This window comes from Hypomesus transpacificus, unplaced genomic scaffold (genome assembly GCF_021917145.1).
Source record: "Hypomesus transpacificus isolate Combined female unplaced genomic scaffold, fHypTra1 scaffold_42, whole genome shotgun sequence".
NCBI classification, from domain to species: domain Eukaryota; kingdom Metazoa; phylum Chordata; class Actinopteri; order Osmeriformes; family Osmeridae; genus Hypomesus; species Hypomesus transpacificus.
The window spans coordinates 801,999-874,087 of record NW_025813938.1 but is presented as its reverse complement, the minus strand read 5'-3'; the positions used below and the strand labels follow the sequence as shown (position 1 = coordinate 874,087).

The 72,089-nt window shown below is 43.0% G+C and overlaps 2 protein-coding genes across 4 annotated transcripts; one reads left to right on the top strand and one right to left on the bottom strand.

Annotated features, from left to right (window-relative positions):
* The first annotated feature begins 25,629 nt into the window (after nucleotides 1–25,629).
* si:dkey-3h3.3 (uncharacterized protein LOC100144568 homolog) lies at nucleotides 25,630–29,512 on the top strand. 3 transcript variants are annotated; one of them, XR_006955759.1, is made up of 4 exons: nucleotides 25,630–25,860; nucleotides 26,175–27,164; nucleotides 27,419–27,742; nucleotides 28,178–29,512. XR_006955759.1 is itself a non-coding variant. In XM_047016609.1 (4 exons), the coding sequence occupies exons 1-4, from the start codon at nucleotides 25,837–25,839 to the stop codon at nucleotides 28,245–28,247; spliced, it is 1,302 nt and encodes a 433-aa protein (XP_046872565.1). In that variant the 5' UTR covers nucleotides 25,630–25,836; the 3' UTR covers nucleotides 28,248–29,512. The 3 variants fall into 3 exon arrangements, 2 of the variants coding, with proteins under 2 accessions (XP_046872565.1, XP_046872566.1); XM_047016609.1 differs by having other exon boundaries at nucleotides 27,419–27,636; XM_047016610.1 differs by having other exon boundaries at nucleotides 26,149–27,164; nucleotides 27,419–27,636.
* Nucleotides 29,513–29,950: 438 nt separating this feature from the next.
* parp8 (poly (ADP-ribose) polymerase family, member 8) lies at nucleotides 29,951–58,112 on the bottom strand. Its single transcript, XM_047016608.1, has 26 exons — nucleotides 57,636–58,112; nucleotides 56,975–57,029; nucleotides 48,919–48,956; nucleotides 46,673–46,762; nucleotides 46,109–46,179; nucleotides 45,809–45,877; nucleotides 44,135–44,229; nucleotides 39,365–39,425; nucleotides 39,082–39,172; nucleotides 38,705–38,771; nucleotides 38,373–38,501; nucleotides 37,468–38,092; nucleotides 37,275–37,328; nucleotides 36,997–37,092; nucleotides 35,568–35,660; nucleotides 35,035–35,160; nucleotides 34,455–34,520; nucleotides 33,770–33,837; nucleotides 32,979–33,027; nucleotides 32,496–32,608; nucleotides 32,279–32,351; nucleotides 32,050–32,119; nucleotides 31,655–31,731; nucleotides 31,486–31,555; nucleotides 31,291–31,375; nucleotides 29,951–31,069 (listed from the first exon to the last, which is right to left on the bottom strand). The coding sequence occupies exons 1-26, from the start codon at nucleotides 57,724–57,726 to the stop codon at nucleotides 30,967–30,969; spliced, it is 2,625 nt and encodes an 874-aa protein (XP_046872564.1). The 5' UTR covers nucleotides 57,727–58,112; the 3' UTR covers nucleotides 29,951–30,966.
* Between the last annotated feature and the right edge of the window lie 13,977 nt (nucleotides 58,113–72,089).

Here is a 72,089-nt window from a genome sequence, read left to right as displayed (position 1 = left end):
CAGAACCCGGTGTCATGACTGTGGAAAGTAATCAAGGTCTTAAATATTTCAACGTCCAACAATGCCACCCGCACCGCTATCCAATCTCGGCTCCTGCAGCCGAAGCGTCGCGCTTGCTGTTATCATCATTTATTTACTCATAAAGTATGTCGTCGGGCTTCAAGTCACCCCATATTAAACTGCCAAAATCTCTGGGGGGGTGGTGGGGAGTGTCGGTGTGAGGAGGGCGGAGGGGTGGGGAGGGCAGTCACTTTTGCCACTGGGCGGAGGTGGGAGGTGTGTTGTGAGGAAGGGTGAAGTGCAGGTGGAGTTTGGAGGGCGGGGTGAGAGCTTTGCACACCAGAATGACGACGGCAGTTTTTTCGCCCTGTCTGATATCGTCCTTTACACCTGAGATCTCACAACTAGAAATCTGTCCACACCGTTATTTAGTAGCTGTGCTGCGTTTCTAATATCGACTGGTGTCAGTATTCGGCTCCTGTTTGACTGTCTGCTACTTCATCTTGGAAACTTCAAGTTTCATTTTGATCCAATCGTTTTTCAGTGCTGTATAAAGTTACTGTAATCGTCTGAAATAAAGTGTGCAATATAGGCCTTTTTCCCAGGCGTTTACTGACAGAACGATTTGCCTGCTGTCTATTCACCCCTCCTTTGCATCCCTCCTACGGTCACCCCGCTAATTTCTTGTCAGTCTGACTTTATAGAAACCGACAGCCTATTTAGCGACCATACTGCTAGCTGTGTGCAACCACCGGGATACTTAGCCTTGTGCGAAACCTTGGAAGGAGACCTGATTTATCCACCCTTGTGCCCAGGGCTAACTGTGGGCTCGTCCTATTCACCTTTCCAGAAGACAACGGGTCAATTACTGGTGAACAGGGGTCCAGACTAACCATACCAGGATTTATTGTTTAATTATCAGTAATCGGTCATTTAAGAGTATCCAGTCACACAGACTTGTGCAGTTGGCCTTGTTCTGTATTTCGTCTTCAGTGGGTTTGAATGGCCGCTGTGGGTCTCCGAAGCGGAAAGTCGACATGTCAATTGAGAATTATTTGTAAGCCCTCTTTATGAATGTGATGGGAAGTTGTTGTTTTTCCAGACAGTGTTATTGAAAGGGCAAAACGCAACTGACGAGAGTTGTGCTGGAGTACCTGCTCCAGTGCAAACAAAATGACTCATTCAAAGGCACCGACCTCAAACACGCTCTTCTTCATTCCAAAGTTTGCTTCTGTTCCATTTTAAAGCAATATTTCTGTAGGCTACACAAAAGTTCAACACAGAATGTGAAATCAGCGCGCATTTCCATAAATTTGCCTAATGCAACATCCTGCCTACAGACAAAAGACAAATTTGCCTCATGTAGTATTTTTTTCTTCAATTTTCCCCCCTTTTATTCCGAGGTCCTGATTTTCATACTAAAGTCTTTTTTAAGACACTACGCATTGGCAGGGAATGTCAAGGGCTTTGCTTATAGTGGATTTTCATTTATGGCTTCATTTTAGAGGGGAGGTTGGAAAACAATGAAATATTCACCATCGGGATACAAATGGCCGAGGCAGGAAAAAGCCGCGCTCAAATGATACAGCGAAGGTTAGGATGTAATTGAATTAGGATGTATGCGGAGTGCACTGCCTAGCCTCTGCAGGGGACTCGTAGCGAAACGCCTCGTCTTCTCTCACACTCTCGCTCTCTCTCTCCCCTCTCTCACTCTCTCTCTCATTCTGTCTTAGTCTCTCCTTGACTCCCTCTCTCTTTCATTCTATTGCAACCACACACACACAGAGAGGGAGAGAGAGACAGAGAGAGAGAGAGTGAGACAGAGGGTTACAGAGAGAGACAGAGAGTGAGGGACAGAGAGAGAGAGAGAGCTATAGCAACTAAAACACTCCCCCTCCCTCTGTTCCACTGCACGTTGGTTTACAACCTTGGAATTTATGTACCAAGGTAAATCATCACGGGGAAATATTCCCGACTTTTATCTGTTTGTTTATAGATCGAGAAAGGGGTTTGTTTCAATCTGGGATGAAAACATTTGCACAGGCCTGTATTCACGTGTTTCTTGTGGCCGGTAAATCCCTTATGAGTGGCTGAAGTAAAAAAGGTCATACACGCTATCCTGCTGACAGTACTATGATAAACCACATCAAACACTGACGTGTTCGGCCAGCACCTACGCTAAATATGAATAAAAAGACGGAAAAAAGTTAACTTGAATATATCAAATCAAATATCTGCGCCTAATTCTAAAATTCAAAAAATATCATAATCATTCTGAATGATTATGATAAAGGCATACATGTAATTTAAATAAATATTTTCGGTCGTATGATGTCTGTATTCATCAAATTATATCTCAATAGCAACATGTCTTAACGGATAAAAACTGATGTGAATTGAGGCATGTGTTTCCCGATAGTTTTCCAACAGTATTTTCGACAGTATTTTCCGACATTAGCCTATAATTGTTAAATGCTGTAGCATGCCCATTTTTAGCACAGTGCGATAGCTTCAGCCAACCAGGCTGCAGTTGCCTGTCTGCTACAGACATCAGACCACACTGGACACAAAAGAACATCACTATAAAAAAAGAGGACAGATCAGATTATGTTCTCTCTGGGGATAGCTGGATAAGCTGGTTAACTTGATTGGAGGGGTGTGTGTAGGGGGGGAGGGGGATTTGGGGCTCCACGGCAGAGGGCAAAAATAAGTGTGCCCCCCAACTAACAGGTGGCCCAGTCGCTCTCAGCTGGCTTCCCCTGAACTGTGAACTCCGACCCTGACCTTGTGAGGGAAAAGCATACAGTATCTTTCTCTCTGTTCTCCTCCCCCTCATTCACCACCTCCCTCCCCCTCCCTTCCTCTAGAGCTCTCTCGCTCTCTCACACGCTTGCGCACGCACATTCAGGATATCTCTCCCTGCAAAGAAATAAAAAAAACATATTTTATAATGCAAGGAGAGAGAAGCTGTAGAACGTTCTAGGGGGTGGGTAAAAGTGTTACTGTACTTGCTCTGGCGGAAACAATTCCCCCATGAATAATGTCTTTTGAGTCCCTGGAGGCGCCCATGTCTATCTCACTTTCTCTTTCTTTTCTTTTTTTTTTACCCCTTTTTCAGGGAAAATAGAGGAGGGGGGGGGGGCGGAAATTAACATAAAGGGAAGCGAGCGACAAGCAAGAGGTTTGAAAGCCCTAACTGGTGGAGGGATAAAGTGTATCATTGAAAGGAATTATGTTGTAAATGACGGGGAGGGCTCGGGCAGCGGCGTGCCCCTGATTCCCATCTGGTCTTTTTAAAGAATACCTTGTGTTAATTACCCCCAGATGGCTTTGTGCGTGCGCCCGGGCCGTCCAGCCAGGTGCCTGCAAGCCCTGCTGTGCCCTGCCTTTCACCAACGCCGCACGCGGTCACCACAAAGTGAACCCAAGGTCACCACCTGATTTCTTTCTCCCTTACAGGGTTTTAAACAAATACAAGCAGAGGGAAGCTCTTGGGTTGGACTGCCACAGTGAAACACTGGTCTGAATATTCTCCCTTTTTCCCCCTTGAAGGGGTGGGCTGGGAGGGAGGGAGTCTCTCTCTGCCGTCTGCCTATAGGAGGTCTGCCTTGTTTTGGTGTCACTGGTCATTACTGATGGAGCTGCTTCTGTTTGCTATGGCGTTTAGGTCCAGTGACATCACAAGGGATGTGACACATACAGGAACAATCCAAACAGCTATGCAAACATAGTTTCCTTGAGATTTCCCTACATTGCTGGAAACCGTGCGATGTTGAACCTACAGGCACCCCAGACTGTCCTCTCCTCCTCCCCCAGGAGTCACAGCCTGACCTCAAACTACGTTTCTGGTGACATCCAGGCTCCGCTTCTGCCAGCATAATCCCTGTTAACCGCCACAATCTGTGTCTTAATACTGAGTTTGCTTTGGCCATTCTTATCCAGAATGTGAAGTGTCTGCCCTCCACTCTTGACCCTCTCAAGAGGAGGAGAAGGAGGAGAGACCTGAGGAAGAATCTCTGTGTTTGCCTCCCTGGCTACCGTCTCGACTCCTGATTGGGACAGGGAATTGATTGGATCTCACTGTCCCTTGACTTTGTTTCAAGACTCATTTAGTCATTCACACGCCATTGAAAAGAGGGTCTGTTGGTGACGGCGATATTGACTTTTAAAGAGGAAGGTCCAACACTGATGATCATCTTGGAATAGCTCCATCCATGAAACCATCTGTAACCCTGAGTTTGTCAGGGGTGATTCGCTTAGCATCAGAGGTCACATGTCGATCTCGAATGATTTGTTTATGCTTCTGGTGTTTACACACACCTGCTTGGCTGGTCATATGGGATTTGGTATTATACTAACTGTCCACACCAACCGTTTGTCTTTCTCTGAGATGAGACGGTGTCTCAAATACATTTGAAAAACAAAACTACAGATCAAAGCAATTTTTTTTTTTTACGTGTACACACATAAAAAAAAGGCATTTACCTATTTTTATATATCAAATCCTCAACAACATGAAATCTTTTAGCGTTTTTATGAATCTAAAATCGCCTTCAAGTCATACACAAAGCTTGGAACCACAGCCTACTCCCAGCGTTCCCCACGCTAAGCATTCTCTCCTCACAACCTAGAGTGGCATTCACTCAAGCAGAGTTTGTGAATACCAGCGTTTTTCTGTAAACAATAGGTGCTTGACCTTTGGCACAACCACACATAAAATACCCCCTGACTCTCATCAACCAGCCTGGGCTTTTCAGCGTTATTCATGAAAACATCCAGAACAAAAGGCACCTTGCCGGAGGGTCTTCTCTGCAGTTGCCGACAGCACAGCCAGGCACACAGGGGAATATGATTGTCAATGTCTGATGCTCTAAGTGACGTATACATCGTAATGGGGATGTATGTTTTTTTTAGAATTTTCCGACACGAAAATGCATTAGTGGGAATAAAATGGTCGTGTCTGGGAGGAAAACTGATGATAACCATCCAAGGACTGTCTTTCCTAAAAGGTCCTTTAGATGTAAAGGTAGTATAGATGCTATATGGATTGTGTTTCTTCACTGTCTTGAGTTCATAAACACATTTGCCGATCATTAAAAACTTTTATTCAAGAGTAGGTTTCTCCTCAATGTCCTGTTTTTAAATCAACACATGGATTGTATCATATGTAGACACACATGTATTTGGCATTCGTGTTGTGTGAATGGGCTATAGAGTGTAGCACATTAGTATTCTACAGGACATTAGCGGATGCTGATAGGCTAACAGTCGCTGCCACCTACAGTGCTCTTCCCTTCCAACCTAACTCGAGGTTCACTGTGTCAAAGCCCCAGCTCTCCCCTTCTCCACTCCCAGATTCCAGACATGTTTTCTACCAGTCTTTTCTGGTCATTATCCAGTTTGCACCAGGGGAACTTGCACCATGTAACCACAAAGCCTGCAGGCCACCAACAAAGACTATAGCCTAACTGGAATGATTTCACCCTCCGGCGGCCCCTTGTGAAGGCTATGCGCTAGGCTAGGCTAACCTGACCGACGGGACCGTGACCCGATCACAGACTGCAACACAGTCCTCTTTCAGAATGCTATTGATTCTTTATTAAGCCAGTGAAGAGTTCACCAGAGGCTCTGCTAGTCCCTCAGGGTTTCAGTCAGCCCTGAGAGAAAGGTGCCATTTATCTGTTGTGACAAAGTGCAGCCGTTGAACATTGACTGGGGGGGGGGGGGGGGCTTCCCTGACACCCTGAACAAACAGTATCTACCCGATGACATTTACTTTAACCTCTCCACTGGGCTAAATGCTACCATGCTAAGCCAGTGTGTTTCCCTACTCCTCAATGAACTTTGGTCTCTCTTCCTGGAGTATTGCTGTGCTAGTGGCATGGGAGCTACCTCAAATGAAGCGCTTCTTACTGTCTGCTGTCATTTGATCCAAACTGCCGGTTCATTTCGTCACTTGTCTTCAAATCTTAGCTGGAAATGGATGATGAGTGTTGAGAGGTAGATATTGTAAAGTACTCTTGGTTTTATTTGAGTATCACAAGTAGACCTGCTGTAGGCTGTTGGGAGTTTTGTCACAGAAGGAGTTTTGTCTCCTTCTGTGTCATCCTCTGTTTAGGGTGGTATTAAAATGACAACTAATCCATGTTCTGTTGAAAATATAGGCCTGGCTTTTGTTTTGAAGAGGTGTGTTTCAGTGGAAAACAAGGGATTTGGAACACAACAAGAGAAAGCTACAACTGTCTGGTCCGGATGATCCTAAATCTCTTTTGCTGCTGGTTGGAAAGCCGTTCAGAAGCTTTCTGCTTTATCTGATGATGTAGCGGTATACACAGGCGCTACCCAACAGAAGCTTTTCTATAGCAGCTTCACTAATCACCAAGCTTCCCTGTTTGTGCATGTCTTCAGTTCTACTGCACCAAAGACGCAAACTCACCACACATAAGTGGTTTCAAAATTTGTTTTTTAAAATGTTTTTTAAACCTTGCTCATCACTGTACCAGTTGGTATTTGTAATGTGTTTTAACTGATGAACAATAAACCTTAAACGGATGATAAAATCCTTTGCATCCCATGAGGTACATAACCAGAGAGGCAGCTACAAGGCTGAAAGGGTGATCCATGTCTGTTGAAGCTTGTTAGCTCAGACCTGACACCCTGCTGTCAGCTGGGGCAGTGATGTCACACAGTGATGTCACACAGTGATGTCACACAGTGGGCCCCCAAGATGCCCCGTGGAGCGGTGAAAGAAGGAACGGAGGCAACATGAGCGGGCTGCTTGTCGAAGGGCTTCCTGCCTGCAGGGACTCGACATGGGAGGCCCCTGTTGGAGCCATGACGATTATTGAATATCGGAGATTGGGAGATTTCCTTTTAGGGACAACAGGCATGGACAGAGGGAGGGGAGGAGTAGGGTGTCGTAAAAATGTCAACAAGCTCAAAGTACGTGTAATTGGCCCCCTGAAACGATCGTCAATTTTCTTTGGGAGCGAGTTGCTCAATGGAAAGTCTGTCTTTTTCCCTATTGCTACCTCACTGCCATCTTGTTTTTTGAGGAGCTAAATGCAATGACCCATGAGGAGAAACAAAAAGTTATTCTTATTGATATTTTATGTCTTGAATGAAATTCTAGTTGTGTTAAAATGGATTTGTCAGTGACTGATCAATGACTGCAGTAATGTTGTCGTTTACGTTTGGCTGGCACGTGTCACTTCCTGTCTTTTCTGATCCATTTTTGTAAATGCAGTGACCCGTGATCACACATTTAAAGTTCCATCATGTGATGCTTCTGTATTCAACCCACATGCTGAACACCAGACCAATTAACATTGTGATTTATTTATTTATTGCAAGAAAGAAATATTCATAAAAAAATATTTATCACCTATTTCTACTATACTGTATCATCAAATCTAATATGCATTTGTGCTTTTTGTCCCAACATAATCACTAATGCTTTTTGGCTGGCTAAAACAAACTTCCCTGTTGTCTTTGTGATGACAGTGTTTCCCTTTTCAAATGGGGGGTTAATTAACAGGGAAAACGTTCCACAGCCGCAGCTGGGGCATAATTGATAGAGTGCTATCTGGCTTGCCTAGCTAACATTATGCATGCACTACACTTAAAAATATACAATTATAGCTTGGTTGTAATGCTGAAAAGGTTGTGTCGGTTACAAATGCTTGATGTAATTAATGTTACTTAAACATGGTGGGGTACAACCTTGCCAAGAAAAATAGCACCAATAAGCAGAATTTTAGGAGGGAAAAGGCAATTTATTTGGAACGGGTTATAGAACATAGATTATATTTGTCCATTAAAAAAACTACAGAAAATGGACATTCCCACACAGAAGGGATTCTGGTTGAAAGATTAACAAGCATATTGCAGTACAGCGTTTCATTGGTTGGACATGTTGCCCTTCTGCCAATCAAATCCTTGACTTTAACTGAACATTATCCACAGCTACATTATCCTTTATTTCTGCTTTTCTCAGGTTGTGAGATATTTATGTATCTGTACATTTGTGGGCTGTAACACTTAAACACGGGTTAAAAAGGACCTGGCCATGTGATGGTTAAACTAATGATTTCTCACTAGCAAGCACTGTTTATCAGGACTGGAACAATGTTCTCTATTTTGTTGAGGTGTTTTTTTAGGGACACAAACATGAGGCGCCCTGAGAGGGGATGCTGAAAACCTCCAATTAAAGACTCCCATTGATGATCAACTCTATCGCATCTCACCCTCTTCTTGCTACTACTAAAGAGCAGTAACGAGTGTATTTCACCATTAACAGAGCCAGCATCTTCCCCCTAAACCAATCACTAACGCAAGCCTTTGTTTCTCTAGTCCATACTAGCAGTGTTTTACTGATTATTTCAGTCCCCTGTCTATGAATGCCCTGTGCGGGATGTAGCATGTCAGCATTAATGCAGCTTTTGTTAACAAACAGACGACATCAAGATTAGTCCGTCCCTTTGGGCTCTGTGGCTCAGGCGGCCATCTTGACCTCTCATCTGAACTGTGGTGTGGCGGCGGGAAAGGATGCAGAAAAGAGGGTTGAGAACGACAGGGTGGAAGTCATGCGATGTTCGCAGGGATGGAAAGAAAACACATAACATTCATTGGTCGTTGTATTGATTCGGGGGAGGGTGTTGAAAAGGTCTTTGGTCATGCCCTTACCAAAGCATGCTAATTTGCTCGATCTAGTCTGTCAGGAGTATCGGCTTGGAGGAGGCAGAGCACCCGCCATTGTGTTCCCTTCAGCAGGGATCTGGTCTGTGAAACAGGATTACTGGAGGTGACGCGACCAGTGAAAGGACGTCCATCACTTTCTGTCGGCTAACACGAAGGGGCGGGCCCAGCGACGTGATTGAGATGTAGAAGACGAGAAGGACTGTGGGAGGGAGGGAGATGGTGAGGACTGGGGGAGGGAGAGGGTGAGGTCTGGGGGAGGGTGAGGGTGAGGTCTGGGTAAGGGAGAGGGGGAGGTCTGGGGGAGGGAGAGAGGGAGGTCTGGGGGAGGGAGAGAGGGAGGTCTGGGGGAGGGAGAGAGGGAGGTCTGGGGGAGGGAGAGAGGGAGGTCTGGGGGAGGGAGAGAGGGAGGTCTGGGGGAGGGAGAGAGGGAGGTCTGGGGTAGGGAGAGGGTGACAGCACACCCTCTTCTCATGCAGATTTCTCAGCCCTGCTCATGTGTTTATTTTAGTCTGCTGGTTGATTTTCGATGGCCACACTGTTCTGAGCTTGTATCTCTCGTTACAACACAGCCTGTGGTTTGGTTGTTGTCAAAGTGCAGTTTAAAGTGGCACTCCAAGATACTGGAAAGGGATAGGACCTGTAGCTCATGTAGGCTATTTGTAATCATTAGCATCGGGCCTTGTGTGACTTCTATCACAAATCCCCGTTTGATGTTAAGGAACAGATTAAGTTGTTATTTTTGGTTGAACTAATTATTTAACATTTACAATTATTACACTAAAAAGTATTATAAATATTACCAAAATAAAACACTAACATTTGTACAAAATTTTCAACAAAATTTAAGAACACTCAGGCTTTATGTCAAAAGTTGTTGTCATTCATCAGTGCACCTAGCTTGTGCTTGTCATAACACCCAACATGCCCCCCTCCACATTGTGTCTAAGCTTTGGGGTTTGATGTCTCCAAAGCCACATGTAACACTATCACGCCACCGGCTGCAGACAAACATGGACACCAGCCTTTGTTAAACACTCCTTTTTGCCTCGCATCGAACAAATACCCAATTATCTATTATGGCGTGCTGCCGATTGTGTAGTGCATACTTTTTTTTGCTGGCAATTTCTAAAGCTCTCACCTCAGTAGGTAGGACATCTGCTGGGGGTTTCCTGTCTGCTCGTGAACACTGTCTAAGGAGAGGCTCTCTAACCTGATCACATAGGTATTTAGCTCTTAGTCCCTTTCCATGCTTTGTTTGTTTTATTTGCAGAGCAGGTGTTTTATAATCATTAGCGACTCTATGACGACCCCTTCCCTAAGTAGTGGGCAAATAGAGCCAGCAGACAGTCAGAGTTGGACAAGTGATTCTTCCCTCAATGGAACCATCTGGTGACAGGGCCGAGCCGTGAAGCCAGTTTGGTTGGTGCTGTTTGCCAATGGTCCAATAATTGTGTTTTGAGGGACGTTGGTTGGGTAAAGGACATATTCCGAGGAAGAGGGGTGGTTTCATAGAATGTTTCTAATGTCTTTGTCCATGGTCCCTAAATGACTGAGCTAACATGGGCTGTTAGTGTTCCTGTCCTTTACAACATGTGCTCCTTTCAGTAAATGTTTGTACTGCAAAGCCAGTAAGCGTTTCTCTGATTATATCTCCGCTAATTGTTTGTTATTGATACTAATCTCTCCTAGTCTTACGAGGTTATTTAACAATTACCTGTGTGAATGAATGCTGGAATCTATTATTTAAAATGAAAAAAAAATATTTTTTTATTTTGGGGGGGTTTCCGTATTATTTTTACTTACTGTTAATATTAGGATTGAGACAACAGAACCTATCTACTGTATGAGTTCTTTGCAATATTTGACAATCCTGTATTTCCCTCTTTGAGCAAGTCTGTAATTTCAGTTGCTATCTTAATTTCATGCATATCCTCCCCATGCCACTTAAGTGTTGTAGTGTTTGTGAGAAAAAGGCCAGCTATGGCGATAATTATTCAAAACAAAATGCTACACCACTACACATAATTATGCCACTGATGCTAATTATTGTGTGAGTCATTAACGACTCATTAAACAATTACGGTCCCAGTCAATGATATGCTAATGAATTTCACATGGAACATACGTGGAAGTAACTCTCAGCAAAGGTGAAGGATGGAGGAGGAACACAACATGAATACAGTGACAGGGAAAGACTAGTTTTGACGTTAATATCATCATCCTCAAAAGACTGTGCAATCATCCTTATTACGGAGTTTGATGAGCATATTGATCATAAGACTTGTCACATGATTATCATTGATATTATTAAGCGTACATTATTAATGTGTCTTTAGCAAGTCTCTGGTACCCGGAACACTGTTTTTGTTCATTGTTTAGACAATTGAAATACCGGTTATCAATAGATGAGGATAGCAGAATCCAGAATCTCGATGGAAATTTAATTTTGCATGAATTTGATTGCAGCGGTTCGGTCTTGGTGAGTAGGCCTTTTTCATTTTGATTTATCACTGCCACAAGCAGCAGATTCAACACCACAGAAGAAGATCCCAGTGCTCATAACTACTGGGACGGCTTCTGGACAACGTTTACAATTCACTTGAAAGTGTGGCTTTGCACAGATGTGTGTGTGTGTGCAAATTATGCCCCCCCTCCCCCAACACACACCCACTCAGCCCCCCCCCCCTTCCCCCCCCCCACCCATCTCTTTTCCCAGAAGCCAAGAACCTTGCAAATTGATGTATCTCTCGTCTGACTATTTTTTTCTTCCCTACTTTTTTTTCTGAGAGGCATTATGGGCGTTTTAAAATATTAATATGAGAGTGCATTTAGCAGAGAGAGAGTAGCTCGCCCAGTGTTCTCCTGTGGCCTCCATTTAGGTCACCAAGGAACCCTGCCTGGTCCGAGACTGATGATTTACCCTACATGGAACATTAACAGATACTCTTGCTTTTCTACATGGAACATTAACAGATACTCTTGCTTTTCTACATGGAACATTAACAGATACTCTTGCTTTTCTACATGGAACAATAACAGATACTCTTGCTTTTCTACATGGAACATTAACAGATACTCATTCTTTTTTAAATGTAACATTGAGAAACCCTCTCATCATTTTCCTTGATTATTTGTTTACTTTGAATTTTTTATGATCTGCTTGTGGCCTTTGCAAGCTGGTCCGCTTCTGTGGTAAACTAGACAGATCCGTGTGTCTGTCTGCTCACACACACTCAGACACACGCAGGTCCATCTACACACTTATCATGTTTGAATACTATTATCTAGAGCGAAACGTTGAGAATAGAACAATAGCCACACACACATTGTACACACACACACCAACACAACAACACAACAACACAACAACACGCCCCCTCAGAGAGCAGCAGCTATGGGGCCTGGCCCCGGACACTGTAGCTTGACTAACCCAAACACTGATTAGAACAGACTGGATGTCATATCCAGTTATAGAGGGAGACAGACAGTGCTTTCCTGGGAGGCCAAACAACAAAAAAAAGAATCCACAAGTATACACTAACAAACATGACATGCACACTCTCTCTCTCTCTCACTCTCTCTCTCTCTCTCTCTCTCTCTCTCTCTCTCTCTCTCTCTCTCTCTCTCTCTCTCTCTCTCTCTCTCTCTCTCTCTCTCTCTCTCTCTCTCTCTCTCTCTCTCTCACACACACACACAGACACACAGTAAACAGAGACAGGAGGATGAAAGACCCACCCTTTCTGAGGTGAGGGATGTGCTTTGTGAACTAGGGCACGGCAGGCTTGTGAATTGTTTTGGCACAAAGACAGATGGACTGATATAGAGTCTCTACACTCACTCAGCCAATCAGAGACCTCGCGAGCCACTGCCCTCTGCCCTCCACAATGCTATCCTTCTGTACTCACATACATTATTAAATATACATATATATTTTTGGGGAATATATCAATGTGTATTTAGATTTTTGGTAGACATGGGAAAACTCTAATACTCAGGGGGGGGGGGGGGGGGGGGGGGGCAACTGTTAGAATTGGGATGCTTGCATTCATTGCAGATTTCAGTAGGCCATGGTGTATGCTAACTTGCTGTCAGCTGAAGTAGTGAATGTTATTGGCAGGACGCCTTGCTATGTTTCAACTTTCCACGTTGATATTTCACACAGTGCCGTACTGTTTCCATATAGTGTGGACGATAAAGTTTTATTCAACCCTGTTGTTTTTTTCTGGAACATACCACAATATGAAGCAAGGGTAACAGTTGCTAAAAGGGTGACTTACTACTTTATGTAAATGTCACATTTAAAAGCATCCGGGTGACACGTCTCATATGGACTTGTTTACGTCCACTCATTCATTCAGTTCATGGTCCGTTTCGGCTTTGTAGGTCAAAGAAATATAGAGGTCAGAACTGTCAGACTCAAGTCAGTGTGACACTTGTTATGATTCCCTCCATAACAAATGAGTGCTATTGTTGTAAGTATGGCCGGGGTAAAATGTTAAATATTGATTAGGGAGCCTGACCCCTCTCAGCCTTTTAGGGAGACAGGCATAAATATCTGCGCTGCTGTCTCCTTTGGAGGATACATAATTCACCATGAAAGTAAGCTAATTATAATATTTTATGAGCTTGTGGAGTTTGTGTTTTGACATGTATGTGTTTTTGCAGCGCAAGTCAGTCCCACTTGGGATGTAGGCTTGAAAATATGAGCTAAAGCGAACAATGAATTAAAAAATCCATCTCACTAATTCAACTTACTATTCCACCTGCAAATTATTGATGTTACGAAATGTAATAGTTGCCCTTTGTAGGTTTTAAAAGGAAAACAAATTCCAATTCATGTACACAACATTTTAAGAACAATTCCTAATTAAAGAGCCATGATTTATTTTAGTTTACTAGCATTAGCATATGGCTTGGTGCCCTAGGGTCATGCCCTAAATTTGTTCAAAACCATAAATAAAAAGATTCTATACACATAAAGATGTAAAAAAAATAAAAAATAAAAATAAACATCAAGCCAATAATGATTTTTGCTTCATATTTACACATGGTGAATTAATATTAAAGACTAGGGACCTCTGAGCAAAAGTTACTTTTGTAAAACATAATAAATGGTTTCACAGTTATACATACAAATATAACATTTCAAATTTCTGGAAAGAAAAGTTACATTTTTGTACCGATCAGCTGTGTCCAGAGTTCAACATGTTAAGGAAAAACTCACCTCACACATGTTTAAACCCAGCGAAGCTTCAGTCACAATAGACACAATTCCCCTCCTCATTCACATTCAGCTACTAACCTTTTAGAAACTATATTTACATGTAAACAGACAGACAATCATGCCAATTTAAAACATAGTAAACAAAAGAGCATCCACTTGCCTGCAAGGTAGCCTCTCTCATTGAAGCAGCCATTGTTATCATATTGTCTCCCACAAATATCGCTCTGGAACACAAAGCCTTGGCCACACAACAGTGTCTTCTGCTGCCAAATCCTTTATTACATTGGCCCTTTCTATCATAAATTGTAATGGAACATCAGGGCAGTAAAATGCTGGGCTCCCTTTGATGTGTGTAATTTGATTAATATCTGGCCCCATCAGGCCACTATGCACTTTGCCTTGTGCATTTGAAATGGTGGAGGCAAAGTAGTGTTGCATTGAGGCATTGAAAAAACACTGCATTTTAAACAAACAGGCTTGAGAGGGCATTATGAAATACATACCAGAGTGTGGAGACACATTAAAATAAGAACCAGTATATTTGGTGTTTCTAAAATGTCCATGTTTCTTGAAGAACAAAACTAAAAAGAATAATCACTGTAAATATTTATATCTTAATGTATGTCTATCTGTTCATTGAGGCATTCATTTAGAGTTATTTTATATTAGTACTGTTAGAGTATTAGAAATAAATATACTAAATATAGGAGAGTTGATCATAGTGATATAAAGATATAGGAAGGTTTTGTAGTGCAGTTGGTGGAAAAAAGTGAAGTAGTCTCCTTATTCTGACGGCAACTTCCAATTTAAACTGTCACTCAAAAATCAAATAATGAGTGTGTTAATTAATATTATTAAGATGCTCTCGCTGTATGGAGATTATTTTAGAGATCCAGCACAGTTTTTCAGGGTAGTTTTACACTGAGTTATTTTCACCCCTCCAAGACTAATGCATGTACTCGATGATAGTCTCGCCTTGGGGAAAAAAGATTGTAAACAAGGAAAAGCGTATGGTAAAAAAAAGAAAAGAAAGGCTGCTGTGCCTGGTGTGGTTTGTCCCAGGGAGCTATTTTAAACATGTCTCCCAGACACCAGCAGCTGGAGCGCTGACACAGGTCTTGTGATGTTAAATAATTGAGTGCACACAGAGTAGAGAGCAGGAGTGGGGAGGGAAGGAGACGGGAAATATATGTACAGGAGAGGGGGGGGGGGACATATACAATACTGACATATGGTGCACTGGTAGCAACTTCAGAAATGAGTCTTTGCCCCCCATCACGCCCCCATCACCTCCCCCACCCACCCCCCTCACAACCCCCATCACCTCCCCCACCCACCCCCCTCACAACCCCCTCACAACCCCCTACCCTGATTATAACAAACTCATGGGTTGGGATTACTGTTGCTCCTCTAAAAGTGCACATCTGGAGGGCTGTGAGTGTGTGTGTGTGTGGGAGGGGGGTTAGCTGCTCCTCTATGTGTGTGTGTTTGTGTGTGTATGGGGTTTGCTACTCCTTTATGTGTGTGCGTGTGTGTGTGTGTGTGGGGGGGGTTAGCTACTCCTCTATGTGTGTGTGTGTGTGGGGGGGGTTAGCTACTCCTCTGTATGTGTGTGTGTGTGGGGGGGGGGGGGGGGGGTTAGCTACTCCTCTGTATGTGTGTGTGTGTGTGTGGGGGGGGGTTAGCTACTCCTCTGTATGTGTGTGTGTGTGTGTCTCCATTAAAGTTTCAGGTGGCGTGGGCCCCTGGCCCTGATACTGCTCCTGTTTGACACGTCTGTTTCCCTCCTCGCACCGAAGCACATGCAGCTGGAAGGCAGCCATGGGCAACAGCATGTCACAGACACAGACCCCTGTCTCCAGGTGCCCCTGAAGCAGATCCCCCTGTCTGTAAGTGCCCATGTACAGACCTCCCTCTCTAGGTGCACCTGTACAGACCTCCCTCTCTAGGTGCCCATGCACAGACTTTCCTCGCTAGGTGCCCCTGTATAGACCTCCCTCTCTAAGTGCCCCTGTACAGACCTTCCTCTCTAAGTGCCCCTGTACAGACCTCCCTCTCTAAGTGCCCCTGTACAGACCTCCATCTCTAAGTGCCCCTGTACAGACCTTCCTCTCTAGGTGCCCCTGTAGCAGATACAGACCTCCCTCTCTAGGTGCCCCTGTACAGACCTCCCTCTCGAGGTGCCCCTGTACAGACCTCCCTCTCTAGGTGCCCCTGTAGCAGATACAGACCTCCCTCTCTAGGTGCCCCTGTACAGACCTCCCTCTCTAGGTGCCCCTGTAGCAGATACAGACCTCCCTCTCTAGGTGCCCCTGTACAGACCTCCCTCTCTAGGTGCCCCTGTACAGACCTCCCTCTCTAGGTGGCCCTGTGGCAGGTACAAGTGTTCAGTTAGAGCCATGGGGGCTGCGTGTCTCCGTACCAGCGGAAACATTCCCTACCAGTGTCAGACCGGATGCGTGGTGGGTCTCCCGGGGTATGTAGAACACCTCCAAGCAGTCCTTATAAATTAGCAGTGGTGACACAGAGTTAACCCTAGCCTAGTCCTGTTGAATCACACACACAGAGACCCGTACTGTACAGAGACTAGTGGAACTGTAGCCACTCATTGCACATCAAGAATGGACATTTATTTATCAGCTGCCTCCCAATTAAAGTCAAGGAAATTGACCCATTTGTAAAAATGCATCAATGCACTGACACAAACATGCATGGATTTCATGCATTACGTTGAATGGACCCGTAGAAATGGATCTGATGTGCTTTAAAATAATCCTATGTCACTGAATATATCCAGATACTTTGAGTGTACCAGTGATTTCTGAAAGAGTGTACCTTTAAGAGTTATTTTTTTCTTCCTTCCTCCATTGAGGCAGCTAATGGCACTGGCCAGGCTGAGAACAGTGCCTGAACCAGGCTAGAATGTAGCTCAGGCCAGCTGGACATGAGCGTACTGGCTGTACACACATTAAGACCATGCCTCCTCAAACACTGGTCAGTAATGAGTATGACCCCCCCCCCCCCCCCCTCCCCTCTCTCTCTCTCTCTCTGTCTCTCTCTCTCCATACACACACAACACACACAGACACGCACGTGCATACATCTCACACACGCCAAAGGAGAAAATATGAATTATATCGCTTCATTAAATAATTTTCTTTCTAAATGTACAATACCAGCCTCTATGAATAGGCCTCGTCATAACCTCACCGTCGTTGTATAATGACAAGGAAGAGAGGAGAAAGTGTAAAACCCCTAAAATTGCTACTTCAGTCACCAAAAGCTCTGAAGTGGTGTTTTCATCCAATTCTGGCCAAAATAAACGTGTATTTTCATTACGCTTCGTGTCGGGAGGTTGCTAATGGATTCGGAATAAAAGAAAACATTTCAACGAGCCAAGGCGCTAGTGGCACATATACCTTTTTACTTCAGCGCATTTAAAAGCTCGACCGCGCGCTTGTGCTTGCCTCGGGGCTCTGCCATCGCTCCCCTATCATTGGTTGAATGAGTCAAAGATGACGACCCCGGTCTGTGTCGGCGCTTTGTCTGCAGTTACAAGTGATTCCCCAAGCTGAACAAAAAGCCTCGCTCACTGATATTCCCTCTATTCAGGACTGGGTGAATGGAAGAGTGTCTTCTCTGTGTGTTTTTGGATCATATGCCAACACGTCCAGTTAATGGTGGAGTGAGGGACGGCCAAGGCTGCCTTTTTCCTCAGGAAGAGCTGCCGTGTTTGTGATGCCTCTCTTTGTGAGAACACGAAAAATTCCCCCATTTACTATTGGTGACAAATCAAGATTATACAGTGAAACAGAAAAGGGTTTTAAAAAATCCAGAATTAAGTCGTAGCCTACACTGAAAAAATATTTTGGGTGGTGGAGGGCAGCGAAGGCAGCTAAAGGCTGGAACTGGATCTCCTATCGTTTCTCTCAGTCGCTTGTTTTACATTTATTTTAAATTTTATTTTAAGTACATCAAGGATGAGTACTTAATTAATTAACAGATTAATCAATAACGGATTCTCTCAATTATAAATCGTTTTTTTCCCTTACTGAATATATCAGTATATCAAAGATGGATAACATATATTCCTTCCTGCCCTGTGACACAGCCAGGCCCCAACCGGCAGGACCACACAGAATGCAGCTGACCAGGAACAGCTTTCGCTCTGCACTGTTGCGTTACATTTAAATCACTTTTTCAGGATAACACAGTCAACTTCAACTGTGTACGTTACATTTCGAAATAAATTTATTTCAAGGCTTAACTTTACAACAATATTTAAAAACACATTTAACTTTTTTCCAATTTGGCTACCCTCAAAATGCACATTAATCAGTGCTGGTTCTGTGTCATGCTAAATCTATTGTTTGTATGTTGTCACGCCTTAAACCCAGCTCTCAGCTAGAAGACTTCCAGACTGCACTACAGCTTTACTGGGGTGTTCTCCTACTAACCCTCCTTGTGTCACAGTCTGACATCCGGCTTGGCTTCATGTCCAAGCAGCGATACACACAACGTCTTAACACCTCATTAATAAAAAAAGATTATTTCTCGCTGGGGAAACAGCAGAGGAGCTATAGTGAGACAGAATCCACATCACAGAAAATACATTTCCCATATAGAATGAACCCGTCTAAATCGAATAAAGAATTGGGACATGACACGGATATTCTAGCTAGCTGTTCCTTCTATGCAGGACTCAGTATACTTGAAATATGATTTCTTCTTTTTATTTGTTTTCAAGTAGAACTAGAGGCTGAGTAATGCAATCATTCTAGTCTCTTGATAAACATTTATACACACATATGCAGCCGAGCAGCGAAGTGTTGGAGAATGTTGTCTCCTTTTTGGGGGGGATGTGAAACACATTGATGGATGAGTGCTAAATGGCAAACGCTGGAAGTTGTAAATGTGAAAATGACATGAAGGCAAATGTGTACTTTTAAGACGAACACGATTCCCTGAGTAATCTGAGGATAGACGGAAATGATTAATGATAAGGAGCGGCCGCAGCTAATGTAAACAACTTAGACGTTTTCTCTCATGGAAAACAATATTTGCCCTTTAGCTACCCAGCCCGTGGTTCGTCAGGGAATAGTATTTACACAGTTCTCAAAACTTCCCATTTCATCTGTCTGAGTTTGAAGAGCTCTTGAACGCACACCGTGTCTGTCCTGATGAAAGATAGTAGAGAGTCAAGGCCTTCCTCAAGGCCTCTGAAAATCTGTTGTCTTCATTTGTCACTCTTGGCATCTTTATACACTGTCGAAGGTTGACATGTAAAAAGTAACCCGAAAAAAAGTGACTTCCTGTGCTCAACCACCATTAATATCATACCTTTTAGAGAGGAAACAGGTGGTGGGTATAGGGCCTCTCCCTCCTCCCTGCTCATTTGAGGGATTTAATTTATGATGGTTACCATAGCAACTATCTCCTTCACCGGGCTTATCCCTGAAGCAACCAGCAGACAGAAGTCCATTAATAACTCCATCCTGCTTGTTGGGGAAGTGTAGATCATCCAATCCTGGGCGCGGTCTTAACTAGCAGTCTAAACATAAGCATTTGTCAGCCATGTCATTTCACCACCTTTAAGTGATGGCTTCAAGTTTCCTTTTACATAAATGTATCACAGGAGAGTGAAAAATGACCTTCACTTTAGCTTGTGGGAAATGGTGTAGCGAGTAAAGCAGGATCTGGTTTGCATCAAAGCCAGCGTTAGCTTGATAGCTAGCAATAGGGAATAGTGCATCCAGGCATTAGTAGGCCACAGTCACTGCTCAGTGAAGGAATTAGTTGGAATGACATTTAAGATTGATAGTGATGTCTTGATACAAAACCTGCAGCAGGGAAGAATGAATAGCTTTGCCACACTGCAGCTGTCACCAAAAAGCTGGAGTCACACTAGTACCCGTCACTTTTGTAGAGAAGCAGTATTTCAGGGAAATGCTGAACTATAGAAACCAAACAGAAATTAATGTATATGTTCTGTTGATTGTTGGCTCTTGAAACTACACCCCCCATGCATTAGCTTTAGGCAGCGTTTGTGGTGGACGCTGTTGTACAGGTCTTCAAAACCTTTTAAAATGCCTCTACATGTAAGAAAGGTTCAGCTTGTGAGTATCCCAGCTAAAAGCCTGGTACCCCTCCCCCAGCACACACTCAGAAACCAACTTTGGAGATGACTGTTGTTCTCTTTTGAATTTGTCACAGTGACAATATAGCCGAAATGTCAATCCATTTATGGTCCCTCAGGCACACGTAAATTGGTTTGAGGTGCACCCCTTTCTCTGGAAGTTTAAGGACTTCGCCCAGACTTTCAAATGGCCCATTCCAGCCTCAGAGGTTACTGTTGAGGAAAAAGTCTAAAGAAACAGCATTGCGATTGCGAAGCCACCTTTAGTATGGAGCTGACACTGAAGGCTGGCAGTGTTTGAAATCCCCATTAGAGTACTCGCATGCCCTCAGATTGCTAAAAGAGGGTCGAGTTGGCCTTCTCAAATACTATCAATCAAATCTGGTTCAAATTCCATGAACATGTAGGTGACTGGCTTAATCTGAGCTGAACATGTAGGTGACTGTCTTAATCTGAGTTGAACATGTAGGTGACTGTCTTAATCTGAGCTGAACACCGCAGTTCTCAGCAGAGGAATCATTTGAGTGGGTGATGCTGTCCTTAAGGCAGGATACTTTTGGGGTCTGTGGGACTGTCTGTCTGCCTGTCTCTGTCTGTCTTTCTCTGTCTGTCTGCCAGTCTCTGTCTGTCTGCTGCCTGTCTTTGTCTGTCTGTCTGTCTGTCTGTCTGTCTGTCTGTCTGCCTTTCTCTGTCTGTCTGCCTGTCTCTGTCTGTCTGCTGCCTGTCTTTGTCTGTCTGTCTGTCTGTCTGCCTTTCTCTGTCTGTCTGTTTGTCTGCCTGAATCTCTTCTGCTTTAGTTGAAGGCTGTACCCTTTGTAGTGTATGAAACTAGCTTGTGGGAACCTGCATGTTACCGCTCAACACATACAGCATCTCTCCATCTACAGCCCTTTTTTCCCAAAAGGTCATGCAAGAGAATCGTCCATTTTAGAGTATTGTGGCTGCGTTCATTGACTTTTAATGTGGAGTCCCGTAAGCTATCGACTGCCAATACAGCGACGTGTCATGCAGCTCCAGATCTGAACCCATGCGTGTGGACGTTAGTGGTGCCGAGTCTGTCTGTCACCGCTCTGTCTGTCTGTCACCGCTCTGTCTGTCTGTCACCGCTCTGTCTGTCTGTCACCGCTCTGTCTGTCTGTCACCGCTCTGTCCGTCTGTCACCGCTCTGTCTGTCTGTCACCGCTCTGTCTGTCTGTCACCGCTCTGCAGGCGTCGGGAGGAGCTGTGGAGCATTTGGCATAAAAACATATTTTTTTTTGTACAGTATAATGCAAGATTGAATATCTGAAATGTAATGTTATATTTTTCATCTTGAGAACTTTTGATTTGATTTGTTTTACTGAGAATGAGGTGGACGTTGGTTTCATGATCATGTCAGTATGAGTGTAAAAGGGGTGTGTTTGGTTTTGTGTAAGTTAAAGACCTTTTGTAAAGATGCATAAAGGCAACTGCTAAAGCCTGAATTAGTTTTTCTGTGCGTTCCTGTCTGGAGTTTGTCCTAGAGTTGATGAATGAACGCTTTCCTATAATGCAGTCCAAATGTTACACGGATGCTTAAATCATGCATGTGATTTGTTTGTGTCGATGAAATAATGAATGATCATTATCCAATTAAATTCCAGATAAGAGTTGAGGAATGATAAACTACCCCGGGAAGTCAAGTAAGCATTTGCATGATGAAGACAGGACCTGTTCATTCATGTCATGCCACTACTGGGGCATTTAACTAGCATTAATTATGCTAATGTGAACTCATTAACTGTCCTGCATCTCCTTGTCTTTCCTACCTCCAAGCTTCTACAATAAGTTTCAGCAACAACCCTAATCAATAAAATTGCCTTGCCCCCTTTAAATATGACCTCTCTTTCATCCCTTAATTCCCTTATTGATGCCTTTACGATTATTATAAATCAGAAGTCAGGGTGAAAAAAGAATGAAAATAAATAATAAGTGTTTTTTTGTCAATAACATTTCAAACAGTTAAGTTATTGTTTTTTGGGGGGATTGTCTCTGTTTCCTTCTGACCATGGTCAGATAATGGATGTCTTAGTTTGCTTGATATGAATGAATCTTAGTTGATTATGTTAAATTAGCATTAAAATATATTAAAATAAGTCTCCTTATTTCAGTAGCTGGAGGAAAACAAAATGCAGGATATGTTATAATCTGTCAGGTTTGACACGATGTATGTTTGTGTTTCATGGTTTAGGTTTATCTTGACCTAAAAACATCCGTATTATTCATGTTTCATACATGATTTGGTGTTTTAAACAGCTAGTAACACAATATAGTTGTTGGTTATTGTGTTGTTAAAGAGAGGGGCTTGGGGGATCATGAAGTAGTGTTATTGATGCAGATTAAAGAGTCTGGGAGCCATTTTGTTCATCTAATTGTTATGAACACAACAGAATACCCTGATCGTTTGTTTACAGTGTGGCTTCAGAATACTGGATAACCCAGAATCAGCAGGTTGAACCCAGTCAGCAGGACACTCCTTGTCCCAGGAACAGTCAATAAAGTCAACAGATGCCTCATTTGCTAGCCAACAGATGCCTCATTTGCAAAGAACACATAGGTACTTTTAGGTGAAGGATGGATGCTGAACATATTGAAACATTTTAAAAGCCAAAAGCTTCACATGGCCACATTTAAGCTTGTAATTCTACTGTTCAAATATGGGTCAATACAAAGACAGCAAGATTCAGACAGACAAACACCACCAATGTCTGCATTGTAAATAAACAAGGCAGTACCAATAAGTGCATTGAGAATACTTGTTAATTAGCTGTGGTAATTGAAAGAGCAAAGTAACACTTGAGCTTAATGGGTATGTTGTAGTTTATAAGCTTTTATATTCACATTGGTCAATTTTGAACATTGTAGCATGTTTTTATTAGCATAAATAATTGGAACTCTGCTTTTCAGATGGTCTAAAACCAATAAAAAACGAACTCATACTGAAATAATGCATTCAGGATGTTTTGAAGTAATGGAAAATATAAATGTTGTGAGAACTGAGTAAATTCTTAAAACATGAATGTTTGCATTCTAACCTTAGTTACATTTCCTAAATGCATTTAATATGCAGAATAGTTAGTTTTTTTATTATTGTGTAGTTTGGTATAGTCATCAATACAGGCTGTACAAACCGAAATAACTAAGACATTGACAAACAACAACATCATTAGTACATCCGACATGTCGACATGAGATTATAACGTCGGTTTATTTGAGTCTGTTGTCTATCCTACTCGTAAACCCTATTGTTAGACACCAATAGCCTACTTTCCTTGCAATGCGGTCTGTTTCAGTTCGACATGGTGACCTGTGAAACCGCTGGATAAGGAACCATACTATCACAAGCCCATGCAAATCACCTGTGAGAAATCCACTCATAACTCATATTCTGTCACAGCAAGAGACTCTTTAAAAAGGCATTCATATATATTTTGAAAGTATCGCCTATATAGCCTACTGTCGCTGTGACGTGGAGCGGACTGTATGTGGAATATAACTAATATCTTTAAATTGACGCAATTTTAAATAAATTGTGAATTTGCTAATTAAATACAATTTATCGGATTTAAAGCGTACAAAGCAAGGACGATCAACTTTCCGAATTCGTGTTTGAACTGCATGTGACGCTGATCTAGTGTGTGTCGTGTCGCGTGGATACTTTCAACCTCCGATGTTCAGCTCGAGCTTTTTGTGATCAGATTATGAATTGTACTTAATCCTTATTCGGTCTGCCGCCGTTTCTTTGGTTCAATACAACTAATGTGCATTCTATTGGCTGCATTTGACAGATGTCTAAATCTCCCTCTATCCAAATCCACATAATACTTTCACTGCTATTAAATCCACACTTGAGGAGTATAAACTCAATTGGATATGTTGTGAACTGAGAGTAAAATCCTACAACCAAGATGCGGTGATATCCATTAAGATGTTCAAGTCAATACAGACAATATTTCTAAATCTGCCGGAATAAAATCATGTTTGTCCTTAAAAAAAACAACAACAAAAAGTTAAACTGCATAAACAGTTGAGTAATACAGTCCCCTACAGTCCACAAAGTACGATCGCAATAGCGTTGCACAGCGAGACACAAAGGTCCTCACGTCTACCACATCAGAAAAACAATATCACTTTGACATAATAATAATGTAAAATAATAACAGCCTATTATCAATATATTTTTAATGGGTTACCCTAATTACACAAATATTAATTATACAGTATTGTAATTATTACAAATATTAGTCTATGATAATCTGTTACGTAATTTTGTTTATACACATATTTATTTTTAATAATTGTTGTTATTGTTATTACTAATTCATATTCATTATAACCTGTAAACAACTTTAAATGCACTGCAAGGTAAACATCTTATCCATATTGATAAATTATATTCTAGATTAGAGATGAAAAACGCACCAAATAGGCTATGAATCCAATGCACATACATTTACAAATAAAATAAATCTGATTTATTGAACGGTTCCTATCTGGCAAGTCGTACGCTTTTAATTATATCTTAAAAGAAGAAGCTTTTTCAAGTGCTTCTGTAAAACGAAACTAAAGACTACTACAGCCTAAATCTGATATCAGTTACAGACATGGAACATATAGCTGTCACAGTTTCTTCTCCGTCTGTCATTTAAAATTGTTGTAGCTCCATTAGCAAATGGCAACCAACAAAAACGCTATAAAAATATAAAAACTGGACAGATGTAGGCTACTATATTGCTGGATTTCAATTTTCAGAAATGTTATCGAGATGTCAACGCTAACCCTCCAAACGGCTTGTGGCATACATACTGCGATCCCTGCTCTGGTCCGGCCATGTCGACTACTTTACAAATTGTTCGAAAAATCGCAGTATCGTCGTCCTCTTATAGTGGGACTTAGTTTGTGAATCCTCATGCAGGTGGCTAGTTCTGAGAATGGTCTACCGTTTAATGGCCCAAGACTCTCTCTTGGTCCAAGGCTACCGTATAATTAATTTTAAATTACTTTGAGCACCATATCATTAGGGCCAGAATGGAAGACTGTCACGATTTCCACAGGCCTGCTCATTTCGGTCTGTCGGTGGTAATATTGACGCTAACAGCATTAATCCATATTAGTGGAGCCTACAGTAACAACGCAACATTTAGATAATTTAAAAAGTCTTTATTGTTTATTTTTTCTTGTGAAGCAGCATAATGTATTTTATTGAAAAACCTAAACTATTGTAGCAATTATAAGTACAAAAAAATAAAAATAATAATATTTCAGTATTCCCATACAACGTTATGTTCAGTTACCGATTGGCTCATCATTTGAAAATTAATTAAAGCCGTTTGTAATAAAGAGAGAAGGAAACCCAGTACCTGGGTGTAGTATCATGTTTGGAATAGAGCGCCATCACGCGGACTGATCCACAATGGCGCTCGAGCGCAACCCTCCTCTTGAACCCCTCCACGGTCTCCTACTGACCTCTAGTGGCTAAACACCAGCAGCGCACATCAACGTTAATGTACGAAAACACCTCCCACACTGACGCAAATCGAAACTAAAAGTTTATCCTACGACTTTGAATTCAAACAATACAATCTGCCCAACGTCTAGCTAAACGAGGTCATGGATAATGGTCTTCTTTCAGCCCGGCCCGCTTCTATTTGTTAGCAGGATTAGCATAACCATGAAACACAAATATGTTGTTATTGTATCTATCTAGGTAGCAACTACTTTGCGTAGCAATATTAAACGCACAGGAAGTTCCAGTACCATGGCTAGCTCGTCTATGAAAGAGGTGTGTATAATACAATTAAAGTGTTGTGTAGCTAGTTGATGTTGGCATGCTCTCGTTTTAAGACTTGTTTGATGGATCTATGTCATTCGCAGATCCCTCTCGTTACAGTTCTGTATAATCTTACTTGGCCACGTATTTTCCGTTGCAGTCGACACCCATTGTTTGTCTTAAAGTGTTTTTAATCAAACATATAGAGCTATCAGCTAGCAGGCTTTTAGCAATGCTGGTAAACTGAAATAGTTTTATTATGACAGGTGTTTGACATATGTTTGTTTTTACATATTTCAGTGTCTTCCCTGTGTCGTTGTTTTCAGATATTTTCAGATGTCACGCTCACCGTTGATTTAACCACTTTCAAAGATCCAGACATGGTTAAAGAGATTTTTAAAAGATCAAAGCACAAAATAAAACAAATAACAAAAACTTCACGATATCAAGCTGAAGGATCCTTTGAGGACATCGAAGATGTGTTTGTGAAGTTGTCAAGTTTGGAAAGACACACCACTTCTGGGCGCCAACACCAACAACAGGCTCAGATGTCCCCCGATCAGGTGAAACCAGTTGACATACAGAAAACTGTCATGGAGTACATGCAACAAAAATGTTCAAAGGAATTACGCAAAATCGAGGGTAATGATGTAACAATAACAACATCCTTAGGAAAAACAGACAAAACATTGTTGGTGTCTTTCAAACCTCTCGGTCGAAGCAGTAGCAGCCAGGTTTGTGCTCACTTCGCCCGAGAGAGATTCATCACACTCTATCAGCGCATAGCAACAGACCTGAGAGCCGTTTCTCACAGCTTGGCAGACCACCACCTGAGCTACTTGCAAAATAACTTTCCTGAGCTGTGGATTGTAAGCAGCTCTGGGAAGATGACCATGACGGGGCCGTACGCACACATCAGTAGATTGGAAGATTTCTTAAGCAACAGAAAGTCCTCTACTCCGGGGCGAAACCCGACGACGCAGAGACGGACTGCAGGAGCCTCAGGTGTGTCCCCTGTCAGCCACGCCCAGCAGCAGGACGATTTACAGGAAACCTGCGCCATCTGCATGGACACCATCAACGAGAGACACAGGAAGACACTCAAGTGCAAGCATTCATTTTGCACGGGCTGTCTGAAGAGGGCGTTTGAGTTCAAGCCTGTTTGCCCGACTTGTGGGGCGCTGTACGGTGAACTGAAAGGGACTCAGCCTGAGGGGGGTTCAATGTCCACCAGCACAAGGTCTTCCTCTTTGCCGGGATATGAGAAGTGGGGGACTATCGTTATTTCTTATAACATCCCAAGTGGCACTCAAAAGGTATGCAAACTTCAGACGTGTGAATTATTTTTACAAGATGGCTTTGTTGTTTTTTGGGGGTTGTATTGTGTATTAAACATCATTTATAGTATAATTTGATGTTGAAACAGGATTAAATGGGGCAAAGGTTTTCGATGAAGAAGCGTTTTGGCTTAGTGTCAGGCACTCAGGCTGATTCACAGTACAGAACAGCTCTGTGATAGCGTCTCGCTAGCAGCTTATGGATGTTGACGTTGTCGACTGTTGTCGTTCAGGAGGAGCACCCAAGTCCAGGACAGCGGTACGAGGGAGCCGCCCGTACGGCCTTCCTCCCCGACAGCCCAGAGGGACGGAAGGTCCTGGACCTCCTGAAGAGAGCCTTCCACCAGCAGCTGGTCTTCACCGTGGGCAGCTCCACCACCAGTGGAAGGAGCAACGTGGTGACGTGGAACGACATCCACCACAAAACTGCTACACATGGAGGGCCAACATGGTACGAGGCTGTAGAAGTGGGGTCATGTGATCAGTAGTCACACCTGTCCTTTCATAAGCCACAGGTGTGAGCTGGCTCTGGGCGTATAGATGGAAAGGAACAGACGGTAGGTGCTTGAAGATTTAGAAGAGATGAACAAGAAATGAGATCAACCAAAAGGTCACTGTTTGCCAACAATATCTTAACTTTAAATTAGACTAGCCTTAAAGAAACTCTCAGTCTAAAAACTTCCAAGTGGTTCTACCCCATAACACAATCTCTCACAACTGTCTCAATAGTTTTAGCTGTTTGTAGATTGCATTTTCTGGTGGCAGGGTGGAAATTGCAAGGAGAGGAACTGCACGCTATTTGCAACTTTGGTGTAACTTTCTCGAACATACAGCCGTTGTTGTGCATAACCATACTGCCAAAGATGAGGCACCTGTACTCAGAAAATCTTTGTAAGAGTACTATCATCTTCCTGTCAGAACACTGTCATCAAAGTGCATGTCATCAATTGGTCTCTATTAACCTCTTTTGTTTTCATTTCTATCGTTTGCAGCTACGGTTACCCAGATCCTGATTACCTGAAGCGTGTTCAAGATGAGTTGAAAGTGAAGGGAATTCAGTGACTTCTTTGAAAGGGCACACACATTGGACATAAGTACGAGCACAAGTTGTGATTTTGTAAACTCACTAAATTAATTGATTTACATGGCACACCAAGTATAATATGTTAACTGTCGTTGATTGTTTGGAATTCACAAACAGTATGTCTATGAAGACGTATATTTAATGACTTACCCTAAAGCTGGCTAGCATGGGTAACACAACATGCTGGATGTCGAGAGGTAAAACATTGTCGTATTCATCGAGAAAAGCTGATTTCTGAGCAAATTTTTTGTTTAATGAACATAAACAAGTACATAAGCTACTATGTTTGTAACTTATAAAAAGCCAAAAAAGCCAGAATAATATGCAAAATAATGAAAACGCAGTAAAAACTGAATACAGAAAATATTTGGCCTCCTTATTGTTGTGGCAATATTTACAATATATACAATTTGTATTGTCATATTTGCCATTACTCCATTTCTATAAGGCACCAAATGCTAAATAGCATAATAATACATTTTCACTAAAATTGTGCAGAAATGACAAAGTCATTTAGATCAAAGAAACAATTAGATTAAATAACTCACAAAGTGGACCAAATCAAATACACTGTTGATCATATTGTGTTGAGTACTGTGGTCTTCATTCAACTGCTAAGGTCATGATATATTTAACATAGTTCAACTGTTGACTGCAAGTGTGCACTTACTCTCAGTCAGATAATGTCATGTCTTTCTCTCCGTGCGTTACTGTATCTTGAAATAGAAATAAATTCTAAAACAATGTACGCCATCAACATTTTTATAAAGTACTTATTCAAATGTATTTCTCCAAACGAATGCTCTACTGTGAAGAACTGTAATCACTGAACCATCATAAACCCTTTGCAAGATCACACCCAATGTTGCTTTCCAGCAGTCGTCCATTCAAGTTCCTCATAAACTAGTGATCGTTTTCCACTGTGCTTTCATTCATGAATCATTAACAAATGATCCAGCCCTGCACCGACAGTATATTTGGCATGACTTCAGCTTGTGAATGATCTAAGTGTAGACCTCATGAACAGTTGATGAAGGCACTGTTGTGTCTTCAAACTGCTGTTTGGTTCAAGTCTTTAAATCTAATCGCATCATTTCATATTTCAATCAGAATCCTTAACAAGGCCTTTACAACTCATCATTAGTAACCTAGTGCACTTATCCTACCCATTGACTTTGCCCAGGTGCGAAATAATGTTTGTTTTAACTGTGACTTGCTCATAATAAATTCTTATTTTCGCTCATTTGCACACCCTTCTTTTTATTTTTACCGATTTGCGAAAGAATATGATTCTAGTTGAATGTTTGATCCTTTTTCAAAACAATCTTTGAGCTGATCTGTTCTTTGCCGACATACTGTAACACCTCCCCCTGAATCACAGGATGGGTTAAGGGACGGGCAGAACCGTGTTCAAGATGGTGGAACATCAGCTCGCTAGCAGGTATCATCTTTTCCCAAAAATATATTCACAATGAACACAAGTTGTGTACAACACTCAGAGCTCTGATTGGTCAATAATAGCACTGCAATATATAGACAACAAGCAGAAAACACCAATGCTTAATTTATATAGAAATCCCATATCCCTAACAAAATGAAACATTTCAAAAGCTCATCATAGGGGGCCACCCACATATTCAAACCAAAGTACAAAGATACATCTTGAAATATAGGTGTTTGGTAACACTTCTTTTTGTTTTTCAAATTCAAGATAGTTGTTTATGGATAGGTGTTCAAAACTGTTTATTAGGAGGCTTGTAAATGACTCAATTTTTTTACTTGTATCTGAAATATTGACCCACTGTAAACCAGTCAATACACTTTAATGTGAAACAACCAATATTGTTTTTCTCAAAGTGGTGTTGTGTTCAGGCCTACTGCCTACCTATTCTGAATGAGCACAGAATTCCTTCCTGCCCTCTCTGGTTCTCAAATGATCTCTGAGTAGATGATCACTCTGCTGAGGGCAAACGCCCTCCATCATCCTCCTTCCATCATCTTCCCTCTGCACCCATTCATCTCGGTTGAAAAAAGTCAAAACCTTTTTTTTTCTTATTATTTTCTATGATCATTTTCGAAAATGACCAATGGAAAAGGTCTTTCTAGATTGACCCAATCGGAAGAAATATATTACATTAAGAAAAATAAAGTGCATATCAACACCTTCGGTATACAGAAAGTACATTGTACTTTAAAAAGGTACAACTCTTAGTAAACAAGGTAAGATGGTACCTTTTCTAGACATGAATGTCTCTCGTAGTTTCCTGAAAAGGCCCTTATAACTATCAGCAGAAGTCGCAATTTTTTTGTTTGTTGGAAAAACGGTTTTACCGTTTATAATTTTCTTTACAAAATTGATGTCATCCATCAGTCAAACAGAAGTGTAACATTGTCCTCAGAAAAAGGGTTCTCCATTTCACCTATAAATGTAGCCTACATTTAGAGTTCCTCCATAGCTGGACATATTTTGTTGTAAATGTGTGTCGTGTTGTTTATAAACACTGCAGCTATACTGTCAACATGTCAAACCTTTCCTAAATTAGGTGTTTTAGATCATTTCATAGTTCTTCTTCTTTTGTTTTAGTTTTCTTGCGTTTGTGAGAACCCAATCGATACAACCCTGTCCTCAGCTCAAAATCCAGCTCTGAGACAGAGGATAGTGAGAAGCCACAGGAGGCATTAGCCCTGCTCCAGGCTTTATCCCGTGGCTGTCTGGTTACCGATGACTTTCAGAATCTCCCGATGGATGCAGGGGTCTTGTGTGTTGATACTCGTGTCACCCACCTGCCCATCTTCGTAGCTGAAAAATAGAAGTAGCATCGTTTTGGGGGTGATCCTGGTGTGTGACAGACTTCAGGAAGTCACAGCGTGCAAGACATGTTCAGTACAGTAACATCAGAATATACGGGGTGTACCAAGTATTGACTGAGTCACAGTAACTTCACTGTGATTAGTCACACTCACACAGTAGACGGATAACTGCTTTGATCAATTGAGGGGGGAAATGGATGCCATACTTACACAAAGAAAAACCTTGTACAGACATGATCTGTGTTGGGTACAACCCAGATATCTCCATGCTTGTGCAGATCAGGAGATGTGATGACTGGAGAGAGATGTTTAAAGCAAAGATTAAGATCAGCAATAGTTACTGTTTCCAACATACAGTGTATTAACGATCTATGCAAGTCCATAATATCAACATAAATGTCATACCTTCACATAAGGCTATACACTTAAGATTCCGGCTTTGCAAAAACTGCGGCTGTTGTCCTTTCTTCTGTGACTGCAAACATTCAACAGTACGGAAAATAAACTAACGGAAACATGTAAACTTTTGAGAAGAATATGCTAAGAGTATGAATAAGTACGGTGGGGTCCTGACCTGCAGATGTAAGTTGGTCTTGCTGTTTGTCACAGTCTCATCTTTAGATGTCACTTTCTGTTGCTTTTTGTTCATCCCTATTAGTAAAGAAACGTATGCTGGTGACCAAGAACATCTATATTTTTGATGTGTAAATATTCCTATTAAATGCAATTATGTCCTTGTATTCTACTTTCATTACTATTCTTCAAAGGTACCACAGTAATAGTGTTTGACATAACTTTTAACTGACTCCTCACATTGTTACTGTATTTGTTTCGTACCTGAGTAGCAGCTGGATATGCTAGTTACCGTACCGGAGTAGCAGCTGGATATGCTAGTTACCGTACCGGAGTAGCCGAAGGATATGCTAGTTACCGTACCTGACTAGCCGCTGGATATGCTAATTACCGTACCTGAGTAGCCGAAGGATATGCTTGACATTGGGCTGAGATAGATCCCACTCCCGTAGATGGCGCCATGGAGCTGTTCGTCACAAGAACCGCATGACAGGACCTCGTTAATACACTGCAGTCTGCATTCACATGTCATTACTGTGTAGGGTAACATCACAGTAAGGACTACAGCACAGTGCCAGAGGGGGGTCTTGGTTTGTTTTTACTGGAAACTTGAAGCACTTGTTACCTGAAGTCTTGTGTTAGATGCCACAACCAAGCCATTCCGCAAAATGGAGTGCCAATTCTCGATGTGAGAACCGCTAAAAAGAAAAAACAAAGTGTTACTCAGCAGCAAAACATACAAAAAAATAAACAAATCCGTACACCCATGTACAGTATATGACGTAGCATTATACGCTTCAGTGGAAGCACACAAAAACATGATGGATTAGGGAGACACGTACTGGAAAGCGAACGTGCTCCCAAACAGGTTTTTGGCAGCTCTGAAGTTGGATTCTTTGGCAGGGGGGCTGCTGAGAAGGAGGAACTGGTGTAGCGTGTGCATGAACTTCAGTTGCTGAGTACAACAGAGAAAAATAGAAAATATTTCATCATCGTGATATCCAAAATACCATCTGTGATATCATATGTAAGAGATTAAGGTGGTACTAAATATGCAAGTCTAAATATAACAGATGTTGGTTAGGTTTATCTATTGGATACAAAATACTAGGGGTCTGAATACCATTAGTTTTTGTTATCTTTGTAGAACAACTTAACAGGCATCATTAATATGCTCAAATATAAAACCTTAACTTCCTAAAACAGAAGCATTATGCTACTGCATTTGTGACAGTAGAATGACATGCCTAATGCATTGTAGTTTGTTAATGTGAACATTATAATTTTATTTAAATCTATGGTCCATTTTAATAAGCTTCACTTACCCGAGTTACTGGGAGCTTGACAATGTGTGACCGATTACTGGAAATCACCCTGGACGAAGAGAGAAAAGATTCTGAGGTGAAGGATGAAATATAGTTTGGCATGCAGCTGGATTTAACTGTTACAGCACATTCCTGAAGCTGTCATTCATGTGTTGTTTTGTGGCTCTTTATACGTCTTGTGTTTATGTCAAGGTTTGTCTGTAAATTGTACATGACAGCCAGCAAGTTTTTTTGACTTCCGAACAAAAGGTTTGGACCAAATACTAATGCTGTACATTCTAAAGTAGTTAGACTAGTGTTACCAAGCGGATGTATTTATTCCTAAATAACTCCACTTTCTTGTCAAATTAAAGATGTGAAATTTCCATAGTGTTTCACTAGATCCTTATTTGTCACTTATTTATCACTTTGTTGTGCTATCGAGATCAGAACTGCTCTGAAAGCTGCATAAGATGGAAGAGATACGTGTTGAGACAGATAAGAGGCTTCCTGAGAGACAAGGACTTCTCTCCCAGTCTAGGGGGAAGTCTTCCTCCCCGACAGAGCTAAGCATCATCGGTGCTAAAGGCTAGTTCCCACTAGCCTGGTCCTAACCAGACCCTGTAGGAGGGCAGAGCCAGGCCAGTTCACACAGCTTATTAAGAAAATCATATTTAATGGATGCCTCCTCAGTTAATAAAAAAACTCCCACCCATAGTTGAAAACCCTATGCTCCTGCACTCAGCAAAAAATGTTGGAGTTCTGTCGTGAACAGAACTGGTCCAGGTTTGTGGCCGGGCCGTAGTTCTCACCACTGCAGCAGCGGGTGAGCTAGAGGGTCATGCTTGTCCATCTGCTTCTTGATTTCCAAGTAAGGCGCCTGTTAAAGAGAGAAAGAGCTTTTTCATTAAAATAATCCTGGCTTAATTTGAACAAAAAGCATGGGAGAGGCTTTCAGCAGGAGATGAAAGCAGTGATGAATTGGGTCATAAACTCGGTGAAATCAAACATCTCCTTATGTAAATCTGCAGTGTGTCTGCGCTGCAGACGAGCAGCATCTGAAAGCGTTGCAGACGCTCTTTTGCCAATCTGACAACAGTGCTGTTTTGTCTGAAGCATTTAGACGAGCGCTATTTATATAAATATATATCTGTATTGTATAGAAATATATATATGTATTATATAGAAATATATATCTGTAGCAGAGCTATGAGGTGCTGCTGCTTATACAACATCTTCTAATACACACCCAAGTCTAGACATCTCGTACGCTTACAATCTGCATAATAAGCTGCAGTGTTTTTCATATCCTCGCGCTGTAAAGCTGCAAAGATATGCTTGTCTGTCGAGGGCCTTTGTCAGTGTGTGACGTGACTGTCCGTCGTGCTACGAGCGCTGACGTTGACCGTCTCAGAGCCTAATGAGGTGACATTTCAGAGGGCCACCTGTGTGACAGAGAAAGTGCTGTAGGTGAGTGTGGCTGAGAGAGTTCTCTACCTGGGTCATCTCTCTGATAGATGTAAGGCTGTCCAGGGCTCTCATCACCCGATCGTAATCCTTTTTCTGAAACGAGACAGAGAGATGAGTCCCAGCAAGGCAATCATATAAAGCCAGGTGGTTTGTCTATTTAAGGGGACCGGGCGGTGTTATGCAACACAGCACTGTGTGTGCCAGTGAAACAGGACAAGGTGGAACACAACGATAATCTACAAAGGACAGGATAAACAAGATATAAATACTGGAGTTTTGAAAGTGAGATGGTTTTTTTCTTATTCTATGCATTGACTGATTCATGATTCATTTTCATTATTAAGAGTTATTTGGAACCACAAGTATCACTTCATGGTTAATGGAAAATGTTATTCAACCATTAAAGTCTGTTTTCTTTTATAGTGTAGATCTCTCATAGTAATTACATTTTGATAAAAGAACACACCCAAGGTTGTTAAACAACAGGATATCATAAAAATGAAATGACAAGGATTCAACAAAAAAATCTTTATATTCATAACCTTATTCATATGAATTCTGTGTTTAGAGACATACCCCCAGGTAGAGTGAGTGTTTTGAACTTTACCCTCGGGTTGAAGGCCAAGGCCTGAGAATCCTCTGGATCCACCACAGAAGGATATGGCTCAAAAATGACAACTTTCCTGGGAGACTCCAGAGCTGAGCGACACATGGACACCAGCAAATCCACCACCTAGACACGATGAGACGGATTTCAGACTTAAGTTAGGAAGTTGTGAGGTAATTTCAAGTCAGCTGTATGCCTGTCTGACCTTGCTCCTGGGGAGCAACCTTCATGACTGTGTTTTTACTTCAAGCCCGTATGAGAATAACCCATTCCACCTCCTCAACCAGCTTAAGAACCAGCTTTGTACACTGCCTAATGGGGACTGGAGGGTAAACAGTGTGGTAGGTCCCAGTTAGGCTTACTGGTCTACAGGAGATAGTTTCTCCAAGTTTGGTTGCTAGGCATTGCATAGGAATTCATTTAATACTATGTTGTTATTCTATAATGAAAACTATGGCTTACAGTATGTCGGCCGTCATACATGACAAGGTAATGGAGGTGTGTGTGTGTGACTGTGTGTGCGTGTGTTTCACCTGAGCTCCTGTGGCGATCTCATCAGCAGCTTCATTCATCACGCCCAACGTTTGAAAGGCAAACACGCACAGCTCCCTCTCACACACTGTGGGCTGTGGGTGGAGACACACACACACACACAAGCACACACACACACACACACACAAGCACACACACGCTTTAGAAAAGATCATTAACAAAATATTTATTAGTTGCCTAACAGGCATATTTTCCACAGCTAATTCAGTTAGATAGATTTTAATTAATGGGTCTGGAGCTCATTAACAACAAGGTCATTTGGGGTTAAATGAACCCAGAAGAGCTGACTCAGGCTGTGGTTCTTACTGCAGACTGTGAAGTACCCTCAGAGATACACTCATGAACGAGCTGACCAACTGAATGAACACATAAAGATATTTGTTATTGGGATCAGACAGCATGAAGTTATAAACAGGTTTTGGTTTATCTCAAGCCTTGAATAACTTAATCATGGACTTTAATGGAGGTTAATCACAAGGTAAATCAGTTTACAGTGGTTTTCTCCAAAGCACTCTGGGTGCACAATCATATAGTAGTGTACACATCAGCTGTTCCACACCAACAAACCCAATTCCCTTCATCAACAAACCAGGTGTTAGCGCTGATGTTGATGTATGGATCTCCACAATCAGGATTGGAACACTAATTCATGCAGACCAACCCCAGCTGCACTGATACCCACTGAAGCATCGCAACCATCCTGCAAAGCAGTTATGAAATGCCTGAAAGGGTTCATAGGGTGTTATGCAAATGTGCATCATCTCAAATTAAATCCTTTACCACTTCCTACACTGTCTATTCATCTCATTAGGGTGAATTGTGACCCGTTAAATGTTGTTTTAGTTAAGTATGAAATTGGTCTTGTGTAACAGCACTGTGTACTTTAGACATTTATTTCTTAAGTGCTGTTCGCCTCTAGCTATAGAAAACATGCTGAAGATGCCTCTCATAAGATCCACCTCACCGTCTCAAACCGAAGCCAGAATCACTGTTACATCTGGAGCTCGAAACATACACCGATAATGCTGCTATAGATAAGCTCAAATTGGTGATTTATAGTTGTTGGAAAAGCTTTTAGGAGTTCAACTATTTGTCACTTTGTAACAGAGACCACATATGTTTTTATAGGACTCCAGTTACAGTTTTATTTACCTTTGATAATAAATTCTACAAAATGTCACTTTGAAACCAGAACTACTTACCTCAGACATTTACTAAGCTCTGCCCCAAATCAAATGTTGTAGTTTACAAAGACTATTTTATTCACTGGAAATAAATCCAGTGTGTGCTGTAGGAAATACTGTAGCTAGAGGAGCGAGTGTGGTTAGAGTTACAGTACAGTCCATGTTGTAGCAGGGTTCTAGCTGGGTACTGCAGGGTTCCAGCTGGGTACTGCAGGGTTCTACTCACTCGAAGCATGGGTCCGTTCTGGAACACGTGGGGCTCGTCACACACCACACAGAACTCGTTCAGGACTGGAATCCTCTGCTCTGCGTACTCCATGGTCTGGGATCCCAGGACAGCAGAGCACCAGGATGGGTCCATGGGGTACATAACATAGACAGGTAGGTGGATGCATGGTTAGGTCGATGGGGACGGTAGATGAATAGATCTATCTGCGTTATTAGTTGACAAATAGGAATATGAGCTCATGGTTTGTGGAAGGTGAAGCAAAAGAGATGATTTACCTGGACAAGGAAGCCCCTGTCTCGGACTGGAATGGACTTGGCTCCGTGGTTTGGCTGCAGCGAGAGGAACACATTAGTGAAAATCTGGACATGAATCCACATGATTACAGTCTACGAACCTTCCCTGGGGCTCAAGGACAATACATCAGGTGACTGGTTAATGTAGCTGAGACAAGCAGGACCGGGGAGCCACCTGTGGGAAGGAGGCGAGCGAGGGGGACAGGATGCCCATGAGCCCTGAGGTAAGAGACAGACGGTGGCTCTCTGGGGCCGGCTCCTTCAGGCCGTCCTGCCGGCCCATCTTGGTGCTGCTGGAGTAGGACCGGCTGAGCAGGCGGTGGTGATGCCTCAGCCCGTCCATCTCCTCCGTCCTGATGGCTCCGGAGCACGACCTGGTGAGCAGGCGCTGAGGCTTCAGCCCTCTCCCTCCTCCCCCGCCCCCGCCCAGACCGCTCACCCCCCCGCTGAGCCCGCCCACGCCGTGGTCGCAGTGAGCGTCCCCCCCGGGGCAGGGGCGGGGCAGCAGCTTGTGGGGGGCCCGCAGGGCAGAGGGGCAGTCCTCGGGCTTGACCGGTGTGGAGGAGCAGGGCCGGCTCAGGAGGCGGTGGGGCTTGGCCGGGCCGGAGGGCTCCGTGCGGGGGTCAGCCGACAGGGAGGGACCCAGGAACTTGTGCGTGGGTTTGGGGCAGCCGTCCGCCTCCGCTTGCCGCACGGTGCTGGAGCAGGTCCTCCGGAGTAGGCGGTGGGACTTGGAGTCCTGCTCCGGCTTCAACTTCTTCTTGCTCTTGACGCAGCCTGGGGGGGGGTAGCTGGGGGATCTGGAGGGGGGGGGGGTAGGAGGGGGGGGGTAAAGGCGAGGGTGACGTAGGGATTGAATGTTATGTTGTTACGTTACCAGTCACCTGATGTTAGGGACTAGAAACTTAATAAATAACATCTTTATGAGGAATGGACAGCTCAGCTAACAACCTTGAGATGACTAAACTGAAGACAAGAACATCAATGCAGATCTAGGCCCTCCTGTGTTCAATATCACTTTCCGTTCATGGGAAGAACTTCCTGTGTTGGTGAGCAGCCAGGGCAGGAGACCCTCCTCACCTGCGGAGCGTTGAGAAGATGTGGAGGGGAGATTTGACCTTCTTGTCATTCTGCTTTTTACTGTGGGGGCAGTTCAGCTTCTCCTTGCCTTGATGCTTCCACTGCTGGGTGACAAATGTCTGCATGATCCTGCCAAAGATATATAAACACAGATCTGATTGCTGCTTTTCCACTTCTGCATTTCAAATGCTGTCAACAGAAGCTCAGACATCAGAAGAGTATGCAAAACACTAGACGGGTAAAGACAGCGCAGTGAGTCGCACAACAAGCAGTTGAATCAGATACGCAGGGATTAGATGGGGCATGAGAACAGAAAACAAACTCTAACTCACTTTTTCAGCTGGTGTCCAAGACCGAACCGGTCTTTTGTGGACACTTGGAAAACATCCACTGTGGGCACTGAGAGAGAAAAACAACATCAGGCTGTTGTCTTGTTGCAGGCTAAACATGATTCATAACAAACCCTGACTGCTGGGGAATAACAGGCCAGGACTAACAGACAGCTAGCTAGGACAAACGTATGGCACCCTTGCAGTCCTATAGAAAGCATTGATTTCCATTTTGTGTCTAAATAGCTAGTAGCAAAAAGCTAAGAAACATTCACGGCTGTGGAACCTTCCCAGGCTGTGTGTGTGTGTGTGTACAGTGTCGTGTGTGTGTGTGTACAGTGTCGTGTGTGTGTGTCTCTCTGGGTGTGTGTGTGTCCCACCTGGTCCATTCAGGTACTGTGTTAGTGAGCAGTGGAGCCGTACGATGACCGGCTCTCTCCGGATCACATCCCACGCCAGAGCGATCTCCTCCTGCACATCAGAGAAGACAAACACTCTCACGTCTGAGACACACAGTCTCTTCTGGGGGCTGGAACACAGGTCAACTGCTACATGGGGAACTGGGTCTACATTTATGTTTCGGTAGTAAAAAAAAAAGAATATGTGTTAACAATCGAGCAAATATCTTGACTTGCTGCTCTGTGGTGGACATGATATACTTACATCAAGGAAACTGACATCGATGTGCAGATCAATATCCACATCATCAATTGCACCGTATTCCCTAGAACAGCACAAGAAAAGTAGAGAAATGTACTACAAATCTCTAATTCACATCTCATGATATTTCAAGCTGCAGCATTACAGGATAATAACACAGTAAATGACAGTCATTAGCTCTGAAAAGTCTGTTCCCTTCAACATGCAGGCAGTGACAATAGATCAACACTAAAACACAAACACAATCTATGTCAGAATGATCCTGTTATAAACACTCATGTACGCATGATCCATGATACAAAGGGGTTTCACATCTCAGAAGCATCTCCAGCAGGGAGCCGTGGCCAGCCTGCACCCTCCATCACCTCACCACTCACTACACTCTTACACCACACAGCATGGGCCAGCCTGCACCCTCCATCACCACTCACTACACTCTAACACCACACAGCATGGGCCAGCCTCCACCCTCCATCATCACTCACTACACTCTAACACCACACAGCATGGGCCAGCCTGCACCCTCCATCACCACTCACTACACTCTAACACCACACAGCATGGGCCAGCCTCCACCCTCCATCATCACTCACTACACTCTTACACCACACAGCATGGGCCAGCCTGCACCCTCCATCACCACTCACTACACTCTAACACCACACAGCATGGGCCAGCCTCCACCCTCCATCATCACTCACTACACTCTTACACCACACAGCATGGGCCAGCCTCCACCCTCCATCACCACTCACTACACTCTAACACCACACAGCATGGGCCAGCCTCCACCCTCCATCACCACTCACTACACTCTTACACCTCGGCAATCTGTTCTCCCTGATGATGACATGTTATGGTTGCACAGCATGACTCAACGCCAGTGTTGGTCTAGTATGAATGTGTGCGCATGAGTATCCCTACTCGTTATTTGTAAACAATATGCTAATGCTGTCTGTGGGTGTGAACTCGTGTTTACTGTGATGATCAGATATGATCAGTTATTGATCCCCAGCAGGAAATTCCCTTGTCACAACGGCAAATACGCAACCCAAACACCCTGCATCACTCAAGCCTGAGCAACACAGGTTTATAAACTATTATATTAGTATGCTTAGGCAGTACTATGCTACCTACTGTATTTGGTGACAAATATCTGCAGCCTATGTTGAATACAAATGCAAATGACCCTTAACGAAAAGGGGGAGGGGAGAGAGGGAGAAAAAGAAAGAGGGGGAGAGGGGAAGAGAGATGAGGGAGAGGGGGAGAGAGATGAGGGAGAGGGGGAGAGAGATGAGGGAGAGGGGGAGAGAGATGAGGGAGAGGGGGAGAGAGATGAGGGAGAGGGGGAGAGAGATGAGGGAGAGGGGGAGAGAGATGATGGGGAGAGACATTGCTGACACAGTGTTGGCAGACTTGACAAAGAAGATGACACCAAGCAGAGCGGAGATGAAAGTCCCGAGACGATCATCCCAGAGGTTACAGACCACTCTCTCGCTCAGCCTCAAACTTTCAAACAGTCTTCAAGCTCATCTTTTAAGTTATCAAAGTCCAATCCTTTAGTGATTCAGGGAACAGTGCACATTAAGATGCCAGGGTATCATGGGGATAGATGAGAGAGGGGATCTTTAGAGACGGGCTCTGTCAGAGTAGAAGTGAAACCCTGTTGTTTCACAGAAATGCTGAATGTGTCAAACCACCACACCCTCTCTCTATCTCTCTCTCACACATACACACACACAGACTTCGTAGGACAATTCACTCAACATGATGGACACATTTTCATTTGAATGTAAAAGAGTGAGTGCGTTACTGTGGCCAGAAAAAGAACCCGTGACCTTGATTCTGCCCTGTGGGACTGTTTGTGGGATATACACTCCAAGTCACTTTTCTCCCAGGTCAGCATTCTCCCAATACACACACATATTCAAAATACTTTCCTTAAAGAGTAAATAATCTGAAACTAAACCAGTGACTGCGTGTGTGTGAGTGTTTCAACATGCAGAGTTCCATTTCATCATCAGCGCTGTGCGGTTCCCTCCATACCGTCATGTTTCATAAGATCACAAAGACCACTTTGTTGCCATGCCTGAAGGCAACTGTCACCATGGTTACACATCACCGTGCCACGATGACGGAGGCAGAAGCTGGGATGTGCAGCCCGCCCTGGGAAAGGATGAATCCCTCCTATGAGACACGTTTCACAGGTTTCCGACCCCGAGACACCCCTCTGAGGAACACTCGTTCACCTTCAGAGTCACCTCAGAGTTCTACACTCTGTGTTAAAGTCTGTGTTAGAGTCTGTGTTAGAGTCTGAGTTTTATTCTCCTAAAGGAGCTGAATGAGACACACTTTCGTACCTCCTCCCGTCGTTGCTCACAGTCTGGAGATGCCACCGACCAGTTGAACCTGCTGTAAACTGTTTCTCACCTTTTCACTTGACCATGGAAAAGTGTGGACACGCTCCCGTCTCCGAGCCCCTGGTTGAAAACCTTCAGACTCAGCTTAAACGTCGCCCTTGTCTTCAGGAAACGCTAGTGAGAACACTGGGGGAGCACTGTACTTTGTTCTACCCACACTTTAGCTTTAACAACTCTGCACACGTCGCAGAAAAAGTACTTTCTAACTCGTAAAAATTTAGAAGTTCACAGCACTACTCTGCGAACCCAGGAAGTTGTTTTGTCCTCGGATCTGGGAGGGAGAAGGGGGGGGGGGCTTCCTTCAGTCTACACTAGGTGCTACAGAGGACAAGTGATGGGGGGTGTTCCTTTCCAAAGAGCTGTTTTTATACTCAACCCTGTTTTCTGAGCACTTAATAGAATTTGTTTTGCCGCTGTGGGAAATGTGCAGCGTCTGCATCTTCCTCTGAAGCATCAGTCTGGTTGTCAGGCGCATCAGTCTGGTCGTCAGGCGCATCAGTCTGGTCGTCAGGCACAGTCGTGTGCTTTGACAAGTCACGCCGGATGAGAAATTGTTGGCCAAGATGCCAACTGACGTTTACAACTTATATATTTATCTTTCCAGGAATGACCGAATGGCATTGAAACTTCAACGTTCCGCCACATCTCTGAGTGCACAAGAGTTCAAAATTCAAGGGTTGATTGGAGCCAACATTATATTACGAATTTCCTCAATATTTATCGTCTCATTAATCTAGTGCCAACCAAGTTGCATTAGTTAAACGTGCTACTCAGAATACAAAATAAAGACTCAGGTCATTCCCTGTACAAATACTCCCTTAGGACACTTTGTCCACAAACACACACACCACAAACACACACACACACACACACTGTCTCCCACCACCGTTCTCCTTCACTCCCACCTCTCTCTTTTGGTACTCATGTTCTCCCTTTCCCACCTCCCCCAGGGGCCGGGGGCAGCTGATTGGAGGGTTCGCACAGCCTCTGCTGGCTGATGACAGATTAGGAGGGCGGGAGGCGACCAGGTAACCTGGGGGTGACCGTGCTAACCCGAGGGCTTAACCCGTCATCACTCTGACAGGCCCTGCTGACTGACATCGTGACGACAGCACCACCCTGACCTTGAAGGGCTCGTCCACAGCACGCAGAGTGAGGTTGTGTATGTCTGTCTGTCTGAAAACACATGACCATGAGCAAGAAACAGCAGACTTCTGCTTGTTTAAACAGAGTCTGGCAAGCTAGTGAGAATTGTACAATGTCCATTGTTTACTACAGACAAACAGGCATGTTCAGGCCGGTGCTAGTGCTGAGTTTGTAGTGGTAGGGGGCTCCATGTCCCCAAACCCCTAAATCACCCCCGTCAGAGGATCTGAGAGCAGGCAGAGAGGGAGAGGGTGTGGGGCCCTGGAACAACCTACTCAGCAATCTCCAGTAACAGATATCCAGCTGGTGACAGAGCTAGCTAGCGGCTAGCCGCCACGCTGCTGGGCTGGAGAGCAGGTTAGCGTGTTGGGTCACAGGCCTCAGGGAGTTGTCCCAGACACACAGGGCCTGGGGCCAGGGCCTTCAGTCAGCACAGGGCTGTCAGGGTCACCTGGGGAGGGTGCTGCTGCTGGGACTGGAGATCTGCACAGGCTGAGTACAGTACAAAAGAACCAGAAGGGAGAGGGTGGGGGAGGGTTTTCAGGTGAGAGGGAGGAGCCAGCAGGTTGTTTGTGGGTCCTACCTGAGAGACACTCAGCAGGGTGTGGAGGAGAGGGGTCAGGTGAAAGGCCTACCTGAGAGACACTCAGCAGGGTGTGGAGGAGAGGGGTCAGGTGAAAGGCCTACCTGAGAGACACTCAGCAGGGTGTGGAGGAGAGGGGTCAGGTGAAAGGCCTACCTGAGAGACACTCAGCAGGGTGTGGAGGAGAGGGGTCAGGTGAAAGGCCTACCTGAGAGACACTCAGCAGGGTGTGGAGGAGAGGGGTCAGGTGAAAGGCCTACCTGAGAGACACTCAGCAGGGTGTGGAGGAGAGGGGTCAGGTGAAAGGCCTACCTGAGAGACACTCAGCAGGGTGTGGAGGAGAGGGGTCAGGTGAAAGGCCTACCTGAGAGACACTCAGCAGGGTGTGGAGGAGAGGGGTCAGGTGAAAGGCCTACCTGAGAGACACTCAGCAGGGTGTGGAGGAGAGGGGTCAGGTGAAAGGCCTACCTGAGAGACACTCAGCAGGGTGTGGAGGAGAGGGGTCAGGTGAAAGGCCTACCTGAGAGACACTCAGCAGGGTGTGGAGGAGAGGGGTCAGGTGAAAGGCCTACCTGAGAGACACTCAGCAGGGTGTGGAGGAGAGGGGTCAGGTGAAAGGCCTACCTGAGAGACACCGCGTGGTGCCCGTACAGCTCGCGCACCGCCGCCAGGTCCGCCTCCAGCTGGGGGTGTTTGTGGAGCTCGCCATCGTAGTTCACCTATCAGGAGCAGAGTTCAGAGTCAGCTGACTGACGGACACAGAGGCTAACCAATCACAACAGCCCAGGTCCCTTGTGGGGGTGGGGTAAATCAGCATTGTCTGGTGAGATCAGAGAAGCGTGGTCTGGGATGATATCCCGACACGTGCTTCTCTCCCGCTTTGATCAGAGTCTAACAGACGGCTTCAGGAAGAGAGCTTTAGGCTTGGAGCAGGGGCGTGGCTAGGGGCATGGCCAGGGGCGTGGCTAGGGGCGTGGCCAGGGCCTGGAAAGAACTACACCCTTGTCCGAAAACACGCAGATTTGGTTTCATTGGCCGGTCCAATTTTAGAGAAGTGGTCAAATGGAATTAAACATTGTATTACGTTGAATATAATGGCATCTATTCAGTCTGCAGCTGTCTGGACAAATAGGACAATAGCAGGTTTCTCTACAGTAGATGAAAAACATTCTCTTAAAAGACAAAAGAAAGCATTGTTTCTGTCCAGACAACAGATCTCACATAGTGTAGGCCCACCTGGACTACAAGTAAACATCCAAAACAGTTTCAATACTGTAAACATAGGGAATCCAAGTGAGCAAACAGACATGTATTAATATCAATATTGCATTTTATTAATAGTGTTTATGGTTGAGGCAATCTCTGGCCGCCACATGTATAGAAAATAAACAAATCTTTAGTGTATGAAGTCATGAAAGTTAAGTATTAATCATTTATTTTATTATGACTCAGCTCTTAATAGATGACGGTATACTGTCCTGATCCATGATGCATATTAAGCCATAAGTAGTTATGAGAGCACAGTTTATCGCTTGTCCTGTAAACTCTATATCCAGTTCTTTAGACTGTTCAAGGTTGTGTGTGCTGAAAGTATTGATCATATTAGAGCGTAATAAATGGGTCCAACGGAGGCATTCTGCATGGACACGCCGGCTCAACAGGGTACAATACGTGTCACCAGTTGATGAGAACATTACTGTGACTAACTGTGCAACAGGGGCCACGTTCACCACCAGGCTCGTAGCCAGACACAGCATCCTAATCCACGCTGCGAGGCACCAATCACTCACACTGACTCTCAACTCCATCTCCGTCAAAAGAGTGCAAACCAAGTTCACCCTCTACGTTTCTGGACTGGCGCTAATGGCTTTAGCTAAACAGCCAATGTGGTTCACTGAGAGAACAATCTCTCGTGGGTCCGTTTGTTTCGGTGATGGAAACGTCCCAGAGGAATGCAGGAGGGGGTACTTTGAGCTGAAATATAGGTGCTTCACACATGATGAGCTTTGTGACGACTTCTGGGAAATCTGCCGTGAAATCAAAAGTGGTCACGCTCAGGTAAGACTGCTCTGTGGAAGCCATTTTTAATTTTGGGGGCTTAACTGCCGCCTCTTTCAAAACAGCAAAAACAGAGGTAGACATTTGTCCTAGCGTGACATTGTAAGGTGGCGATTAATACAGATCAAATGTTCCAGGACACAGGAAGTATGTCAACTACTTTTCTAGATCACAAAAACTACGCAACATAAAGCTTTGACGAAGTTATAAAAGTTCTCGAGGATTAAGTTTCGTTCTTACCTGACCCCCATAGTAGAATTCCTCCGAATCATTGTCCCCCTCAGAATCCTCCTCTACGGCATATTGGCACTAAATAATTAAAGATATTACATTATACTGCAGTACTCGGTCGATAACCACACAACGACACTCAAAATAGCAAATCTGTGCCAATGCAGTCAAACTATAACACACTGTAAAGCAAAGCATTTGGCATCTAGTTATGAAATGGATTTGGCCCTTCCGACCTTGTTTTGTGAGCGCGCTGGTTATTGCTGCTCTGCCTGCATCGTAAGCAGGCCGCAGTGCCTTCAGTCTTACCTGGTTTTTGTCGATCTGAAGTTTAGGTTTGATGGATAGGCAGCTGCTGGCATCATTATTGATCCTAATCTCTGTTCACAGCAGATGGGGAAGGAATACATTCAAAGGGTTAGTCAGTAGATATCGGTATAAGTGTCTTATTCATTTAGGCCTAAGATATTTTAGGCAGGGAAAGCAGAAAAGCAATTTTTCAATTGAGTCGAAGCGTTGACATTAATCTGCTCTGCGCTGAAACAGTGGCATATTAATAATATTGTTTACAGACTAGTCAGTGCTTAGACTCTCCACAAAACTGTCACAGTGGAAGTTTGTGCACACAGAAATGTCTCATTAGCAAGAATCCCCCTGCAGGCAAATTAAGTCAGCTTATTCAAACACGCACTATGACTCTGCAAGTAAAAGCCTGGATGATGAATGTGCTTTTTGTTTACAGTTTTGTCAGTTGAAGTTTGTTGTGGATAGGGTTGTTTTTCAACGTTAGAGAACACTTACATTGTTAGTTCCCAACAGTTCACATTCACAACGAATACAGTCTGACTTTGGAATTCTTCAGTAGAATCTTACCTGTTGCAATTCTATGAAAAATGACAGGGATTGGATCTCTGGTGACCAAGACTTCATCATCGTTCTGAGAGTTTGACACATATGTGTTGTCTAAATGTGGATAAAAAATAAATGAATGGGTATCAAAACAATTTAAAAACAGGAATCATTTCCAGTTATCGGTGAACAAACTCAGTTTTATTGCATGTTAAGCATACAGTACTGTCTAAACACAGACAGAAAACAACAATCATGCTTTCAGAAATGTTCATTTGCTTGCAGTTGCATGAGAGAAATACATTATTCAGATTAGCTGCATTTTTGCGGTAATAATAGGGTGTCGTTGTCTATGTGCCAGCTGCTTATTCTACTCTGAATGATCTAGTCAACCTCCAAAGGACAGGGCTCCGTGTCTATGTTCATGGTGTTGCACAGGCTGGTCAGGAGCTGGCCTGGTTTAGGCTGTGATCCTGATTGGTTGATGAAGTTAATTGGTTATTTGATCAACCTGTGTTGAATGTGTTCTGGTCTGGCTGACATTAGGACAGTGTTTAGTCTTGAGGGTTCACTGTCTTTTTTGTTGTTAGTTTTTTGGTAAAGATAATTTTTCAAGCCTCCTTTTGAGTGCTGCCCTGTTAGCTACAAGCCTTTGGATCTCCTCCCGTTACTAGGCTGGTTAGACATCACGTGTGAAGACTTCATCCTTGATACCCCCAAACATGCTAGCTGGCCCTCCCCCATGTTTATTCAGTAAGTAGCCTATTGATTTTTATTTTAAAAACCTTACAAAAATAACTGAATCAATGAACAAAGTGAATAGGTGTGTTTGACTTCATGAAGCGACGGCAGCGCCGACAGACGGCTGCAGCTGCCTTGAAGCTGAGAATGCCATTGGCTACTTCCAAGTCAGCCAGGCTGCAGGCGGCTGCAGGCGACGCTGGCGCAACATTAAGTCAAACACACCTAATGTCAGTTCATCTCCTGAAATGTACTGGTGATTCTAAGATAATATCCTCATCTATAGTTTCTTCCGCTTATCTTTGTTATTTTGAGAGACGCAGTTTGTAATCCAAAAGCAACGCGCATGATGCGATTAAATTGAGATTAACATACTTCTAACTTCTATAAACTACTGTTGGGTGTGCTTGTCTTTGGCACGGTTGATTTGCCTATCAAACATGGTAACAAGGGACTTCAGTCCTTAACAATCAGAAAATATTCCAATTGAAAAGTTGATTATATTTTATAAACCAGTATTACATTGCAACGCTACTAAACGTTCTTTAAAACGGAAAACCCCTTGAAACATCGTATTGAGTATCTGCCTTTCCCAAAATCCAGGAGCCCTAGTAATCTTCCACGGTTATTAAATTCCGCTGCGTGACAGCCTACCTTTAAGCGGTTTTCTTGTCGCTGTAGTTATAGCTCATTGAGTGAATTAAGTACTAATGAATGACTTGTGCTGGGTTGTCAGGCTGAAACTATACTGTGATTTTGTCGAAACGCCAGCATAATGCGACCAGTGCTCCGGCTCGTCGCACTTCCATGTGAATGTTGCTGGCCTCCGGTAGAGTCAATCCGCTCGTTTAATGAGCAGTGGCACAGGAGCAACTTTACTATTTAAGAGGAGGACCGTGTCATGATGAACTTAGACCACCCTTTCTGTGGATATATTGCGAATACAGGAAACGGACTTAACAAAACAGAAACGGTTTTGCTTTTCTTAATTAAGATTAGGCGGCATATGTCTGGTGGTTATTCGCTATTTTTGTCATGCTATTATTGGAACGTGCCCCCTCATATATATATTCTCTTAAGGCCCATCAGTTTGTCCTCGTTACCATTTCCTCGCATGGGAAAGTCTAATGTGTCTCTCTACAAAGTCGTGGTATTCGTGTACCCTACACTATGTACCTGATCACAAAAACGATATAGTCATAAATGGTCCTTTAAAATAATATTATAGTCATTAGTTTATTGTCACATTTACAGTATTGACATTATTAGAAAGCCCAAGATGTCTTCTCATATGAACAAAATAAATAAATACTGATGCAAAGGGGTAGTATGGTTATAAGGTTGCACTACCAGCCCAAAACCTACTTCTATTATAGTATATTCAAATGAGTTTGGGTTTTTAATGAGGGCTTATCACAAGACCATAGATCATGCACATACAGCTATACAGTAGGCTATGCACAGTAAGTCATTAAAAACTCCATGCAGTGATTGGTCCCCATACCTCCCAAGACTGAGAGCATCCTTACCTGGGTAATCATCAGACACGTGGACCGAGTACGAACCTCTGGGAAGAGAGAGGAACAGAGAGAGGAGCAGAGAGAGGAGCAGAGAGAGCAGCAGAGAGAGCAGCAGAGAGAGGAACAGAGAGAGGAGCAGAGAGAGCAGCAGAGAGAGCAGCAGAGAGAGCAGCAGAGAGAGGAGCAGAGAGAGGAGCAGAGAGAGAGGAGCAGAGAGAGGAGCAGAGAGAGGAGCAGAGAGAGGAGCAGAGAGAGCAGCAGAGAGGAACAGAGAGAGGAGCAGAGAGAGGAGCAGAGAGAGCAGCAGAGAGAGCAGCAGAGAGAGCAGCAGAGAGAGGAGCAGAGAGAGGAGCAGAGAGAGCAGCAGAGAGAGGAGCAGAGAGAGCAGCAGAGAGAGCAGCAGAGAGAGCAGCAGAGAGAGGAGCAGAGAGAGCAGCAGAGAGAGCAGCAGAGAGAGGAGCAGAGAGAGCAGCAGAGAGAGGAGCAGAGAGAGGAGCAGAGAGAGCAGCAGAGAGAGGAACAGAGAGAGGAGCAGAGAGAGGAGCAGAGAGAGGAGCAGAGAGAGGAGCAGCAGAGAGAGCAGCAGAGAGAGCAGCAGAGAGAGCAGCAGAGAGAGGAGCAGAGAGAGGAGCAGAGAGAGCAGCAGAGAGAGGAGCAGAGAGAGGAGCACAGTGTCAATCTGAGAGAACAGTTTGAATTAATCAGCCTCGATCAGCTTGAGTTGAGGCGAAAACATTGACTAATGAGTCGACCTGGCCTCCGCAGAAGAAGCTAGTTCGAGTCTTCTTCTCTTCCCAGTGAGATCACAACAGCAGTACTGGTAGGTACTAGACTCAGCTGAGGAGCTGGGAACACTACCAGGTATCAAAACTGTATAAAACCGACTCTCCCAGTTAACCAGAATCCATATCAAACTACATCAAAACATCATGACCTCTGTCTACTCCCTCTCAGACGCCCTAGAGAACAGAGGACTCCCTTTCTGTTGATGGGAAAACACCATCAGTCCACAGTATGAGCAGTGTTTCTACTGGAAAACACCGTCAGTCCACAGTATGAGCAGTGTTTCTACTGGAAAACACCGTCAGTCCACAGTATGAGCAGTGTTTCTACTGGAAAACACCATCAGTCCACAGTATGAGCAGTGTTTCTACTGGAAAACACCATCAGTCCACAGTATGAGCAGTGTTTCTACTTGACAATTTTAACAAGCTTTTAGGAAGCTATGACTTTCATGTGTATAAATGTAGATCTTTGTCATATATGGGCTGTATAACAGCAGGCCATAGGGGGCTGGGAAGAGACCATTTTACGCCGACTTGTGATCCGGTAGATATCAAGTTATGGTGTGCAAATAGACCTGAGAGCAGGTGTTAATCTTGAACATGCCATTTCAAAGCCAATCAAGCATATTGTTGGCTCAAGCTTGCTTTGAATCCAGTGAACGAGGCCCTGGAGAAGCAGAGAGGATCGGAGGAAGGGAGAGAGAGGGTCGGAGGAAGGGAGAGAGAGGGTCGGAGGAAGGAAGAGAGAGGGTCGGAGGAACGGATACACTCCACAAAGGAGAGAGGGAAAGCGACATGCAGGTAATTTAGGCCTTGGAACGTTTTAACAGAGATGGGTTTGTTGTGTACTATAGGGAGACTTGAGATGAACTGCAACAGATGTTAAATTGGTGTGGTGTGTTCAAACAAAGCCCTATTGGAGTATTAAAACCCTTGGTATCATTTCCAAGCTCAGTGAATTATTTAATCAATACATTTAAATAATTTACATTTGAATTGTTGAGGGATCTCTCCCAATGAACAGCTTTCAGACACAAACTTGTATATTTAGTTTTTTTGACTTTCTCTTATCATATAAGCCTAACATTCCTTTTGATAATTATGTTAGATGTACTAAATAACAATCTTAAATTCATTTTTGCTTCTTAAAAAAAAGTTTAGGACTCACCTTTCACATAAATTGTGTTGTAAGTGCTTTGGAAAGTGCTTTTGCCACCTGCGGTAAAATGTTACTGGAGCCACTGCTGTGATTCAGTGTAAATATGATATTAAGCGATCATCACAAACGGAAGTGGAAATAGTTTGATGTAAGCAGAACTTGGGTCAAAGATTGCTGACTAACAGGTGTAGAGCCCCCTTTGACTGCAGCTGTGCTGAGACAGCTTCTAACCTGAGCACTAAAAGCTGCTTTTGTTTTTACCATCAGCACTTTGAGCTGTCAGTCCCCCTTGGTGAAAGCAGAGCTATATAAACTATACAGGTGCTTTCTGTCTGGCTCACGTTCATACTCTTGGCACTTGGTTATTAAATATGTGTTGAGTGGTAATTAAAATAAAACATCTAATGAAAATCAAATCCTTTTCTCACAATTTAGAGGCATTTGCAGTTCTGGAACTCCCGTGTGGGGTAACTGCTTGTGATCTTTATCACAGCTCTCCATTCGTAAGACGAGGTGTAATTATACCCATTTCACACCCTGAACCTGTTTCAGCCTGTCTGTTTTAAGTGGGTTTAAGCCAGACCTGTTTAAACATAAAAACCTGTGTAATTACCATGTTGTCGTCATTCATACAAAGGCTCATTTGTCACCCAAGCAGGACTGTTGCATTTTAGAAGTCTCTAAAAGCAAGAACTGAGAGGTCTTTAACTTGGCCAAATCTTCTTATTCTTTTGATACTTGTTTGTGTTGTGTGACATTGCAGTTATACTGAAATACTTGAAATGAGGCAGGCCTTGTCCAAGCTGTCAAAAAAAGGAAGTTTCAAGTGTCTTACCCAAGACCTGTAGAGTGTTGCATTTCCTGTTTAGACCCACTGCAGTGCATGATGGTTTTAATCCACCTAACTAGACAGTCTGAACGAGAGGCTGACCCATTTAGACCCTCGGCACGCCCGCAGTTTAGCAGCAATATTTGGTCGATGTGAAAAAGTGACTAATGTTCTTGTAAGAGCCAGTTCTAGAAATCCACTCCGTTCCAAATGAGTTGCACAGCAGAGGTATGGTAGTGAGGATGCAGAAGACGTCATATGAAGCTGCAGCATGGTGCTCTAATGTGCCTCAGACCATAGCGCTGCACAGCCAGATACTCTGTTACATGCATAAAGTAAACACATACTTCCGACTCGACACCTCTGTACAAAGTGACAAGTAATTCATTCTCAGGCAGACTGGCCTCTTCCTGTTCCAGATATTTAGTGGACGTGCTAGGTCTTTACAGCATATCTAGCAGGCCTGGCTGATGAGCTGTTTGTGAAAAGAGTGGAACACCCGCTTGGTTACGGGTTCCCCTTACGGTTCACCTAACGGTTCCGCCTCTCAACAGCACTGAGGCCTGATGAGGCTCTTTCATGTTTCAGATTCATGCTGCTTTTAGATGGCAGAGATTTACTGTCAGAATCCCTTTGTGAACTAATCGTTTAAAAGGATTTCAAGCCAACAACTTCCATATCAAATGTGAGATAAAACAACTGTCACTGAAGAAATCCTGGGTCTGGTTACGTCCACATTGATTCACGACAGCAGATCTTGAAAAAGACAACCAGGGACTGGAGCTAGGGAGGTTGTACACTCGTATAGAATAAGACTAGAATAATCATTCCTAAAGATGTATGCTTTACACTTTTGTTAAGCAACACAATCTTGATTTGAAATAAACCGCCTTAACATTTCTCTCAGATTCCTCCGAACTGAATGTCGGCACTTGAATTCACACAGATAATGCTGCCACAGTTTCATCATTAGGCATTCCTGTTAATCTCTGTGTGTTTTGGGTTATTATTTGGACATAGTTGAGACAACTGCCATTTTAGTTCTCCTTACAAAACTAGCTGCAAACACAGTCAAAACACCAACCAGGTGGGGTCTGTCAATACCACCTGAAGACAATCCTGGACACCACAGTGTTTATGCCTGCTCAGTGTGGTGAAGCACAATCTGTCATGACGTGGATTACGTTTTTCCACCACCTACACATCTGACAGTCAAGTCTCTGTTTCCTGTTAGGGCTGGTCATCAAGGCCTCGACCTAATCACGGCTGTCTGACCTACTCTCACACTCTTCTCTTCACGCAGCATAACCCATGAGTACAGCCCTCTCTGCCTCCCCGAAGACGCTCAAAACAGGAAGTGATCTTTATGAGACAGCAAGGAAAGAAACCCTCTAGAACAGAAAATAGAGATCTCAAACATCTTACCCACAGCTGTAGCAGCCTGGGAACCAGTCTCCCACACACACACACACACACACACTGCCTCCCCCTGCACACCTAAACAAGACATTCCTCATCTTAGGTACAGAGCAGCCCAGCGTTGTGGTAGTTTGTTAGGAGTCACAAAGCTACCACAGTCCATTTGAGTATGAAGTGCCTGCCCTTGTTGATTGCTGGTAATCACAAACTCGACCTGGAATGCTGAAATTAGATTAGAAGAAATGACTTCGCAGTGAAGTCGCCTTAATCCACTGATGAAATATGCTCCACGGGCGGGGGGGAGCTGAGGACAGACGCTAGACAGGCCTGCTGGGTGAGGCCTGGCTGGCTGTGTGGGGCCTGGCTGGCTGGCTGGCTGTGTGTGGGGCCTGGCTGGCTGGCTGGCTGGCTGTGTGGGGCCTGGCTGGCTGGCTGGCTGGCTGGGGCTGTGTAAGGCCTTTAGAACAGTGCTTCTGCATGGCCATAAAACAATATGAAAGTTTCCTCTCCCATAACTATGAAATGGTAAGTTGAATAATTTCATGCAAAATTATTTAGAACAAAGGCAAAGTCACCTTGTCAGGGTGCCAAAGCAGGAACTTTGGCGGATTATTTCCGATAAAATTGCAACGAAACCTTGACTTCACTGTACAGCTTTTGAATAACTCTCCCAATGTTTCTGAAACGTACAATAATTCATGAGAAGCATGTCAAGTAGTGGTTTTCAACTTTTCTAAAAAAGAAGTGAGCTTAAAGATGACTTTATGGAGACACGGTGTACTGCAGCCCCAGACTCCTCTGAAGAGTACTGGCTCGGATAAACCTAAGATATTTACTGGATCTTGTCAAGTAGTGAGTTGGAAGGCAAAACATATTTTGTATATATATTACGTTTGTATATTACATAACAAAAACAGAATATGACTATCTTTTTTTCTTTTTGTTGTTGATTAGATTCATGTCTATTAATATTGATATTCTTATTGATACAATATATTATGATAATAACATTAGCATTCTACAGACACTGAGTGTCTGGCTATTTTGCTCTGACAACAAGACTAAGTGAATTACTGAATTCAAATGTAATTTCTTATTTTCCAACTGCAAGACATTTTGCCAACAAAAATATAAGTGACGTTATCCACAAAGACAATTATAGCACAAGAAAAGTATAATTTTTAAACTGCACCATTATGATAACACCTATTCTCAAAAAGCAGGAAGTAGGTCTGTCTCAGAGGACGGGTGAGGATCAGGTACAATCAATCAGGCACAGAGGAGGTGTGTGTGTGTCTGTCTGTGTGTATCTGTGTGTGTCCTGCAATCCAACCTCCCGAGTGTGGGCCATCTCTTCAGATCCCAGCTACGCCTCTTAGAGAGACAACAAATCAATTCAGGATCAGCTTGGAGAGGAATCACCTGGTGGGAGGCTTCCCTTGACCTTCCCGTCAAACTCCACAACTGCCCGAGTTCACCAAACATACACGGATACAGGGAAATACCCACATTCAATTAAATTGAGTTTTACAATTAAACTGAATATCAATTCTTTTTTAGTGTAATTAAAATATATACTTTAATGAATTATAGTACAATCTTTTGGCGTAAGACTGCTTGAATACGAAGTGGAAATGAGAAGGTGCCATAAGGACGTACCGGGTTACCCTAACACAAAAGCTGCCCTCCATCGAGGTGCCCTCCATCGAGGTGCCCTCCATCGAAGGACACAAATCTGTTCCCGTTGTCTAAATGTCACCAAAATCAATGCACTGGAATGTCCCCAACTTTACATTGTGTGTGTGTGTGTGTGTGTGTGTGTGTGTGTGTGTGTGTGTGTGTGTGTGTGTGTGTGTGTGTGTGTGTGTGTGTGTGTGTGTGTGTGTGTGTGTGTGTGTGTGTGTGTGTGAACAGGAAATGACCAGCTTCCTTTTTCTTTAGAACTCTCTTAACAGCACCTGGGCTCTCTGCCTCTACTAGTGACACTTGTCACTCTGAGCTCATTTCAGTTATCAATTTAAGAACTCAGGAACAATTTGCTTGTAATGTTTCAACAGATTGTTCTGATCTGCTCAGTCTGAATCTTTATTGACTTTAATACCTTTCTATCAGTTCCTTGTGTACTGTGTCTTCTGATTCTCTGCACCACTGACATTTCAAACTTTCTCTCAAGAAATACTAAAATTATTAATATTAAAAGTGTATATTAGTGTTTCGGCATTCATCTGTGATAAGATTCTAAAATCTATATTTAAAAACATTTGAATTACTGGAGGCATTTAAATGAATTGGCTAATTATTTGTCTTCTATTGTCTTGAATGAAGTCAAAAGCCTTGGAATGTTTTTTTGCTTTGGAAAGGTCTCAACAAAATATATATTTTATAAATCGGATATGAGATGAAAAGAGAGCATGTTTCATTGGCAATGGGTGTGTTAAGCCGGGGGAACAGCTAGGCTCTTTAAACTAAGCAGAGGAAATCCAACTCTCTTTTCCTCCAGGGCATCGCTAGGTACAGCGTCTATCTTCTCCTGAATCTAGACTCACATGAAACAAAATGACTCAACAAGATTTAACTCAGTCCGCTCCTTTCATGTGTGCCTGGCTTCAAGTTGGCAGTTGGCGTTCTGAACAATATGAGCGTGCAATACTTTGCTGGCCAAATAAGAGCGTGTGGCACTGGGGACATTCTGTGTCTCTTAGATGCGATGGCACATTAATGATGTATATATAATCAAGTTTAACGGCTGCCCGGTGTCTCTGACATGGGAAGCAAAAATGATGTCAGGCTGAAAAGTCACATCACGTTCCTATAAGACATGGCTGATGTTAGATTTCAGGCTTGACTGACTTCACTCAAAAACAAAGAGCTACTAAAGCTGCCTGGAAGCAGAGACTGGGGCTATTGATAACGTGGGTTTGGTTTTATTAGAGCTTCATGACCTGACAAGAAGCATATTCACGCCCGATCAGACTGAATGTTTACATAACGTTAAATTCAGGAGAGCGCCGTCAAACTAAATGTAGATCCTTGCATGTATACAATTATAATTAAGTCTCTATTCCATGAAAAGTCAATATGTTTGTTGTGTATGAAGGTGATAGTGACTCGTAAGTCCCGTTTCCAAATTAATTGTATGTTTATTCAAGACTGAACAGGGGGGAGTATTCTAGAAGTTAATCATTTAGTCAGTATCATTTTTCAGGTGTTATATTGGTGGAAAGATCAGTGAACAACCACAGTAAAACTTCCTGTTGCTCACGCCAGACTGGGTACGGCTACACATGTACAGAGCCAACCATCGACGCGTCAGCTATTTATGCCCAACTTCTTGGTATGGAAATGACTTGGCAGACTACTTGTAGTCTAGACTTCCAGTCTCTTAAAAATACAGTGTCATCCATTATTCTGCACTGGATTATGTCTAGTAAATCTCGTTCAGTGGAATTATTTATCTGGGACCGGCACAGGGTCTAGTGAGCAATGGGTGCACTTGCTTAACACCTCATTTAGAATTAGCATATTTATCATGATGATGGCCTGCCTGATGCAGAGGAGACCAGGGCACTACTTTGTGTCATGTGGTGATGGGGCTTCCACTGAATACACAAGCATTCTACTGTATTACTGCTCTTCCTGGTTGATCACCAGGCACTAGGCCTGGTTATCATGCAGCCCATATGAATCATACTGTGGTATTAACCTTGATGAACAACGTGAGCCTTTTCTCTCCAGGTCAAAGGACATTATTCAGCCTGAGGCTTAGTATTACTTTAGTCTGGAGGTAGAGACAATACCGCCAGTGTGGTTCAGCCATGGATGCTGAAGAACCTCAAAACGACATCATTGTGACAAATCATTGAGAGGATTTACCTTTTGGATCCTTTGGAATAAGTGAATGTGAACGTGGCGTCAGTGTACCTAAAATCTGAAATGAAAGGAAAATGTGGATTAGTTAGTAACTAGAATCAATCGGGCGGTCGTAGTAAAGGGGCACGCCAATAAGGACCACAAGATAAGTCCCTTTCAACAAGTGCAGTTTCCATGGCAACATCATATAGGCTAAGGGTTTCCACTGACAAAATATGTAAATTGAAAAATTGTTTACATATTTACAGAAGCACGTAAATCTGAACTATGTTTGGTGATTTCGAATTGGAATTTGTTAGTTGCCGTAGACTACCCGTTACAGACTAGATGAGCTAAACCGCAAATGTGGAAGAATGAAAGCCAAGCCTACTGTCAGCATGACAAGCATATTAATGTTATATTTTCTGCTCTATATCCCACCAAGGCCTGAGTATATGAAAGCATAGAGTATAGGAATATTTAGGGTTAGACAATTTCCAGATAGGCTACGAAAGCCCACCTTCCGGGATTACAGAAGGATGTTCTTTGGGATATCATATTGCAGTTTCACACTTCTGCTGTTTTTATTTAATTTATAAACAATGTTTTATAATGTGTTTCATTAAATAGGCTACACGTACATTTACCCCACCGGTAAGGAAAACATCACTAAAGATAAACTCACCAGAGAAAAGGCAGTCTTTCTCTGCCTTGCACCTTTGAATTACGAGGTCGACGTCTTTTTGTATTCTCTCTTGCCTTGAACACATCCCCATGAAATAAAACCCACTGGAATGGCTTTTTCTTATAATAACAACAAAATAATATCCCTCAAAAGGAATAATGTACTTCAGAGACTGTTGTCTTAATCGAGCGTGTTGAGACTGCTTTGGTACAATCCCAGGTGTGTCCGACGCACCGTGTCGTTTCAGTTTTTACAGGCAATCATCTCGGAAAACAATGGATTGTGGTAACGTGCTCCGGTAGTTGGCAGTTCCACACCTCGATCATGTATTTCATAAAGAGAGCCTGCTTTACACCGGAAGACCCTGTCTCCGCTACTCATCACTCGGTTGAAACCAACAATGGCGATTTCGAGCAACGGTTAGAGCTATTACCAGTCTTAAAGTGAAACCACCACCGCTATAAGAGGATAGGAAAGAGGAAGAGGCGCGTCACGAGGACACGATTCAGACAGTTTGGAATCAACAAACAGTCCCTTAATTATATTATTATTTATGTCTGACCATGATGGGTTCCATCTGCCTCTCCCATCATTTATACATTCATGAATGACAGGTTGTAGGACCCATATTCAGTTTCAGAAGTGCAGAGTAGGCTACATGAAAACAATGATCTGACATTCTTTTGATCCAAATACATCCGGATAGAAAAACAGATTTATTTTTACAGCCGACCAAAATCGAGATTGTACCACCTCAAAACGTGTCTTTGGGAATTCTTTAACTAAAGTCAATTTATGGTCCATTGCTCAACCATTGCAACTTTTCATCAAGTCACAAAGAATACATGACACCAGCAACATGGTTATAACTAGAGGAAAATCAACTTTTCACCTTTAATGGAAAGTGAACAACAATTCTTACATACAGGGATATTGGAAGGTTCCTGTGAGTCAGTGTTGGAAGTCCAGAGTTGCAAATCCACTAACAGATGGGTGAGCTAGTTACAGCATTATGAATCCACTTGTCATAGCACCCACACAACAGGAGGGAAGTAAACAGTGACTCAAGCTCCTGTGTACACATAATTCAAATGTTTTCAACTGAAATTACCTGACATAATAACAGTAAATGTTTGTGAAACTTCATAATAAGCTTGATATAAGAAGTGTGTTATGGACACATGGCTATGCATGCTTTTAACGAAACAATAACTAATAAACAATTATTAATAACCCCTCAAAAAGACTATATCTTCTAAACATTATAAATAAAGGAGTGTATTCTGCAGGTGTGGAAACGGGTGAATAAATTGTACCCTGTTGATCTGTTGTTACAGTGGTCAACACTGTCACTACACAACCATACAATGTAAGCCTAAGTAACGGCAAGTTGACAAGTCCACGATCGCTGTGATGCTAACACCTTGTGCCGTGCCTGTGATTCTAACACCCTGTGCCGTGCCTGTGATGCTAACACCCTGTGCCGTGTCTGTGATGCTAACACCCTGTGCCGTGCCTGTGATTCTAACACCCTGTGCTGTGCCTGTGATTCTAACATCCTGTGCCGTGCCTGTGATGCTAACACCCTGTGCCGTGCCTGTGATGCTAACACCCTGTGCCGTGCCTGTGATTTTAACACCCTGTGCTGTGCATGTGATTCTAACACCCTGTGCCGTGCCTGTGATTCTAACACCCTGTGCCGTGCCTGTGATGCTAACACCCTGTGCCGTGCCTGTGATTCTAACACCCTGTGCCGTGCCTGTGATTCTAACACCCTGTGCCGTGCCTGTGATTCTAACACCCTGTGCCGTGCCTGTGATGCTAACACCCTGTGCCGTGCCTGTGATTCTAACACCCTGTGCCGTGCCTGTGATTCTAACACCCTGTGCCGTGCCTGTGATTCTAACACCCTGTGCCGTGCCTGTGATGCTAACACCCTGTACTGTGCCTGTGTGCAGCAGATGACAGTGTCTGGGAGCTGAACCTGAAGAAGAATGCCTCATGTTTGTCATTGCAGGAAGATGCTGGGACAGATGGCAGGAAGCCTTTGGTCTTCACATGAAACACACGAAGAAGAAGCGAAAGGTACGAGGAGCTGGGCTCTGCTCCCCTGCTGCAAGGTGAAAGCTGTCCTCCGCTGTGTGGACAGGGTGCTGCACACTGCTGTTGTCTGTGCTGTTCGGAGGAGCTGTGTGGACAGGGTGCTGCACACTGCTGTTGTCTGTGCTGTTCGGAGGAGCTGTGTGCTTCTGTCTGGAGAGGGCCCACCACTCGAGTGAGTCATCAGTGTGTGAGGAAATGGTGGAGGAGGATCTTGACACCCGCCTGTTTTAGTTTGTGAAGAATCTGCTCATCCACTGTTGTTAATCATCCGATTTGTACTTTTTTAATCAGTGTTTTCGTTATTAGTTCTGGTCACAATGCAAACTATTGTTCTGGACAAAAGCCTATAACGTTGCACCGTCTTGTTGCTGTGATGAGGTCATTTCATCTTCGGGCACAGAGAGGACAAACTTTATACCTTGTTTGTCCGTGTTCAGACAAGCACTCAAAACACCTTGGCTCCAGGCAGTGGAAGATTATTTTTGAACTGATCTACTGTTAACTTCTACAGCACATGAATATAAAAATAGAGAGGGGGCGAGATGGTGAGAGACAGAATGAGAGAGATAGAAAGAGAGAGAGAGCTGGGGTGTGGGCAAGTACCAGTAAGGGCTCTCCAACTGGACCCTGTCCAAGTTGCCCCTCTGTCCTGTTTGGCTGTTTCAGACGGTGGCTAAATGATGAGTGAATTAGATGCATTATTCATCGGCCGGGATTCTGGCTATTCCTCATGAGGACCAGTGCTAGACCCCCTCTAGCTCCACGGCCAGAACCCAGGTTCAAATCTCCCTTCTGCACATCACTTTAGCAACTGCTAAATTAATACATTATTATCATTATTATACAAGCGTCCAATAGCTGTAACACACCAAATCTCCCTTTTCCTTCAATAATGCCAGTTAATCCATAGAATAATGTTAAATCATTAATTATGTATTGGATTATTTCTTAACCAGAGAAGAAATAAGAGTGGTGCCAACTTAATGACTGTCAAATATGAATACAGGAAAAGTCCTGGTCGCCTCATTGTAATTCCACTGCTTTAATCTGTTCATAATGAAATCATTTTAAAGTAAAGCATTCGTTTCATTAGCGTTCTTGAGAGCCTAATTAACAGTTTTATAGATAACCCCTTTTGACAATGTCCCTCAAAACGGCATAATGGGTAGCATAGATTTGCATGGAACTAACTAACTTTTAGTGATTCAATCTCCATCCAATTTAAGAAACACCAGCTTTATATGGGTCAGGAATTATTATGTGGAATATAAAGCATACTGACCTGTAATTGGATGAAGGTTGTTTTAGTATGCTGGAGAAAATGGTCTGCAGAAAACTTGATCAAAAACTGGATAACTGGGGGGTCAGATGGCTGAGCGGTTAGGGAGTCGGGCTATTAATCAGAAGGTTGCCGGTTTGACTCCCGGCCGTGCAAAATGACGTTGTGTACTCGGGCAAGGCACTTCACCCTACTTGCCTTGGGGAGAATGTCCCTGTACTTACTGTAAGTCACTCTGGACAAGAGCGTCTGCTAAATGACTAAATGTAATGGTAAATAACATCCACCTGATAATTTGGAATCCTTTAGAAATAAGATCAAGTTGAGGAAATATCACAGGACTGTGAAATGGAAACATAAGACCTATTTTGCTTAACTGCATAAACCATGTTAAAGGACATCCTGCCTGCTCACACCAGACAGTTAACTACATTTGTGATGCTGAAGACCTAATAGGCTTTCAGAAATAAATTCACATGCTGCACAAAAAAAAATTCCACCAAAAGTTACCATGAAAGCATAAGAGTTGATCCTGATTTTCAGTTCCCAAGTTCAACGAAGTTTAGCAAGAAATAAAAATCCATCAGTGAGGACCGAATTAATTATTAAGGGGAAACACATTCGAACTCTACGAGGACATGGAGGAAACAGCAACTGGCGGAATTACCAAAAGTGTAAAGTAGGGTGCTGTTTCCCAACAGGAAACAATACATGGAAATGGAATACTGAGATGGAAGAATGAATGTGCAGATTTCAAAGTTGGGGTCTGAGTAATGTTTCACCCCAGAGAGAACGAATGTGCACTTGTCCAACCCAAGTAATCCTTTCTTCTTTGTCGTAACGAGGCGCACTTTCCTTCTCTTTTCCTACCTCTTGTGTTCCTCCACTCCAACTGTTTACCTCAGCTTGTATTAGGGTGATGTATGGCAGCTGTCAACCTGAGACCCCAAAACAAGGTCTCCCTTAACTGTCTCCAATGGGGATGGATTCTTAATGTGGTTTTTCGGTCGGTGGGTAAAAAAAAAAAGTAAATTGATATGTTTTCCTTGCATTTCCAACGCTTGGTGTTGCTTACAGGAAAATATCAACACGTACCTCAATGTATAAAACTTATCCCCCGACAGCAAAGTAGTAGTACTTGTATTACTGTAATACATCTTAACTTTACAAACAAACAGCTTTTTCTGTACTTCAGCTCATTAGCTTGAACTGGACACAGGCTCCAGACAACCATGTCATATTAATCCATGTAAGAACCAACTATAATCCAGACGTGTTGAAACACACAGCAGCATACTAGCTGTACCGGTGACTGCAAGTGTTAGACGTTGTTCTACTCTTGAACACAAAATATAATGCGAACAGATCTTGTTTACTGCACAGGATTACAAACACACACACATACACAAACAGACTAACACAAACATCCACAAACTATACAGAAGTTGACACACTCGCGACTGAGTAAACCAGTATAGAAATGACCATCCTCTTACCCCATCCTGATAACAGAACCCATCTCCCTAGAAGCTTCTTATTCTAAACAGTTCCTCTCCAGATCCAGAATAATCATTCCCAAGGTTAGGCTGAGTCATTCAGATGAAGGAACGCAGCGGTACCACTAATGAAATAAGTGGTCTTGGGGGCTCCAGTGAAACAACCCAGAGATACCTGTGTGACTCTTTCAGTTTCAATTTGAGAGAGCAAGAACTAAGCTTTGATGGGGGGGGGGGGGGGGGGGGGGGGGCAGGGGCAGGCTCTTTGACTTTCTGTTTTCCCTCCCTTGCCTAAAATATACCTCGGAGCACCAAGAGAAAGATGGAGAGGTGAGTCAATTAAAACAGTTGAAAGAGCTCCGCTCTTTCGGAGGGATTGGAACAAAGCCGACTGAAGGAGAGTCCGAGGCGTTGGCAATCGTACAAGAGTGGCGAAGTGGCTCTGCCCTTATGAAGTGCTGCTGCAGGGGCACCGTGACGGGGGACATTAGGATGAGACTAAGGGCCCTGCTCAGACAGGGGGCCCAGCAGAACCCCTGACTTTCCTGTGTGATTTTCATCTTGGGGCCCCGAGTACAAATTAGCAAGGTGGCCCAGAAACCCTTTCGGCACCCCTGGTAGTATGTGTAAAATAAAACCTGTATGGGACATGTATCTTTTTCTGGCAGAATAGTAGTAGTGTGGGCATTGGAATGTAGCAACACACTTTGTTGTAGACGGATAGGCCTACGTTGTGTAGCCCAATGACCGCTCCGCCGTAGGAGGTACACTCGGCCGACAAACCCGCCACCTACGACATCCCAAGCGCGACCATTACCTGCTACACCAACGAAATGCTAGCGCCGATGGTCGGTATGCATATCTAAGTGAGTTTACCCAATCTACAACGGCTACGCTTGCACATTAGTAGTTTTAAACTTTAGACGACCTTGTAGATTCACTTGAAATACAGGTTCATGACACGATTCATGCGGTTGACTTCCTCACACGATCTTACCACATGGAAAAATACAGCGATATATTAAGACTCGTTATTTACATGAGTACACTGGCTGGACAAACACCTGTCTGGCTGTTTCCTTTGGTCATGTGACCGAAACCCACAGACAGAATAACAGACCGTTTTACTGTGCCCGTAAAGATGGATCGTTTCATAACAGTCATGGCTGCTCTGTGATCTCGTCAGGATTTGCATGCGGTATGAAAAAAGTTGAGGGGTCTGGATGTCAGCTCATTTGTTTTTATGTTCACTCATGAATTATTGATTTGTACAAGACTGCCAATCATGAAAATGGTTTCTATTCATTTGATGATTTATGATCCCCACAGTTGTGTGTGGCTACAAATTATAGCTCTGGGAAATATTGGAAAGGCTGTATTGCTTATTGTTTGAAACTCAGACACACTTGTTTTATAGGATTTGACACAACTTAGACAATGTTCCCATGAGATATTCTTTCTGATGAAGCCTTCGAATCCGTCCCTTTTTGGAAAAAAAATGTCAGCTAAATGGACACAGTAGTCGTAGCAGTAGTAGTCGTAGTAGTCGTAGTAGTAGGCCTATTGGTACTACAAAAGAAAAGACTATAGTAGTTAGTAGTATTAGTAGTTATATACCAATGTTTCACCAGGAGGCGCTAAACTACCATCTCTGACCAACCCCTTGTCACCTTTGCCACCTTTTTACACTCTTGAGGGAAAATATATTCGCTGTATTTCTTACTGCAAATATCAGTACATTTGTCAGTACATTTGTATCAATCTGACTATGTTGACAGCGGACGCGCTGGTCAACTCAAGAGTTAGCCGCACGCTTCTTGAGTTCAGTCCGACTAACACCACTCTGCTTCCAGCCAGCTAGGCTAGCTCTAGCAGTATCCTGAGACAACAACGGGACTATTCCGTTGAGGAAGCGGCCTCTCGAGGCGCAACGTGACTGACAGCCGAGCTGCTGACGGTCTTATGATGAAAACCTCGCACACAAGTCAAGAGGGACATGTGTTACACTGTGGCTTTAACCATGTCCTGTCGCCGCCCTCAACGAAGGGTTGTGTCATTATTTGAGAATGTCAAGACATGTGTAGGCTGTCATGCAGCTGTCTTACTGAAGTTGACGTGCTGAGAAAATGTCTGGATCAGACAGTTGTAAGGAAATATAACCTAATCATAGAGAGCACCGGCAACAATCCAGTGCTTCTTTCACTGCCTGGTTTTGCTTGTTAACATTCAACTGTTCCCTAATTTGCTTAAACCCACGACTACACCAAAGCGCTCACGACGTGATGGCTGGCGGAGAAACAGTCACCTGCGGTTGCGTGTCTGTACTGTAGGCAGGTTTTATATTCACTAGAGGATTGTGCTCTTAAGCAGCAGTTTTGGATTATTTGAAAGGGAAAAGACACATTTTCACATTGTGAAAAGTGTATTGTAAATATAAAAGGAATTCACGTTTAGATTTTTTTTGTGTGCATCCTTATGATCCATAAATATCAATTGGTCATACCATTAAAAAAAAATGTCACTTGGTGTTAAAATATGTTCATTATGTCCTCAGTTGTATGTAATGTAATGCTGTACTGTTCTGTATGGGGTATGTTTATGCCACAGGGAAGCGCTGGGAAAGGGGTAGACCTGAACAACAGTGAGGTGTGTATTCAGGGAACATTAGCCCAAAACAGAAATAGGGACCCTGATACCACAGCAAAGGCTCCCTTACAGATGGTACACACAGACCGTGCAGGTCCTGTAGCCACAGAGTCGATAGATGGTTATAAACATGTGCAGTCCTTTACTGACGATTACCTGATTTACCTAAAGAAGAAAAGTGACACAGTACAGTTCCTAGCAGATGTGGTGCGTCAGATCCGACGACGGAACAGAGTTTATGGGCGGTGTTTTCCAAGCACTGTTGAGGAAAAACAAGATCAAACATGAAAGACCAGAACGGAACTGCAGAAAGGGGTTGGCGTACTCTTTTTGAGATGGGTAGGTGCATGATAGTTGAAAGTGTGCTACCACAGCAGCTATGGCACTACGCAGTACAAACAGCAGCAATGGTACGCAACAGGTGCTTTAACAGGCGTACAGGGCAGACTCCTTATGAGCTGCTGACAGACAAGAAGTCTTAATGGATCTAAAAACGCCAAAGTTTGGGTCTGTTTGCTACATGTACAAACAGAACAAGGGAAAACCTGATTCCAGATGTGATCAGGGACGTTTTATAGGTTATGACAAGAACAGACCGGCGTATTCGGTGTATCATCCAGATACGAACAAAGTACAAAAACACAGGCTAGTGAAGTTTGTGAGCAGGGCAGCTGTGGTAAAACAGACCCAGACAGGTGAGCCAGATCCAAGCGATGGCTATGACAGTGTGAGACCCAGGACTAGTGAGACCACAAAGGGAGTCAGTAGGAGGAAAGTGAAAAATGAAAGATTTGGGTAAACACACATTTTCTGGGTATTGATTTCAGTCAGTCAGATGGGTGTAAAAGATGGAAAATGTCAGGGTGTACAGGGAGGCTGTAAGATGCCTTACATACCTGACTACTTGTACCAGACCAGAATTAAGTTTTGTAGTGAGCAGGTTATCACAGTACTTTGCTGAGCCTACAGAGGAGCAGTGGGCCCACTGCGAAACACATACTAATGTATGTCAAAGGTACAGCAGAAAAAGGGTTCAGTTTTAGGATAAACGACAGTGAGAAGCTAGGTATACAGGCCTACAGTGATGTTGACTGGGCGGCTGAGACCAGTGACAGTCCCAGTACCACGGGATACAGCCTGTAGGGCTGTCTACAAGCCTGAGTCAGAACAGCTCCCTGGTCTCCTGGAAGAAGACGAGAAAGCAACCTACCGTTGCATTATTCACATGCGAGGCGGAATATATGGCACTGTCTTCAACCATGCAGGAGTGTCTATACCTAGAGCAGTTACTGGGAGGTATAGACAACTACAAGTACACACAATCTATAGCACATGAGGACAATCAGGGAACAATCGCTCTCAACAAAAGCCCTGTAAATAGACGGAGCTGGAAACATATCTACCTAAAATACCACTTTATCAGGTCTACTGTGAATGAGGGAAGAGTGACTTTGATGTATTGTGAGACAACATTCATAATAAGGGTTTGGTCAAAGTACTGTTGCAGTGGGCTTTTTAGTTTTTGTAATAACCTATTTGTTGAGTCCCATATCTGGGTATCTTTTAATACCTTATACAGAAGAGCTCTACTCTCATCAGTGTCAAACACATGACTGGTTCTTCTCTTGTCTAACCTGCAAAACCTGTCTGCACGTCATTTCTGGTCAAACCTATTTTGGAGCAGAGCTCATAGTTGTGGGGAAGTTCAAACCATATCGCTTCGAAAACAACCACCTGACATACCGTATTTAAACGTCACTCTGTCAGGTTGAATATGGCGTTACTCCCTTCGATATTAATCACAGTAATTCACTATCAGAATGGGAATAGCAATATGAGGATTCTCATTTTGCACTTGTTTTTTGAAAGTTACATTCACATTTTTTTTTATTGATGTGCCATAAGCACAGGTAGGAATTATAGTTACAAGTAAATGAATGGGTACTTTTAAGTTTTGACTGCTTATAAACCCCCTTCCAATAGCAAATAAAACCAGCAAGGGGCGATCTACCAGTTTCTTCTTAAGACCTTGTTAGCTGACTTTTACGTCAGACCTTTAGCGTTGTTGGCAGTGGTGTGGAAAATGAAAATGAAAGTTGTTTACATTGCAAATGTGACGTGTCAAAAGTGATGCAAACATATGTGTCACATGATCATTTAGCTGTATTGTCAAAAGTTAAGCAATTATGTGGATAACTTGGATTGAGACACATCTTGTCCTACTGAGATTCCCACTAAATCACAGAATCCTGTGAGACAAGAAACGGCAAAAACATGACAGAAACACAGACCCTTCTATACAAATACCTAGATTGCAGAATAAAACAAGTGCTGGATTGTACCAGAGGCCTCTTGGCCCTCATGGCCCTCCCTGGTCAGCCTGCTTCAACTACACCTCATTGGAAGAATCAAAAACAGTCATTCAACATGAACAAATAAATACAGGAACCAATATAGGACTAACAATAGTCACAAAAACACTCATTAAAAATGTCAAGTTGTTCTGTGAGGCAGTAGGAGGATGATTGACAGGAAGCCGGGGTGCCCTGCCTTATTACTGTGATAGACAAGCTGCATTGTAACATCACCCTCTCTGTGTCGCCTCAACCTACGGGCCACACATCATCAGTTATTTATAGGTCTAAATCTTCCCTCACCTCTCTCCTTTCATAACCTTTCCCTTAATTCCTTGCAGTACCAGAGACCTAATTAGCTAGATTCACATTAAAGTGACTATCAGTAGACAGCTAGCAGTCAACTTGTGTCTTGACCTGGGCTATTTCACATTGAGGCCTCTGTTGTATTACTCAGTGGTTTGGAGATATTGAGATCCAATTCAGAAGAGCTTACTTTAGGATTTACCATCCTCCACTATCAACTATTCTACTGTATTGCTAGTTTGATAATTGTAGATATTATAGGATTCTTTTTTAGATGTTACTTTACTCTGCTTGTATGATTGCTTTGTGCTTAAGGCTTCAAGTGAAGTTTAACAAACAAAAAGGATTTCCAACGTTACATGACATTAGGGCTGCCAACTCTCACGCATTTCAACCAGTTCACACATTCTCACGCCACACCTTATATTTCTCACGCTGAAAAGGCAACGCCAACCAAATAGCCCTGCTAACATTGTAAACAGTAATGGACAAGGCGCAGCAAAATTAAATCTCACTCCAGGGTTTTTAGACAAGTTGGCAGCCCTGGGACATACTATTAGACCAGGAGCCATGGGGTTTTGAGACTGCCTCAAGCAGACAAGTCAGAACATGTTACCAGTCCACGTAGAAGGAAGTCCCTGGAACAGCTGCACATAGCTACAGAGAGACGGATGGTTTGAAAAGAGAAGACAACAAATGTCTGAACATCCGCTGACAAATTGCTGATCAGAACCCACATTAACAAACATAAAAATAACTGTGAATTATACTACATACATTACATATTAAATACATACTACATAATACATTATGAGAAAAAGTTTGAAAATGTGAACTATTGCATTCCATATCGACAATGTCAGTCTATTGTATGTGTAGGTATGTTTCTTGACATCTAGTTCAAGGGATTTTTCTTGGTGATCCTCCTTGTTCACTAGACAACCATCATGTTTTTCATTCTCAGTTTTATTACTTGTTTCTGACCTCATTGAGACAATGACCAAAAGTCATCGTCAGTAGCACAGTATTTACATTGTTCTTTAAACTAGCTATCTTGATGTACTAAAATTGGGTACTGTATATCACTGAGTTATTTTAGAAGACAAAATCGATGTTATACAGTAAACATTCAATGTTTTTTTCTGACGCTTGAGAATTTAACCTACTTCCTCATTGAAAGTGCCCTTACATAATCCAGTGTTGACGTAGAGTACTGCAGTGACTGCAAAGACACGGAACTAAAAGAACCTGTCAGTGACATCGCTCTGAGTTACTGGTATTAAGACACTGCTACCATATTTCATCATGTTTATGATGCTCACACTTGGAAAAGTCCTGAAATGGATAGAAACTGAGAACTATCATATTCCTCCATGTCATCTTATGGAACGTTGATGTCTCTAATTTCTCCTTTGCTCCTCTGGAATAAGTAAATGTTTGTGATAGAATTGCTGGACACTTTCAGTACTGATTTGGGAGAATAAATAAACTGACAACAGTTTAAGTGCAGAAATAAGAATGTTTATCATTACTGTCTTTATCACCCTCTAAAATCATCTTTGTAACCAAAGTCAGTATGATTGAATATGTCCCTTATCCATCTTAACTACCCCTTAACCCATTTATAATACATTTTGTTTCAGTTTAATTTACATGTGTTTATGTAGATGCTTCTACATAAACACATGTAAATTAAACTGAATCAAAATGTAGGAGGGTGTGGGATTTGAACCCAGGACCCTGACAGTGCAGGAGGGATGTGGGCTTCCTGGACTGAGGGATTCAAACCCACTAATCACAACAGGAGTCACATGGACACCCGTGACAAGCAGGTGCTTCTACTGCTCTTCAAAACAGGAAAATATGTAAATAACCCATCAACAACTTGGTCTGTGATATATATGTGTATATATATGTGTATAAGAAACTCCAATATACAAACTGTATAAAAAGGCAAGCCTTTATCTGGAGCAGATGGAACAAAACCAGGTATTAGCAAGAGGAATGATAACATAGTGAACTAAAACCTTAAAAGTGATTCTAACAAGGGACGTGGTCGTCATTTTCTTTAATAATTATTATACTTTATTTGTTTAGTTTGTCAGTGTAAAATTATATGGAACCACCAATGATAGGATATATTGTCAAAGTGATTTGCTTTCTGTCTGTTGCAGTGAAGGAAACAGTAATAATGATTAAAAAAAAGTAGACATTAATGAACCCACAATCGTCTTTAGATATTTCCCTAATAGGCATTACACACTTCAAGGAAAGAAAACAACACGAGTAGTGGGAATCCCCGAGAGTGACGTATAGACTTTAAAGAACCGCCCATTGAATGTGCCTACTTAACGCATGTATTGACTAAATTAGTTGGTTGTTGTCAGAAAGCGGGACAGTTATTACGAAGTTACTACAGTTGCTCCTTAAAATCTCGAAAGTTATCTCTATTAGAAAAGTAACAATGAAACTGGAGCCGAGAAAATCCTCTTTTAAGAGGTCGGAAAGCCAGAAAGCAATGAGCAAAGGTGAGTTAGTCAGTTTAAAGGAAGCGTCTTTGCATTGTACTCAAGTCAAGTTTAACGGCTTGGATATCTTCTGTTGTGTTGAATGAATCTTCACAAATCTTTCTATTTATCCAGACCAGAAAGCCATCCAGGAGTGCGCGCAACAGCTGCGTAAAATCGGCGACCTCCTCAACCTCAAATGCATTCTTGCGGATATGCTGGCGAAAAGAATCACCACGACGGAGCCGAAAGTCAAGTGAAAGCTGCTTCTCTAACTATGAATAACTAAAGCTGAAAACCTGTTGCCTGCTGTTTTAGTGAAGAGAATTCTGATTCCAATCCAATGGGGAACGACGAATTATCCCAAAATGGAGATGGACTTTGCTGAAGAAAATACTGGACGATATTGCCCCTTGGCTGTCATGTGGATACACACATCGTTACCTCCGTCAAACCAAAACAGAGAGAATTTCTACTCTAAATGGAGTCTGGAGCCTAAAACAACGTCATGTGGTCTGTAATTGTAGGGGCCATATCAAACTGCCTAAGAACCAGAGGTGCCACGAAGTGTGGTGATGGAGTCAGACATATGCCTCCTCCTTGCCAATCCAACCCTTTAAGCTGTTTATCTGAATGTTGGTGATTTGCAAGCTTTCTTATTTCTTATTTATTCTAAGTTTTTGTAAAAGAAAAACGTTATTTCATAAAAACGTTTATATAATTGTTCATTACGACTCATTCTTTCTTTTACATTTACACAAATGTGTCATGAAGTCTCAAAAAGGTGTAAAAGGTAATGGGGTTTGAATACAAAGACACTTAAGTATTTAATGATGCCATCCTAAAATTGCTTTTGAATCTCAACGGCAGTTATCAGTAGGGCGGCTAACTCATGCATGGCACGGTTTTTTCGGATGATGGCCTTTATGAGAATCCCGAAGACAATTTATTGTCTTTAGCCTGTTTCCAAACCTCCTTCCCAAAATCGTCTTTCAATTTCCCACTTTTAATACTTTTCCAACAGTAAAATTGATTGCGGGGAAATTGAGAATGTATTTTCTATACCTTACATTTGTTACACAAATATCTGTACTTCAAACCAGGCTGCTAACCCCTTTCGTCATTTATCCAAAAGAAACATGCTAACCCCTTTGGTCATTTTATCCAAAACACACATGCTAACCCCTTTGGTCATTTGATCCAAAACACACATGCCAACCCCTTTGGTCATTTACCCCAAAACACATGCTAACCCCTTTGGTCATTTCATCCAAAACACATGCTAACCCCTTTGGTCATTTTATCCAAAACACACATTCTAACCCCTTTGGTCATTTGATCTAAAACACACATGCTAACCCTTTGTTTATTTTATTCAAAAACACATTCTAACCCCTTTGGTCATTTGATCCAAAACACACATTCTAACCCGTTTGGTCATTTGATCCAAAACACACATACCAACCCCTTTGGTCATTTAATCCAAAACACACATGCTAACCCCTTTCGTCATTTATCCAAAAGAAACATGCTAACCCCTTTCGTCATTTATCCAAAAGAAACATGCTAACCCCTTTGGTCATTTATCCAAAAGAAACATGCTAACCCCTTTCGTCATTTATCCAAAAGAAACATGCTAACCCCTTTGGTCATTTTATCCAAAACACACATGCTAACCCCTTTGGTCATTTTATCCAAAACACACATGCCAACCCCTTTGGTCATTTCATCCAAAACACATGCTAACCCCTTTGGTCATTTGA

Bases quoted from the DNA above. Each gene is read 5' to 3' on its own strand.
- parp8 (XM_047016608.1), bottom strand. From the start codon at position 57,726: ATGGGGATGTGTTCAAGGCAAGAGAGAATACAAAAAGACGTCGACCTC. The intron at 35,161-35,567 runs GTGAAACACACG...CATCGTGTCTAG, and splicing joins AGATCGCCACAGGAGCTCAG to GTGGTGGATTTGCTGGTGTC. The intron at 32,352-32,495 runs GTACGTGTCTCC...TTTTCTTTTTAG, and splicing joins GGGAGCACGTTCGCTTTCCA to CGGTTCTCACATCGAGAATT.
- si:dkey-3h3.3 (XM_047016609.1), top strand. From the start codon at position 25,837: ATGGCTAGCTCGTCTATGAAAGAG. The intron at 25,861-26,174 runs GTGTGTATAATA...CGTTGTTTTCAG, and splicing joins CTAGCTCGTCTATGAAAGAG to ATATTTTCAGATGTCACGCT. The intron at 27,637-28,177 runs GTACGAGGCTGT...TATCGTTTGCAG, and splicing joins ACACATGGAGGGCCAACATG to CTACGGTTACCCAGATCCTG.